Genomic DNA, 72,089 nt, shown 5'->3' with positions numbered 1-72,089 from the left:
AAAATTTATTGAAATGATTTATCTTTTACAATTTCATTTCCACAATTTATCTTTTAGAAATCATATTATTATTTATCAAAATGACGTTAAAAATATTTCACAATAATTTTTTAAAAAAATCAAAAAGTTTTACTATTTTGTTAGGATGTACATTTTATTAAAATTTATTAAATCATTTTATTTTTATTATTAAAGAAAGTTTAATAGATAAAAATTGTGAGGATCGAAACCCGAGTGGGTTCCTACATATGAATTTTTCAGCGGACGCATATAAATCTAAATTTTTTTTATTACCAAAGCACTAATTAGTTTTATTACAAATATATATCTTAACTATTAAAATGAAAATTTTCAAATTTCTAAAATATACAAACATATTCTAAATTATATTATACTAAATTTTTATTCTACTCTACTTTTTCTACTCCCGCTCATGCACTTGTTATGCCAGAAATCTGGAATACTATTCAAAATTATCTTAAATGTAAAATAACGATTAAAGTGAGACGATGCTCAATAAGTAAATAAAATTATTATTAGTGTGTGATCAAAATCAGCTTTCATAATATTATACTTTCGTAAAGTAATATTTAATACTATAACTTCAAAAATATTTTTAAAATAAATATGAATTTAAAATTTTCTACATAAATCTTTTACCATTAACTATAGCAGTAAAATTTTATAACCATATAATGTAATTGTTAAATTAAACTTTTAACTTTAAAATTGTAACTATAATATTTAATTATATACATATATACTTTTCCTTACACGTTTCCTTTAAATCATCATTTAGGCACAAAAATGGTCATGCTCACATAAACATATACTTTTCCTTCAAATTATCAATAGTTCTATACACGTAACTAAATATGTATATACATATATTGTAAAAAAAAAAAAAAAACACCCTTAGGTTTGTTAGTCGTAAGTCAAGTTTTTGTTAGTCTTAAGTCATGTTTCTGTTAACCGTAGGTCATGGATTGCGCAGTCCAATGACTGGACTTAACTGGCTGGTCGGTCAAACTAAATCAACGTACATAATCATTAAGTGAGATTTTTCCTATTAAATCCTGATTCAACTCAGGTGTGCACTTAGAAGAAATTCATTAACATATAAAATCACTCTATAAACAGTGTAAGTACACTTTAATCCGTTTAAACTTTAAACTGCGGTACCAAAAATTTGTAATTTTATGTATCGTCTGATTCATAAGGGGTTTTTAAAACATCTTATTATATAATTTATATAATTAAAAATAATATCATGAAGTTCTTATTTTTACTCATATTTTTATGAAATACGCAACATAAAAACAAACTCATGTCATCTTTACTAATATTTTCGTGAAATATGTAATGTAAAAATTAACTTATGACACACGATTTTCGTGTTAAAAATATTTTCTTAAATATAAATTAATGATGTAAATCACCCAAGGGGTTTAGAACATTTCTTAATTCAAAAATAAGTGCAAGTATATTAAAGATAAACGAGTATAATTAAATAAGCGTAAAAATAAATTTCAGAAAATTTTATGAAAAAAAATAATATAATTAAATTTACTTACAAATAAATTTGGGTATAAATTTTAAATAAAAATCTAATATAATCAAATTTACTTACCTCTTACTTAACTTTATGATATGATCACAACAAATATCTCTAAAAAATGAGATCGAAAAGAGTGGGTGAGTGAGAATTTTAAGTATAAAAAAATTTTTCCTCCACTACTAATTATTTCACTCACTAATCTTTCTTTTCATTTGAAAATTTTTTTGTGAAAAATAAAGGTCGAGAACTTTCTATTTATAGGAAAATTTTGGGAAATAAAGTGAAATTTGTAAAAGTGTGGAGGGATAGGTGAAATTATAATTTTTTTTTTTAAATAAAGGAATGGGCATAGGATAGGAGGTATGAGATGGGGATGGGGGTACATGTGAAAAAAATAGGAGTGCTTGCCGACACTCATTTAATTAATTTACTTAATTAATTAATTAATTAATTTTTTTGAAATCATTATTATTATCATTGTTATTATTTTTAAGTTATGTTTTAATATATATTTTTTTAAAAAAATTAAATTTGAATTTCAAAAACTCATGTTCACATGGCCTTGTGGGGCCCACACAACTTCGAGACTCAAGTGGATCTTATGTAACTCCAATACTTCTCACACGATTTTATGGGTCCTACACAATTTCGGAACTCATGTAGACCTCACACAACTTCGAAGCTCATGTGGCTCCCACACGATATTGTGGGTCCCGCATATGATACTTATAATATTATTTTATCATATATTTTTACAAATTATGTTAGTCAAAACATTATTTTATGTATAAGTAATTATTTATATGTACAAACAGTGTCTATCTGGTCTATCTTATAAAATTCCATTTTGACCAAACCCACCTCCAGTGAGCAATTGAGTTGCAATGATCTCTGAGCACTCGCTATAATAAGGTTTTTCTTAAACATCAAATATAAAATTAAGGATCTTATAGTAAAACACATCTATATTGATATTAACTTAATAATAATAATAATTATTATTATTATTATTATTATGTTTTAATCGTATATATATTTTTTGGATCATTACAATAATATATTTGATCGTACAATCGTTTTTCAAAAACTTGCTATTTTAAACATGCAAAGGTGTGCTCCCTTTGAATTGGAATCCGACACTTGATCAGGCACCTAGGGTTGTGCCTCTTATGTACCTCCATGTGATTTTTTTGGTCTTTTTCTTTATCGTGACACCTTCTTTATACATAAGATCTTAACATACTCCGTCTTTTTGTAAGTTAAGCGACCAATCACGATGCATCAGAGCAATGCGTCATTAAAGTTTTGTATCATTATGATGAGAAAATCTCATTAAAGTTCTTTCATCTGACAACATTCGAAATGTGATTTTTTCTTCCCTTAATGTTTGTTGATAGTGTAAGATATATATTAACAAGAAACTTAATAAATTTAGGAGATACCCGTTCATCATCTCAAATTTTCATTTGTCTTTTTTGTTATCAAATGAGAAATTTCTAATCTTTTAGTTAATAATAACAAATTTAAAGTTTAGTTTTAAAAAATTAGAAACAAAATTTTCAATAAATCATACATCGTACCATACAAATTAAGAAAGTAGTATTTATAATAATCTTCATGCCATTTTAATTATTTAATTTTATTTTAGATTGCTATACTAGGAATGTTATATTATTTATAATTGTATTCAAAATAAGATAAGGCATGTTACTTTAATTATACAAAAACATAGGAATTCTTTTTCATTACTTTGTATGCTTTATTATAATAATAATAATAATAAATGGTTGGCCCAGCATATACAAATATCTAGTGAGTGAAGATCCCTTTATAAAGTGGTAATATGTAAAGAAAAACTAAAACATGAAGAACGATTATATTTTTATTCAAATAACTGAATCATAAATACTACGTACTTTAGAAATAACACAAGTATGAGTATTTATAGGAGATAAATGATACAATTATGGCATTTTGAATTTCAAAAAAATTTCGACTTCTTGAGGCTCCTTAAAGATTGAAATCAGATTTTCAATAGGTGTGTAACAACGGTTTGAATGTTTGAATTCTTCTTAATTAATTGGTGAGATGTCTTCATGGATGAAATTGAAGTGTCTTAATGGGCGTAATTGATTTCTTCATGTGGGTGGAATTGAAGTGTCTTCATGAGTCAAATTGATTTCTTCATGATTTGCTAAAGTATCTTCACGGATGAAATTGATTTTTTCATAATTTGTTGAAAAACCTTCATGGGTGGAATTGATGTCTTCATGAACAGAATTGATTGAGGGGAGTGTGTTGCTGATAATATGGATCTAAATAATGTCTCGAGGAGGAATTGAAAAGTAGGCGGAACAGATTTAAGTTTTGTTTTGTTCAATCCAAATCCGTATTTTTTACATCTTAATAAAGTATAAAACAAATAATAACTTAACTCCTAAACGCAATTTTGATTTACATATAACATAAATGATTTCCACACAAATCATATTTAAAACTAACTATAAATAATAAATAATGAATCTTTCCATGTACTTTCATCGAAATTGAGGCAACGAAACAGTGAAAAATACCAAAAATAGCAAATTGTATAGACATGGATGAGCTTCATTAATTATTTAATAAAGGAGGACGAAATTTGACTTATATGATTAAGAAAAATATCCAAATTATGAATTTGCAGACATATGATTTCCACACAAATCATATAATAATATAATGTGAAACTAACTAGATATGTAACTGCAGTTTGAGGATTTCCCGCATCGAATCGATTCCATGTTGAATATTACAATACTTAACTTAAACCCGTTTCTAAAATAAGTAAACAAAGAAAAAAATATATGTAAGCATGTGTATACATGTAAATATAATATTTTCATTCTATTCTCAAAACTTCTAAACCTATTATTTTATTCAATCAATCATGAAATAAAAATACACATAACCACTGTATATATTGTATGGACTTTTAAATAAATAAATAAAAGAAGTATTCGGATAGATATTGATTATAATATGATGATATGAAACTAACTAACTAAATAAATAAATAAATAAAAACTTTACCATAATCCTCGGATGCAATGCAATAAAGATGGACAGCGGATAAGGCAAGTTGCAAAAGAGGACAAGAGAGGTTGACGTTGACGGGTGACGGAGGGCGGCGGAGGATGCGGCGCGACCTTCGCATGGCTGCCCGCCGCACGTGTATGTTGCAGCCTTCTAGCCGAAATTGCTAATATAGGAATACCTAGTGGATCCACTTGCCATAAACATCCGACCCGATTTAATTGCACAATATGGACCCTAGTGCTCTAGTCGTCTCGTGGAAGTAAAAATAATTAAATAATAAATAATAGTTTTCATCTCACGAGAAAGCTATTTCTGACTCTCTGGGTTGCTTCGCCCCTCCCATAATTCAATGCACATTCATTCACATATGCTTCCCTTTAAAAAAATAATTAAAAGGCAAACTAACATAATTGTATTCAATGGCATGGAACCAACCACTTATATCCAAATATTTTTCAGAAAAAAAAAATATTGAATTGGAAAAATGCTAAAAGTTATAAGTGTGTTTAGTTATATGAAAAATAAGTTGTATTTGAATACATACATGTTGTATGTGTATTTAAAAATATATTTAAAATTAAAAATATTAATATTTCTCATTAAAAATTTTCTTGATTAAAAATTTTATTGATAATTGTTTTCATTTTTAATTAGAATTTATTTTTTATTAAATCAAATAATATTATATTACTTTTAATTAGTAATAATCTATTAATGTATATTTGCAACATATTATTATCATATTAATTTATGATAACAACATTAATATTGTCGATTGAATTAAAAATTTTAATTTATTTAGTAATAATTAAAATTAATAGATGGTTCTTATTCATTACAAAATTGAATTATATTTCATTAACTAATATGTCATGTGTAACACACAGTATTATACTATATGATTGTTCTTAATATATTTTGTAGTGATTTAAAAAAAATTAATAAAAATTAAAATTTTTAAAAATAATTAAATAATAATTATTAATTAAAATAATATAATATAATCTTATAATATAATATAATATTATATATATAAAAGGAAACTTCAAAGTTAAGGAAAAATTTACTTCCTTCGGATTTGATTTCAATCAAGTTGAAATCACTGAAGAGAACCCCCCCAATCAGTCACATTCACTCTCTCTACGTCTCTCTCTCAGTTTTCTCTCTCCTTGATTTCCTCGACCAAATGTACATCGATCGAAAAATGGAAAATATCTCTGGGTTCCATTCTTGGTCACCAATATTTTAATCGGAGTGGATTCGTGATTAGGGTATCATAGGTACCAGTCATGGGATAAAGTAAACTCTCTCTCTCTCTCTCTCTCTCTCTCTCTCTCTCTCTCTCTCTCCTCAATTTCTCTCAAACCTTTAGTCAAATTGACGATTGAACACCACCACAGGATCCCGACTTCAATCCTTAGCAAGTTAATCGGAGTAGATTTTAGGTTTGAATTTCCTAAACACCACTCCAAGGCTAAGGTAATGTGACTAAATTATAAAAAAAAAAATTATATAATTTAATCGATTAAATTGTAATATGAGATTACAAAAATTATATACACAATTTTCTGAATATTCTGGTATATGGAAATTAGATTTTGGATTATTATTATTATTATTATTATTATTATTATTATTATTATGAATTAATTAAATTGGTATTTGTGAGCTTAGGGATTTTATAATAATTGTTATTTTAAAGTTGAACCGATTAAATTAAAGTATTTGATTTCTAGATTATTGTACTAGATTTTCTGAATGATTTGACCGGTTAAAATTATTGGTTTGATTTGTTATATATATTTTGTAAAAGAATTAAAGTGAGTAGAGCTGGTTATCTTCGTTTCTCATTTAAATACATATTTTGAGTTAAATAAATGGTGGAGATAATTAACCTGTATTTTTTATAAAACAATTATTGGGAATAAAATGACATGCGTCCCAGTAGTTTATATAATTATGAGAAACACTCAAATTTTGTGGCATGAGAAAGAATTTTATTGCTTAATTAAAGTTATGAGTTTATGGTTTGATAATATATTATTTTCTGGAATGGTTGATAAAAATGCATGTATAGTAAATAATTATGGTGGCTTATAGATTAATTTTTAAATTTGTTATTTGTGATTTATCTTAGAATTTCCAAGGATGCATTAAATTTGTTATTGGAGATATTCTTGTAATAAAAGGTTTTTAGTACTCTGGTACATGAATATTGAAGTCTTCCGCTGTGTAATTATTTTTGTATCAGAGATTTATTTTTTTTAAATAACACTTCGAACCCCAATTTCGGGTTCGGAGCATTATATATTTTAAAAAAAATATTAATATTTTATAACTAAAAGTTTATTTAATAATTATATAATTTTTAATTAAAATTTAGATATTTTATTTTAATTATAATAATAATTTTTTTTAATTAGCAATAATCTTGTTGTAAACATATATTTATAACAAAAAATTATTACATTAATTTATGTTAAAATATTATTAATAACTAAATTAAAAATTTTAATTTATTTAATGTTAATTTAAATATATAGAAAGTTTTTTGTTCATTTCAAAACATAATAAAATTATATATAATTATTTTAAATATATTTTAAATAAAAATATTAATATTCTATAATTACAAATTTAATTTATGTTAATTATTAGTTTTAATTAACATTTAAATATTTTTATCAAGTAAAAATAATGTAATATTATTTTTAATTAATAATAATTGTGTTCTTGATCTATATTTGTAACATATGATTATCATATTAGTTTATATTAAAATAATTTTATTGATTGAATTAGTTTTTATTTTTAAATATTAATTTAAATTAATAGATGATTCTTCCTAAAATAATTTAAGAGTTGAATTTAAATGCTTTGTAGTTAAATAATTTTTATGGTACTAGCTTTCAATGAAAAGCTTGACTTTAACCTCATTAATGGTATAGGAGTCGCAATAAATAATATTTTTGGTGGCAAATAAAATGTTAACTATTAACAAATTAATAAAATAAAAAAAACTCATTGACATTTCACCCCCAACAGAATTGAAACGTGTTTTATTATTCTATTTAAAAATTCTTTTGTGAGTTTATGTGGTTTCAGTGATTTTTTTATTATTTATGTAATTAATATGTGCATGTATATGTAAACAAGTGTATCGGTCCAGGTATGGCAATGAGTAATTAAGATTCTATTTTCATAATTTATTTGATTCCCACCAAGAGGTTGGAAAGAGAAGGTAGGTGTTGTGCTATAGATCGAATAATTAAGATGCACAGCGGAACAAGAAGTAAATAAAACACAACCAGAACAAGGATAACAATAAGATTTACGTGGTTCTGCAAAGTTTATATCTACGGAAACAATGACACACAAATTTTATTATGGAAATCACAAAGTATACAATACACTTTTCAAATGATCACACTTACTGTTAATACACGCCCAGAATGATATATATAACAGTCTCTCGGAGGTTTCCCTCTAGTTACCCAACCACTCTAACTTTCAAAATTCAAAATGCAAAAATCTGCTTGCGGCCCAAAACTTCTCGTCTACGAGACCAAGAAGAACACTCATCAACTAATCATTCCATTCGTCGACGATCCCATTTTTCTGCTCTCGGTATCTCAGAAACTCGGAACTTTCAGGCCTCTCAAGATCTTCTCATTGACGAGAAAATGACACTCGTCGACGAGCCCCTACTGTGATTTCCCTTCATGTTTTTCTTTCTTCTTTGTTTATGAAATCCAAAGTATAAGAGTCACACCATAAACAACAATCTCCACCTTGGCGATTATACGCCCCTTAGGAGAATCCCGAAAAACATGTCTAACTGCTTGAACTTTTCAGAAGTAACTGATTTCTTCAAAATATCCGCTGCATTTTCAGACGTGTGAGCTTTCTCCAACACAAGCTCACCCGAAGTAATCAATTCTCGAACCCTATGGAATCTCACATCAATGTGTTTGGTTCTAGCATGGTATATTTGATTTTTTGCCAAGTAAATGGCACTCTGACTATCACAATGTAGCATAACTCCATCTTACTATAACCCCAACTCTCTGACTAAACCAGTAAGTCATAAGGCTTCTTTTGCAGCTTCAGCAACTGCTATATATTCCGCCTTAGTTGTGAATAATGCTACCGGAGACTGTACCATGGATCTCCAACACACCGGTCCTCCTACAAGGGTAAACACATATCCTGTTGTAGACCTTCTATCATCCATATCTCTAGCATAATCAACATCAACAAACCCCATAACTGAAGGACAACCCTGTTGCTTGTTGAATATGATGTCATATCCCGAAGTACCCCGTAAGTATCTAATTATCCATTTGACGGCTTCCCAATGCTATCTTCCTTAATTAGAAAGAAACTTACTTATTACGCTCACTGCATGAGCCAAATCTGGTCTCGTACACACTATGACATACATCCAACTCCCCACAGCACTAGTGTAGGGGACCTTTGACATGTCCTGGATTTTCTCATCTGTACTTGGCCAATCTACAGTAAACAAATTAAAATGATGCACTAGAGGTGTACACACCGGTCTTGCATCAACCATGCTAAACCTCTCCAACATCTTCTATACATAACCGCCCTGAGATAATCATAATCTCCTTGTAGTCTGTCACGACAAATCTCCATTCCAAGTATTTTCTTAACTGAACCAAGATCCTTCATGTCAAATTCCTTATACGACAGGTCCTTTAACTGATTCACTTTAGTTAAATCTTTTGCAGCTATCAACATATTATCGATGTACAATAACAAGAAAATAAGAGAATCATCCTTAAGTTTGTTCACATATACGTAACAGTCATACTCACACCTCTTGTAGCCAATCTTGATCATGTAAGAATCAAACCATTTATACCATTGCCTTGGAGATTGTTTCAACCCATAAAGAGATTTATTCAATCTAAAATCAAAATTTTCTTTTCCCGACTCAATGAATCCTTCCGGTTGTACCATGTAGATTTGTTCCTCCAAGTCACCGCGAAGAAACGCCGTCTTCACATCCATTTGTTCCAAATGAAGATCATAATAAGCTACCAACCCCAACACAATTATGATAGAAGTATGTCAAACCACTGGAGAAAAGATCTCATCATAATCTATCCCCTTCTTATGTGAGTATCATTTTTGCCACCAATCGTGCCTTGAATTTCTCTCCTACCTTTTATGAAATTGCTTCATTCTTCCTATATATCCATTTGCAACCTATCAATCTCTTCCCATTTGGAAGATCCACCAAATCCCAAGTTTGGTTCTTATGTACTGATTTCATCTCCTCAATCATCACACCCATCCACCTATCTTTCTCCTGGCCATGCACTTCCTCTTGAAATGTAGTTGGATCGTTGCAACTAGTAAGGAAAACATAAGATACTAACTCTTCAAATCCATACCTTGGTGGAGGTCTGATAGTGCGTTTAGATCTCCGTATAGGAATATCGTCGACTTGTTGGTTTCCTAAGCTAGAGCTCCCTGTAACCATAGGACCATGATCATTTCCGTTGCCTTAAGCTTCCAACTCCACCTACACAATATGTTTATCACTGCCCCAACTTTCTGGCTCCTGTTTTTGTTCATCATACTTTTGAGTACGCTTCACCATAGTCTTCTCATCAAAAACTATATCTCTACTGATCACCACCTTGTTTGCCACAGGGTCCCATAGCTTGTACCCCTTTACACGCTTTGGATATCCCAAAAGGATGCAACAACAGGTCAAGCTTAGACCTCTCCTCACCAGATACGTGAACATAAGCTGGACACCCGAATACCTTCAATTTGGAATAGTCTATTGCATTTCCCGTCTAAACCTCTTCTACCACTCTACCCTCTAGTGACACCCTTGTTAATCGATTTATCAGAAAAAAAGCCGTACTCACTGCCTTAGCCCAGAAGTTCTTTGGTAGCCTTGCATTTAATCTAAGACATTGAGCCCTTTTAGAAAGAGTCTGGTTCATCCATTTTGCCACACCATTTTGCTGAGGTGTCCGGTGAATCGTAAAATGTCTCTTAATGCCCTACTCCGCACAAAACTCCATAAATCGAGAATCAATGTACTCGGTCTCATTATCCGATCTTAAGTATTTGATTCTCCTCCCTGTTAAGATTTCTACTTCAGCCTTCCAAATCTTAAACTTGGAAAACGTATCCGATTTGTGACGCATAAAGTAATCCCAAACCTTCCGTGAGTAATCATCAATGAAACTCACATGATACACATGTCCACCATTTGATGCAACTCTACCCAGGCCCCAAACATCTGAATGCACATAATTAAGAATACCCTTTGTCCTGTGTTTAGCTGATCTGAATTTTGCCCTATTTTGTTTTCCAAGAACACAAATCCTACAAAATTCCAGCTGACATGATTTCAAGCCCTTCAAAAGTTTCCTTTTATGTTGTTCCTTCATGTCATGTTCCCCTATATGCCTAAGGCGCATATGCTACAAGACAGTCTCATCTAATTCAACATTTATGACTGCAGTTCCACCTACAGTGGTAGTTCCTTGCAATGTGTAGATATTCTCATCCAGTTTCTGCCCTTTTATTACAGTTAGATTACCTTTCCATACCATCAGAACTCCACCTTTGAACTTGTAATTAAAGCCATTACAATCCAAAGTTTCAAATGATATCAAACTCTTCCTCAACTCTGGTATATGTCTTACATTACACAACGTTCTTACAATACCATCAAATATTTTTATCTTTACATTTCTTATGCCAATGATCTTGCAAGAAGCATCATTACCCATAAGAATCGATCCAGAATTCACTAACCCGTAAGTGCTAAACCACTCCTTGTTCGGAGTTATATGATAAGAACATGCCGAGTCAAGTATCCAAGAGTTTGTTAGATTATCCGACCCTGCTAAAACTGATAGAACATCACCATCACTACACGTTGAGCCTCCTTCTTAAACAATATTCATAGATTTTGAAGTGCTCTTATATATCTCAGAATTTCCCTTCTTCCAATATCGACACTCCAGTTTCACATGCCCTTTTTTACCACATTTATAACATCGGATTTCTTTCTTCTTCTTGGATTGATTTCAGGATTTCTGACTTGATCCATGTTTGGATTTTCTCTTGTCTCGCTCGTTATTACCCTTTACCACAAGTCCTTCTCCTTCATCACATATTTTCAATCTTTGATGAAAATTTAGTAAATCACTTGTTACCTCTTATAGATCAAGAGTTTCTTTTCCCCAATTAAGAGTGGTCATAAGATTTTCATAGGTATGAGTCGAGGGCAAATAGTTTAACTACATCAAAGCTTTGTCATCCTCATCAAACTTAACATCAACTCTCATCAAATCACTAATAATTTGATTAAAAGCATTAATGTGTTAATATAAGTTTGATCCTTTAACCATATTAAGTCAATACAAACGTTGCTTAGTAAAAAGTTTATTATTAAGAGATTTGTACATGTACCGGCTCTCTAACTTTCGTTATATAGCTGCTGGAGAATCCTCCTCCATCACCCGATAGAGTACTTCGTCGACCAAATATAAGCATATTGTAGAAGCTGCCTTTCCTTTCAAATCTACCCATGTTCCCTCATCCATTCCTTCTAGTTGAGTATCAAGCAGAGCCTTATCCATTCCTTGTTGCACAACAATGTCCTTCACTCTCCTCCGCCATAAACCAAAGTTCCCAGTTCCATCAAATTTGACGATGTCAAATCTTGTAGAAGACGATCCCAATGCCATAACAACAATCGCTCTGATACCAATTTGTTGTGTTATGGATCAAATAATTAAGATGCATAGTGGAATAAGTACAACAAGTAAATAAAACACAACCAAAACAAGAACAACAACAAGATTTACGTGGTTCAGCAAAACCTACATCCACGGAAGCATTGACACACAAATTTCACTATGGAAATCAAAAAGTACACAATACACTTCTCAAATTATCACACTCACTGTTAATACACGGTCAGAATGACATATATAATAGTCCCTCAGAGGTTTCCCTGCAGTTACCCAACCACCCCAACGTTCAAAATTCAAAATACAAAAAACTACTCGCAGCCCAGAACTTCTCGTTGATGAAAACAGAGGATTCGTCGACGAGACTAAGAAGAACACTCGTTAATGAATCATTCCACTCGTCGATGATCCCATTTTTCTACTCTTGGTATCTAAGGAACTCTGAAATTTTGGGCCTCTCGGGATCTTCTTGTCGATGAGAAAAGGACACTTCGACAAGGCCTTACTGTCTCCTCATCGATGATCACAAGGCACTCATCGACGAGCCCCTGCTATGTTGTCCCTTCATATTTTTCTTTCTTCTTTGTTTATGAAATCCAAAGTATAAGAGCCACACCACAAACAACAATAGGTTGGATTTATTTATCAATCTTATGAACCTAATTTTCTTCTTCTACGTCTATATGCTTAAGAAAAAAAAAATTCCATTTAAATCAAATCTTTTGACTCACTTATACTTTACATTATTGAAAGGCGCCCTATTGTGTGGTTGTTGCTGTCAAAATTTGTTCAGGAGAATTTGGATCAGTCATAACGTCGATCACCTACCAAGAATGATAGGAAAATGGTTTGGAGAATCCGAAGGTGTACTTCAAAAGATCCCTTTGATGTCTAAGTTAGGATATTTGGAAGAATTATATGATCACAACAGTAAAGTAGTGAGTAAGAATGAGATGAGATGTCTTAACTTTCTTAGGGGGTCCTTTTTATAGGCTGTTGGGATACCTTCTTATTAATTTCCTTACTAATGAATGTTAGCCTGAGAGGCTGCATGCGCTTAATTGTCTTGTTTTGATGATAACAACCCATTAGTTGTTCTAGGTGAATTTGTCTTTACATAATAAGCTATAGTAAGTCAAACTCAAGTGCAAAGGTTAAGTAAATTAGTAATAAGTTAGACATCATCAAAAAGGGGGAGAATGTTAGCCTTGGTGGCTACACCATCATTGTTTAAAGTGTTTTGATGATATTAACCTATATATTGTGCTTAGTATTTTCCTATCTTTGTAGATCATGTTTAGTACAAGTACTTGTACATGAAGTACTGGATAAAAGGCAAAGATCAGACCGAGTAGACATCAAGAAGGAAAGATCAAATGGACATGTACTCGGAAGGACCCAAGCATGACAAAAGGAAGCTTAATGTAGTCTTATATATATTTGGTGAGTGTTTGAGGTAGTCTATGTTGTAACTCTTGCGGGTATGTTTCTTGAATGATTTCTGAGCAAGAGTTGAGCCAGTGCATGCTTATTAGGACACTTGAATTTATAATATTGCACTAAAAGTCACAAACTCAATTCATAATTTTCAAAGTTAAAATTAAAGAGTTTGTCAAAACAATCCTAAACTCAAATGTGGTTTTCAAAGGGACAAGTTTTCATCATCTTGGTTTCACAATCTTTTAAATACTTGGTCCTGGTTTTGTCAAAGTATGGTTAATGTCCAAAGGTTCAAAGAAAGTCAAACATATTTTTGTAAAAGGATATTCTAAGTATATAAGATATCAAATGAGCTTTCAAACATGTTTTCATAAACAATATATCTTATATTAATGGGGAAACTCTTTTGGACAAGTATTAAACTTAATTAGACTTAATATATTTCATATAATTTTTTTAAGAATGTTTTAAGTCATTAAAAGGTTTTTTGACAAGGAAAAATAGAGTAATCGTCGACTGATGTAGTGCAACCTTGAGTACTGCACACCCTTTGGTATTTGGAGCATAACTTTTGCTAGAAAAACTCAAAAAGGACGATTTTGGTGTCTCTAGAAATCTAAGAAAAAATCCTACAACTTTCATGTTGATGAATTTTTTTGATTCAAGGCACTTGTCAACGAGAACAGGAGATTCGTCGACAAGTGACTAGTTGACACTAGTCGACGAGTGCAGGGGACTAGTTAACGAGTCCAACAGACAGAATGACGCTAACAGGAAAAAAATGCTAGTTTTGTTTGAGAATTGCTCCCAATGGTCCAATGATGGCTAGTTGGGTATTTTGACTATAAATACGAGCTATTAGGCTTGTTTAGACATGGTTTTGATCATTAGTACAAGTATTTTAGAGAAAAACATCTTTGGATCCAAAACCTAGTACTTTGCACTTGCATTTTAGTTCCTCATTCACAAAGTGCTCAATTTCTCTTGCTCATTCATCTTGTTTGAATCATTTCTTGAGAGAGTAGTGTGAGATTGTGTTGTAATTATTATCAGTTCATTGTGAGGGGCATTTCTTTGTAATCATCTAGTTGTTGTAAGGTTCTTTGTGAACCATTTGGTGAAGGTTCTTTGTGAACCAAACTAGCAAGGCATCTTGGTGATCCTTGTGGCTCTTGGTGAGCATGGTAGGAATTTGTTCCCAAGTTGTAAGGCTTCTCCGCCGGCAAAGGAGTTTTATAATGGATTGTGGAATCCTTGGCTTGGTGCTAAAGCGTGGACGTAGGCTTGGTGCCAAACCACGTCAAAACTCCGGTGTTAAACTTTCTCTTCCTATACTCTTTAATTTATGTCTTGTCTTGATTTATATTTTATATATTGTGATATAATTTCTTTCCATCTTGCCAAGACTTTTGTTTTGTAGAGATAAAATCTTGAATATGTGAAAAGAGCCATTCACCCCCCCCCCCTTTTGACTATATATTGTATATCCGCTACGGGGCACACGTATATACTCCCGAGCTACAACAATTAACAATGAATATTTATTTGAATCATAGAAGTTACATTTTGACTATAAATATGTTACTAGGGAGTCAAGATATTGACGTGTTAACTCCTTACTTTAATTAATGGTCGTTACCTACTTTCTATTGATCCCCTCATGTTTTTTCATTTTTTAGTCTTACATAAGTTAATGTCAAACTTAATATAGGGGTCTGTTTTAAGTTATATAAGTTTTTCCCCTACTTTGGAGTTTCAAGATTACCTTTTCGGTTCAACAATATATTCATTCATTATAAATCCTTTTAGTATCAAGTGACTCAAATTAAGCCATCATATGAACATTTTTTTGGTCTCATGAGCGGTGCTCATCAAATGGATAAATATTCTGCTGAGTAGTGCTCATTTCTTGTTGTCTTATGAGCGATGCTCATCATATGGGCATTTTTGGGCCTTATGAACAATGCTAATCAGATTGGCTAATTTTTTGTTAAATAGTGCTTGACTATGGTTGCCTCATGAGCGATGCCTTATTAGATGGGCTAATTTTTTATCTAGTAGTTTATATCTCTTGTTGCCTCATGAACGATACTCATCATATAGACATTTTTGGGCTTTATAAGTGATGTTCATTAGATGGGCTAATTTTTTCCAAGTAAATCTTGCTTCTTGATGCCTTATGAGTAGTACTCATTATATAGACTATTAGCTTTGGTGGCTACATAATCATGATTTATATGTTTTGATGATATTAACCTATATGTTGTTCCTGATGTTTTCCATCTTTACAAATCATGTTTAGTACAGGTTCCAGTGTCAAATACATGAAGTACTGAATCGAAAACAAAGATCAAACCGAGCAAACGTCAAGTAGGAAAAATCAAAAGGACACTCACTCGGAAGGACCCAAGCACAACCAAAGGATGCTTATTGTATAATTATATGTAATGGGGTGTGTTTAAGGTAGTATTCTTTGTAACTTTTGCGGTTTTGTTTCATGCACGATTTTTGAGCAAGAGTTGAGCAATTTGCATGTTCATATTAGGACACATGAGTATGTAGGATTTCATTGATTCATAAATTCAACACTCATGGTTTTCAAAGATAAAAACAAAGAGGTTGACAGAAGCATCCTATACTCAAATATGTCTTTTAAAGGGACAAGTTTTCAAACATCTTAGTATTATAAACGTTTACATACTTAGTTCCGATTTTGTCAAAGCAAGTTTATGACCTAAAAAGTCGATAAAAACAAGTATATATCTTTATAAAGGACATACTAGCTTATAAGATATCAAATAAGCTTTCAAATGTGTTTTCATAAACAAAGATATCTTATATTCAAAGGGAAACTCATTTGGACAAGTATAAAACATCATTAGACTTATTATCTTTAACATACTTTTGTCCAAGAATGAGTTAAATCATTAAAGGGCTTTTTAATATGAGAAACAAGTCAATTGTCGACGAATGGGTGTGAATTGTCGACGAATTGGCATGACTTGTTGACAAATGAGTTTGACTCATCGAAGAAATTTTCCAGTAGCCAAAACAAATTTTTAGCCCAAGTGACTCGTTGACCAAAAGGCATGACTCGTCAATGACTGAGGATGACTCATCGACGATTGGGGTAGACTCGTCGATGATTAACATCGTGAATTGAACACCAACGGCTAGTTTCTTTTAGGATTCACTCCCAACGGTCACACAACGGCTAGCACATATTTTTGGCTATAAACACAAGTCCATAGACTTGTTTAGAAAGGGTTTTGGTGATTTTACAAGTTCTTAGTGAAAAATATCTTTTTATACAAAACTTAAGTACCTTGCATCTTAGTTCTTCATTTCAAGTGCTCTTTCTCTCTTACTCTCTAATCTTGTTTGAATCATTCCTTGAGAGAATAGTGTGAGGTTTGTTTTGTGAATGATATCAGCTCATTTGAGAAGCATTTCTTTGTATATCCATCTTCTTGTAAAAGGTTCTTTGTGAACTAAATTGGTGAAGGTTCTTGGTGAACCAATTTGCAATGCTTCTTGGTGAACCTTGCGGCTCTTGGTGAGCGGTAGGAATTTGTTCCCGATTGTAGGGATTTTTTCCCAAGTAAAGGCTCTTAGTGAGTAGTACGGATTTGTTCCTCAGTTGTAAAGCTTCTCAGCCGATGAAGGAGTTCCTTAGTGAATTGTGGAATCCTTGAGTTTGTATCAAGGCATGGATGTAGGCTTGGTGCCGAACCACGTTAAAATTCCGGTGTTAAGCTTTTCTACCCTACTCTTTATTATATGTCTTGTGCACGAATTACATTTCATATATTGTGATATAATTACTTGAATCTTAGCAAGAATTTTATTTTTAAGAGAAAAGTGAATATATGCGAAAGAGTCCATTCACTCCCCCCCTCTGAATCTATATACTCGCAGGCCAACAAGTGGTATCGGAGGATACCGCACTTTCATAGACATTTTTGGATCTCATGAGTGCTACTCATGAAATGGATCATTTTTTTTTTTTTTCCGCGTAGTACACATCTCTTTTTGCCTCATGAGCGATGTTCATCATATGAACATTTTTGGGCCTCATAAGCGGTACTCATTAGATGGGCCAATTTTTTTTGCTAAATAGTGTCCATCTCTTGTTGCCTCTTGAGTGGTGCTCATCATATGAACATTTTTAGGTCTACTAAGTGGTGCTCATTAAATGGACTAATTTTTTTGTCGAGCAGTGTCCATCTCTTATTGACTCATGAGTTGTGTTCATCAAATGGATATTTTTTAGCCTAATGAGCAATGCTCATCATATGGGTCAATTTTTTTGTCGAGCAGTGCCCATCTCTTGTTGCCCTATAAGTCGTGCTCATTAGATGGGTATATTTGGAACTCATAAGTGGTACTAATCAAATGGGCCAATTTTTTGCTAAACAGTGCATGTCTCTGTATTGTTTTTGTGGCTCTTATACTTGGTGGAGTGCATAACCAAAGGAAGAAAACATAATTGAAGTCACTTGTGTAGAGCAGCAGTAGGAAATCGTCAATTCGCTTGGGGCTGCGAGGATGATTTCAAATTTTGAATATGAACGTTAATATAGTTGGATGTTTGGAGGGAAGCCTCCGTGCTGTTTATAAATATACCATTTTGGGTATATTTAGCAAGTGGAAGATCATTGAATTGTATTGTAGTGTAACTTGAGATTTTCATAGTGAAAACCTTTACTGATTGCTCCTGTGGATGTAGGTTTTGTCGAACCACGTAAATCTTTGTGTGAATTGTTATTGCTTTCAGATAAATTGCATGTGTGTGTTCTAATTTGGTTCTTCATTGTTTGCTGCATTTAAATTCTGCCGTGCAATTCTGAGCTTTTAATCTAAATTATCTTAACTGTTTGATACCTAATATTTGAACATGTGTTGTTTTTCAATATTAACCTTCTTAATCTTTAAGACCATAGATATTTGATAAAATTAATAAGCAACTGCATAAGCTAATTTTTTTAATTTTACATAAATAGTATTTTTCTTCCATATATTTAATTAATAATTATAAAAAAATAATATGAATTATTGTTGTACAAAAATAAAATTTATTATTTTAATTTTAATCACTTTTAAAAAAGATACTTCTAAATTCGAATTAGACATTTTTCCATGTCTGATTCTATCAGAAAAATTATTAAAAAAAAAAAAAAAAATCAAAAGGGTCACCAAATGCTTTAAATGTCTAACCGGTTCACTTATTCAATGAAAAATTTCTGAGATAGCTCCTAGTCGGAGACCGTCTCGATCAAACAAACGTCCTCTAAAAAAGAAAGTAAGAAAAAATTCTTAAAAAGTCAATCATATCATAATGAGGGTAAATAAATTAAAACAAATTTAGTGAAAATAACATATTAGGGTAGTTCAAGATCAGTAGACCTTAGATGAAAGAAGAAGGAAGGAGAGGACCCAGAGGAGAGTGGGTGGGGAAGTGCAGAAGTAATCAAGTGATGAATCAATTAACCACAATTTGCAAATGAAAATTCTTGATATCTATTATTGAGTTGTAGAAAGAAGTACAAAATTGCAATGGCTCTCAATATCAATTGAAGCAGCCATGGGGCAATTGGGTATGAGTTAATTGGCCATTGCTTTCAAGAACTTTCTCAGATAGTCGTCGATGGAGGAATCACACCCATGTTTTTCCTTGCTTCGATCAAACACCACTATCTCCTTCCACGTGGCAATTGATTATTGGCCAAGATGGTCTTCCATATATATATATATATATGGAAAATTTTTGCTTTCATTTCTATTATGAATTTTTTCAAACTTATGATCATAACTTTACAATATAATTCGACTTTATAACTTTATAATTGTTTTAAAAAATAAAAATAGATAAATATGATTTTCCAATAATGGAATGGAGACGGAATTGGATAAAAAATCTCTATTCGTGTGAATCGAAATGTGAATGAAAATTTTTAACATTTGTATACAAACATTAGTAGAGAAATGTGTAATGCATATATTAGCGGATAGGTATGATGCAATTACTATTATTAAAATGCTAAGATATATTATTTGTTTGTTTTTTTTTTTTTTATTACATGGGAACTCTAGCCACCAATGAGCCCTTTGAACCCCCTATACGGCACCAAACCTACGAATCAGCGTTCTTCGCCGCCAGGTCTTCCTGATCAGGGTAAAGTTCAGAATGTAGACACACCTTCTATGCATCAGTTGGACGTTCGGCCAATCCGACCCTCGGGATACATCTCCATTACCATCCACGGTCCTCGCTAGCTCACAGAGAACTCTCACCATCCACGGTTCCCGTTGGCTCACAGAGCGAACTCTCACCATCCACGGTTTCTGCTGGCTTACAGAGTACACTCTCATCATCCACAGGTACCGCTGGTTCCGTGAGTGTATCTACCTGGAATTGAACCTCCGATACTCCTTCTTACTTGCTGATGTCTTTCCACCACGCCATGCTGTGGGGGTTAAGATATATTATTTGTTATTCTAAAAAATATGAATTAAACTCGTTACTTTAATTAATAATATCATTAACACAAATTAATGACATTAGCAAATTGATACTTTTATGTTCACAAATTAATTTTTAATGTTCAAAATTATAATAATTAAAAATAATATTGCACATTTAAGCTCCAATAATCAAAAGAATTCACATTCTCTTGAATATTAACTAATCCTAAAAATTGAATAATTACATATTTTTATTTTATTAAAAATTAGATTGTTAAATTTTTTAAAGTACCAATAATTATGACTAATATAAATAATAATAATATTATTAGCATTAATAAGAATCATATACTATTTTATTATATATCATAATTTGTTGTCATTAATTAGAAGATAATAACAATGAATTATATAATTGTATAAATTTTTGTTTAAAAAATAAATATATTTCATTAATGATAGAACATGATAGATTTGGTTAAAAAAAACCTATTTATGCAAATTGGAGATATGAATATTGGATTTTTAATATCTGTGTAATAAAGAATTAAGTTAAATATATTTTGATTCATTGAACGAAATCAAACATTATATTAATTGAATGCATAAGGTACAATGACCAAAATCATGTAGTTCTTAGTAATTAATATCCATCTCTCCTGATATTGGAAGAAGGAACAAACAATGATTAGAATTATATATCTCATTAAATACTATGTCATTAAAGCTAATGTACTACATTAAATTAATTATGATGATTTGAACATAAAAGGTACATTCACCTAACTTGGAGGAATGGAAATGTCGTGTGCAAATTTTTGTCTCCACAGCAAGGGGTGAGCATAATTCGGGTTTAACCGAATTAACCAACCGAGTTTGGCTAGTTGGGGTTATGTTAATATAGATGTTTGGTTCAGTTCAGTTCGGTTACAGATTTAGATTATTTCAGGATATTCGATTTTCGGTTCGGGTATGGGGATTTTTAATTCAGTTAACTAAATTACCCAAATTACTAATTAATTAAAAATTAAATATAAAATAGTAATATTAAATATAACTGATCTATTATATATTATATAATTGTTTGATTTTCTTAATTTATTAATTAAATCAATGTCATTCTCCTAATTCAGCTCTTACAATTAAAAGAAAGGGTAAACATTAATTTTATATAATTAATGTTAAAATTTGTAATCATATTTTGTTTTTATAATTAATTTTAAATTATTTCAGTCAAATTTGGTTAACTGAACTACCCAAAAAGTTGGTTTGGTCGGGTACAATTTGGTTACAATACCTAATTCGGTCGATTTAGTTAGAGATTATTGTTAAGGAAAAATTTCGATTAATTAGGTTAATTAACTGAATTTGGCCAAATCGATTGTTTGCACACCCCTATTAACAGCATAGGGGCACTAGTGCTTAAAGTGATACAAATTTCTTTCTCCATAGTTTTTGCAATAGAAAATAATTTTTAAATGATGTCTATGCCTAAGACACTTTTTATTTTGGATTATAGATTTTAAAACTATGGATATGGAGAATTGTGATCATTTATTACGTTTAATAAATTTATATGCAAATGTTTATGTTTTTGAAGATAAAAGTATGAGACCCTTTAGATTTTTGTACTTAATGAAGGTATTGCTTGATCTAATTTCAATATTTGAAGAATTGTCATGTATTATTTAGACTTGATCAAAATTTTATAACGTATGCTTTTTGATAATTTCATTGTAACTTCACTTATTATAACTATTTTAATTAAAGCATACAATTAACAACAGGAAACAATACTCCCAGAACTCGAAAAATGAGCTCCCACTTTTTAAAAAACAAAAGAAAACAATAAGTAATGACCATCAATTAACCTACATTAGATCATATGCCATCCTAAAAAATGCGTGGAATGTTGTTAGTTAAAGATCAATAAAATGAAATGGGTTGATGATGGCATGGATCGTAGGGCTATGAGGTTTGTTTTCGTTGCTCAAGGGTAGTTGGAGTCATAGATTTTGCGAGGTGTAACGGCCCTAGACCCAACTCCGACAAGGTATTGTCCACTTTAACCCATTGGTCTTACGGATTTGTATTATAAAAGGCACTTACGTAATTGGAGTTTGAATCTTCCTTATAAGCCCAAGATCTCCGTAGTACACATTCGATGTGGAACCATAGCAGGCTCTCTCATCTGATCTCTAACGCCCTCGTCAGATTGGCTTACACCTTTGTATAGAATCCACCCACATGATAGTACCCTCAGGCCTCAAGATAGCTCTAATACCAAACGTAACGGTCTTGAACTCAATTCTGGTGAGGTATTGTTCGTTTTAGCTCACTGTCTTATGGATTTGTCCTATAAAAGGCGCCTCACATCTATGTCTGTGTGTGTAATTAAGAATCAAGTTGTGCCTTGATTCATGAAATTATAACAGGTAAATTAAACAAGTCAATACTATATTTATTGAATGTATAAGGTTTAATGACCTAAGTCATGTATTTTTTTTTTTTTTTTGTGATTATTGTGCGTCTCTCATGACACATTAGAAGAAGAAAGAAACATTAATGAGAGTCATATATCTGGTCAATTTATGTATAGATAAAATTACTGTACAATATAAAATGAATGATTTGTAAAAGGTGCATTACACCTACCTTCTAGGTATGGAAACGTCATCTCCAAATTTATCAGCCTAATAATCACTCTTGAATGAAGTTGACATAAAAAATGAATGAATGACAGATGAATTCCTTTTATGTAGCTCCATTCTCTTTTAATGGCTATGTGAGCATGGGATAAGATGAAAAATATTAGAGAATTCAATTCTATCCCTCCTCTCTCAAGGTCTAAGTGTGTATGGGACAAAAAGGAAATTGAAAATCTAAGATAGATTTTGTTAGATTATGTTTAGTTGTAGTGATGCAAGCACATTTAATTTGATAAGTCTAATAAATTAATAATATAATAATATCCATTTAACATAGGCACTTTTAAAGACAATTATATTCTAGCATCATATTAGTATTTTGTGTTGTGATACTCATAATTACTAATTTTATATTAATCAAGAAGGAAAATTTTGTATAACTTATAATGCTCGGACACGCAACAAGAAACGTTTATTATCTAAAATGTCAAACGATAGAGCATTAGAGTAGGTCTGAATACCATTTAGATGAGACTAAGCTCGTGATCATACGCACTTACAATATGCATATAATGATGACCAGGTTGTATAATTGATTGGGGAGACTCTGATCCCGATGCTACTAATTCCAAATTTTGTATGACTTATTCAAACAATCTTATTTCTAAGCAAAGTACTTAATCAAAGTATTTTCCTACTAATAGATTGTTCGTGTAACATAAACAACTTTACTCAAATATGTCAATGGTATTTTCAAAGAACATATGTGAAACTAATGTCCGATTTAAGATATAATTAATATTAGTATAATTAATAAATATCTATTTGTCAAATTCTTGCAATATCATGTCATACCTTTATTTACATCAATTAAACATGGCATAATTGCATTTTAGAAAATTAAGCAAACTTGTCAAATATTCTAAGGATCAAGATGGAATGATTATTAATTATTTTTATTTTCATAACAAAGTGCACAAACTGTAAATTAATCAATTATTTAAATCCAATAAACCCTTAAAATTGTGCAATGATAGTGATACAACTAATTTAACTTGTGGCCCATCCCAAATCCAAAATTAGATCTCCATTCCAAAATGCAGCAAACATAATTATGTGCTTCAAAAATTTCCTATTAAAGATTCTAATTTAAGTAAAAAAAAAATTTAGAATGTAGTGGGTCATATTACAACATAAGTTTAATAAATCTTTCGTTTAGTCGAAGCAAAGGATTGATACTTTCCCGATGCTCCCCCACTGGACTAGGTTTAAATGATAAGAAAAATTTTGCGCTCTTACTTATAATAGACTTAAAAGTGAATAACCCTTATGAATATATAAGCCAAAACCGAAGACACATAATTGAAGGAATTTGAAGTCTTGGTATTAATTTGTTGTAAAGAGGGAAATGAGGAGTGTATAAAGGAAATTGTATAGTTTTCCAACAAATCGTCGGTGGTTTTTATATACCCTTCGACGGTTGCTTAGACAGTTTCAGACAGAATGTTTTTCAGGAGAAAACCATCGATGGTTAGCCTGTTATTAAATTGCCGAGAATCCTAACAATTGAAGATTTGCTAATATTCTATAGTATGCAGCGATTTGAGATTTTTCAGTTATATTACTTGAATATTTGTTTGTATTTAATAGTGTAAGATCTTTTTGATTTATTATTTAAATATTTTTAAATTTTTAACAACTATACCTTATACAAGTTCAACATCAATAAAATTGTCTTACATTTTCCATAGAGTGAGCTAAGGCAGCCCATGCCTGCAGGGTCATATTATGTTCTTAGTATTAGTCGGTATGATTTGAGACAGGAAAAACTGAGCAGCTCAGAGATTGTGGGTGGTGGGTAAAAAGCAAGACGTTGACCTCTCTCAATTGTGCATTACTTTTTCATATTATTTGTTTTCTAAATAAACAATGAGGAATGGATGAATCCCCTTTTTATCTCCAAATGAACTGGTAGGCACCTCTCTCTCTCTCTCTCTCTCTCTCTCTCTCTCTCTCTCTCTCTCTCAAAATATAAATTCTCTCACACACAAACTTGCCATCATGCAAGGATAAATGCCTTCATGATTAACCAAATAAAAATGCTTGGAAAGTCAAATATAAAAATTTCAACACATTGGAACACCACCATACAAGCAGCGATCCCATTTTCAGCATGTGGGATGTGAGATAAACCCTCCCTAATTTTTCTCCAAATTTTTCTAATAGAAATTGATGTATATATGATAGGGAACAAACTTTCTCATTAACATAGAATTTTTTTTTTTTTTTTAATTTCTTCTTTTCATGCCCCTCATGCTGTTTATGCGTTGTCATTGTTGTTTTCCTTTTTTAGCCATATAGGAAATAACACATATTATTTCCTTTCTTAACAAGAGAGATTCGAGGCAAAACTGAGGGAAACAAAAAAACATTAAAACGTGACAAAGTATTTTAAAAAATACGAAGCAAATAGAGGTAAAAAAAATTACCCACAAATTGCATACCTTTTGTTCCCCTAGCTTCTTTTTTCCTAAAGGTTTAATGAGAAAAAGCACGACAAATGGACCAAAAAATATGGGGAAAATGCATACTTAAAACATAAACAAATAAAGTAAAACAACGGGCTCTAGTTTTTAAGCAACAAGTGCAAAATTTTCAAATTAGAATAGAAAATCTAAACCTAGAAGAGTATTTGGATCACTTTATATTTTAGGTAGCAATAGGGGAGAACATAAATACTTGCATTCGTTTCAAAGAAAAAATTAAGCCCTCCAAGAGGATCAACATGGTTCTTCCATTAGGCCTTCCGTCCAACGAAATTGCTTGAATTGGTAAGCTCAACGAAGATACATATAAATCCTACCATGTGAAATTCACATGACATTCACTATTTGAAATGATTTCATTAGATGGAGAGAATGACGAGAAAAGTAACGTTATCTTTCCAAAAGACTTCTTATATTTGTTATCAACTCAGTAGTCAAAGGAGGTATCCTTATCATTTTATTTGCTGCCAAGATTTGGTGCTTCTCCCTCTTTCTTCTATTTTGGGAGATATACTACAACTTTCTAGGCTTTCTAACCAAACTATCTTAGATAAGAACCTTACCCCTTTTAGCCTTTATTCAAACATAAATCTCCTCCCCAAATTTCTTGTGCTAATTGATATCATGAAGTATAAAAATATTAGTAATAAAATGTTGAAAGAGAATTTTGTTTGGTTAAGTTTGACAAAATTTTTTGGCATGACAATCAATGAGAATTAGCTATTGTATAGTGATGACTTGTAATTAAGGAATTGGGTTTTCATAAGAGCCTAATATAAGGGAATAATGAGCATTAGTAAAGCAAGTTTAAAGTCTGAATCATGTGAGACGATATGATCAAAGTGCTCATTTTATTTAAAAATATATTAAAATTTCAATTAGTGTTGCCTACTTTATCAATATAAGCCTCAGGTAGTTTTATTTTTTTTTTGGGTCAAATTTATGTAATTTTTTGTCAAATGTATTACGTTTTTCAATGTGAAAATGGAACTTAATGCTTTTCCTTTCAAACAAAATTAATTTATTTCAAGTAGATCTCATATGAAACATTAAAGAAAAGCATTAATTATATTCTTAAAATAAAATTATATGAAAATTGATTTTAAAAGGCTACTCCCTTAGGTTCTTCAATGCAAAAATGGCACTTAATGCTTTTTCTTTCAAACAAAATTAGTTTATTTTAAGTACACTCACATGGGAAAATTAAAGCATCAAGCATTAATTGTATTTTTCAAAATAAAATTAAATAAAAAATGATTTAGCGAAGCTAATCCCGTAGGTTACGATTAACTCATGTGCTATAGGTCAGTACTTATCATCGATGCTTTATTGAAAACTCATATTGGACCTAGAGTATACAATTTGAAGTATCCCACCCCCAACCCAAGCTCCCTTCCTACCTGTCTCAAAATTCAGACCCAAGAAGAATGTCTCGGCCCAAATTTTCAGGTCGTAAAATTTATGAGGTCTTTTTTGCCAATAAGGTGATAAAATTTTCACATACCAATAATACATGACAAAGGAGCCAAGGCAGTTTTAGTGAAAATATCTCTTTACTTAAAAATATAACAAGTCATCTTTTTTTTTTTTTTCCGGCAACTCATGCATTCAAGGGCATTATTTCTCCTCATCTAACTTCATAATTACGAGATCGTTTTTTCAATATCTCACTTTAAGTTATTTAAGGTCTACTTTTACTAGTTCGAACAAACAGTTTAAGTTGCCCTCTCTATCTTGCCTTCTATCGGTGTCATGCTTAACTTAAAATGAATATATTTGTTATTTAATTTATCTTTTAATATTATACAATTATTGGCAGCTTTATAAAAAATTTGTGTACTTAATTAATGAATACATTAATTGGTAGCCAGCAATACACAAGAAAGAAAAGAAGGCCACTTTGACGAAACGTATCTCTAACTGTTAACTAATAAATAATACATAATAAAAGAGCCGAGAAGGAGGGTGAAAATATCTCTCAACTTAATAACAAAAATATTAATTATCAATTGCACCGTTGTCAGCAGTGTCATTTCACTATTAAAAGGAAGAATCCAAAAGCAGAAGAAATTTTTTTAAAAAGAAGAAGAAGAAGAAGAAGAAGAAGAAAGAATGGAGAAGGTGGGAATCTCTTGCAGGGATGAATATTAAAGTAAAATTTCTAGGGGGGGGGGTGGGGGAAGGAGTGGGGGCCCGGCAATTCTCGTCAGCCCTCAACTTGCACCCCTACCTTTAATTCCCCCCAGCCCTTTAAATCTGCCCCCACCTCCTCTTTCCTCACACCACAAGGCTTATGCCCCTGCGCACCTTCGGCATCCCTACGCCGCCGCGCACTCCATTAACGCCACCCAATTAAGCTGCTCCGTTGCGCGCACAAACTTAATTAAGTTCAATGGTGGGTTCCTCCACCTTCGCTTGTGATTTCCTCTCTTAGTCTCATCTTCCCTGTTTCTTTTTTCTTTTTCTTTTTTTGGTGTTCACTGGGGGCATGAATTCAGCCATGATTAAGATCGGATATCTTCGATTTCCCTTTTGTTGTTGGGCGCAGGAAGAGCAAAATCCAGAGGAGAGTTGCAAGGAGTGGAAGGGGTATGTGGATTGGCGGAACCGACCTGGGCTTAAAGGCCGCCATGGTGGCATGCTCGCCGCCTCCTTCGTCTTGGGTCTCTCTCTCTCTCTCTCTCTGCTCTCTCCGCTTTAATTTGTTTTGTAATTAAATATGTATACATGGGTGGGTGTGGAGTGCAGTGGTGGAGGTGCTGGAGAACTTGGCGTTTCTGGCGAATGCGAGCAACCTGGTGCTGTACTTGACCCAGTACATGCACTTTTCTCCGACGAGATCGGCCAACAACGTCACTAATTTCATGGGGACTGCCTTCCTCCTCGCCCTCCTCGGCGGCTTCCTCTCCGACGCGTTCTTCTCCACTTATCGCATTTACCTTTTCAGCGCAGCTGTTGAATTCCTGGTACTCTCTCTCGCTCCCTCAATTTTTATTGACTTCATATCACGGGCGAATCATTTGCTTCCTCATTATGCATGACTTTTACCAGTAAGTTTTAGTTTTACACGCGCAGGCAGCAACACTCTAAGGGAGTGGAGCTTAGAGCATTTTTGCCCTTTCCCAATTTGAAGTAAATTCACATGATTTCTTATATGGAAAAACAGAATTAATTTTCCAAGTGGGTTTAATTAATTACTGTATTTATTATATAACCAGGGAGCAATTATTGCATCTCAGTTATTCCCACCATTTAGTTATTTTAATTCATTTGGTTTTCTCTCGCCGACAAATTAGATTAAATTTCATCTGAATTTATTTTTAACGACGACAACAATAAAAATAAAAATAAAAATAAAAATAATAAAGGCTTCCCGGTTAAAGTTGTGACGTTGGTCAGAGAGTAGCCCCATTTGCCCTCACCCTTTTTAACATGGGTCCATTAATTTTTTTTCATTGAATTACTTTACTAAACCTAAACCATTAGAGTTGTCTTCCAAGTAATTATTTCGAGTTTTTAATTTAAATTTACGTAAATATAGGCAAATTTTAATATAATTTATATTTAAATTTTATCCAAAATCGAAACAAACCTTTTACGTAAGGATGAATATACATAAAAATTTAATCATAAAACTTGATAGTATGAATTTTAAATCTTAAATTTGAGTAAATTTAAATAAATTTTAGGATAATTTTTTATTCAATCTTATATAAATTCAGCATAAATTTAAATTTAAGATATCTCCAAAGATAAAGTTACAAATTATTTATGATTACAGGTATCCCTAGCTCTCCAATCATATATGGACCTTCCATCAATCTGAAAAACATAAAATAAAATACTTACCCACCCTACCACACACGCATATATACCCACTCTCTTTCTTTCTTTTCTTAGTTTTTTTTTGGGTCTTGGGGATGGCGAATTTATTGCCTATCATGGTAGGTGTACTAATCAGGTTATGGTAGGAAATATGATTAGGTAGGCAGGTTGGACTTTAGAAAAAGCCTTCGCTATATGAACTTGTTAACTTATGCGATGCGTGGATCCGTCACCTTACTAGATGGGGCTTACATTGGGCCCAGACATATCCTATAACATAGTCAATTAAAGATTTTATTAGTAAATGCCTATAATTCTATTTGAGAGTGTTGAATTTGCATATTTTAATTTAAATATAATATAATATCATATCATATTAATTTTTTAAAATTTAAAATTACGCTATAAAATTTATACTCCCAAACGCAACATAAATGCAAAAAGCTAAAAAATATCTTGCATGTATGAAGTTAAATAATATGCTCAATACCTATTTATATAAAAGTCATGTCTTTGTCATGAAATAGGTTGGGCAAATTTTAACACACTACTGATTTACCATAAGCCATGATACCTGATAACTAAAAAGCATTTTACTAGTAAAATCTTAAGCTAACCATATAATACTTTTTCTTACACATGCAAATTTAGAAAACCATAGAGCTAAAATGTCTCTAGATCGTCGTCATCTTGACAGTGTGTGCCTAAGCCAAGAGCAATATACAGCAAAAAAATTTCTAAGAGGCTTGCAAAAGAATTATATATTATATAATATAATATCCTCGAAGAATTTTTAGAATAGGTAGAGCAATTAGCAAAATGCTATATATCATGCTTCGAATAAGATGTTTTGTTCATCAAACAGTTAGAGCAAACGTATATAAACAAACACATACAAATAAGATATCGTATAGGATAGTTAGCTGAAAATTTTGAATTGTGCATGAACTGCATAACATAACCATATCTAGTTGAGGATTTTCTAAATCATATGGAACTGCATAACATAATCACATCTAGTTGAAGATTTTCTAAAACCGTATGGATGAGCAAGTCTTTGTGAAAACCTTGTGAAAGAGAATTTACTTTGTTACATCTAGGCATCTAGTTGAAATTTTTCTTCATGTGTTGATTGATAAAAGTCTCAGCAAAAGACTCGAAAATCCTGAATTAGCGGTGCTGCGTAATATGTTTACTTTTAATTTGTAGAATGCCGTACTTAATTCATAAGCCACTAACCCTAAACACACCCGATGACATCATTACGGCTAAAGCGCAAAGAAGTCTTGTGATTTAGGGTTTTCTTGCTCAAAATTTATAGAGCAGATGAATTAATGGAAGTTTATGCCAAAGGGGCCTGAGTCTTGAATTTATTACGTTATTTTATAAAGCATAAAATATAATTCAAAAAATTACATTGAATACAATTCAAGCTTATACAAATCCAAATCAAAAATTAAAATCAAGACTATTTTAATTGTTTTTAAAAATATATTAGCTAAGAAATAAGAAAACTACTAAGCAGTATTTGATTGACAGTAAAGAATTAGAACACAGTGCTTTCAAGTCTCAAGGCTTGGAGCGGTAAAAAAGAACAATTTTTAAACAAAAAAAATTAATTATTTTTCTAATTACTATATGATTTAGGAGTTTTTATTTTTCTGGAAACCACATGCAAAATTTAGTCATGTAAAATATGGAATTCAAGATGATAAAGGGAGCCTAAAAAGAACATGGGCCACATCCCTTATATGGATCAAGTGTGACACAAACACCATAATAATAATAATAATAATAACAGACCCAGTGAAATTTTTTAGGACCTAAATCTGCCACTGACCACAAGTAAACAGATTTTTTTAAAACCATACACGTAAATTATATATGCGACAGGGGTTACTTAACTGAAGATTTTCAATGAGCATATCATATGCATTAGCAAAAGTCTATCTAATTGTGATATTTGACGTTAACTATTTTTCCTAATACTTAATTAGTGGACTCTCATTTCAGCAAATACTCCTTTCCTTGTCCTGCTGACTCTTATGCCACGTGTAACTTACCATTATTATTATTATGTGGGCTGGGCCACATGCAGTGTACCCATTAGGGCTTCTATTGCGTTGGGACCCAAAACTCAAGAGGCAGGCCTTGGGGCCTGTACCGAAAGCAATGTCAACTTCTGTCGTCTACTTTGACACAGTCCCATCAGTCGGGCCATACCAAATCCTAAATGTCACGTGTTTATTGGACCACGTGGCTCCACATCAGCACCCAACACATGCATAGCCTAGGTACGTGCGGAACAAGAACCCTGAGACATCTCCTTCAGCGAGGGGTGGGGTGGGGCAGGGTAGGGCACCGGGGTCTGGCACTGGGATAACCTTTGAATGACCTTCGAGAGCCGGAGATGGTAGGACCTCAGGACAGGGACTGTCCTGTCCCCTCCTCTATAGGACACTGCCCCTTTTTGGTTCTTCCTACGAGGGGCTGACTTCGAGCCATGAATGTGGAAAAGGTTTTCCTCGCAGCAGCTTGTAGGGAACACGTGTGTGGTTACCGCTTAGATGGTCTTGAACGCGTGCCTTGTAACGACCAAACACATATACTGACCACTCAGGGTGTACCTATCCCTAACCATCCCAAACAACCCGAAAGGTAAACGTGGACGTCTGACGTGGCCAATGGGTAATTCTGTGGGCCCAAAGATAAATTGACCTGGGTCGGACAAAACCAACCGCCTGATATTTTTTACTACACTACACAACAGCAAAGATCAAATGAAAGGGACCTTCCTAATGGGCTGGGCCGGGCTGAGCCCATTAGGGAAGTTTTATCACTCATCAGTAGTCAGTTCTCACACAGTAATACCACATCTGGGAAACATTAAACTGGATTTTCATGCATTGTTAGCTTATAACTCGATCATTATATGCATGGTTCAACAAATTGCTAAATTGATGTCGGGACAGGGATTGGTGATACTCACAGCGCAAGCACGATCGGCGTCTCTGAAGCCACCGGCTTGTGTCCCGGTCACCTCCAAGATTCCATGCCAGGAAGCTGATGGTGGAAAAGCTGCAATGCTGTTCATAGGCCTCTATCTGGCAGCACTGGGCATTGGGGGCATTAAGGGGTCACTGCCTGCACATGGGGCGGAGCAGCTGGACGATTCCACTCCTCAGGGAAGGAAGCAGAGGTCGACGTTCTTCAACTACTTCGTCTTCTGTCTCTCCTGCGGAGGCCTTATTGCAGTCACACTGGTGGTGTGGATTGAGGACAACGAGGGATGGCAATGGGGTTTTGGAATCTCCACCATTGCTATACTATTGTCTATACCCATTTTCCTCGCTGGCTCCCCAACTTACAGGAACAAGATACCTTCTGGAAGCCCATTTACGACCATCTTCAAGGTATATATACTCACACATATTGAATTGAAGTTATGATGTAGTTTGCATGGAACACCAGCACACACTTCCTCTCCAATGCAGTTTTCTCCAGTGGCAATGTAGGAAGCATGGTGATGGTGCCTGCACAAACCACTAAACTCTAAAACAGCCATCATAATATTTTTCAATAAACAATTCAAGTTGACTGATTGTAGTAGAGATCATAGGTATCATGAAGAATATTGCAGACAACTCAATCATTATTTAATAGTTTCCCCCAAAAAATTTCTGGACATCCAAATGAGTTCTAATACATAGTGAATACCTGAAATAAGCTTCTTTTGTCGATGCTAAAATCTTGAACATTTTTCAAAATACCACTCCCCCCCCGACCCTCTGGCACTCCAACCCAACCTTGCCAAGTCAACAAATTTAAGTGCCATAATTTTGCAATAATTTCCGAATCCTCAGATTGTTGTAATAATTAATATATATATATATATATATGCATATATAGAAAACCTAAAGAGAGCAAGTCTGGTACACCTTGTCACTAGTTTCCAGAATGATACAAACATTTTTCACCCGTTTAGAGTTGTTGATTTGTCCTTAATAACCCTGTTCCCCAATAATAAGTCCACCATTGTTAACACTTTTCCATCAAACAGGTTTTAATTGGTGCTATACTGAACAGTAGCACAAGCAGAAGTCCAAGCAATGCTGTTGTGAGCATGTCCACAAGCCCAATTTTCCCAGCCCAAATCAGGAAGGAAGAAGGAGAAAATTCCAAAGTGTTGCCCAATGAAACCCCAGTGTTGCCCTCTGAAACCCCAACAAACAGCCTCAAATTCCTTAACAGAGCAGTCACAAACAAGCCAGTGCACACAGCACTAGAATGCACAGTGCAGCAAGTAGAAGAAGTTAAGATCATCTTAAAAATTCTTCCTATATTTGCTTGCACCATCATGCTCAACTGCTGCCTAGCTCAGCTCAACACATTTTCTGTCCAACAAGCTGCTACTATGAACACCAAGCTTGGTTCCATGAAAGTCCCACCAGCTTCCCTTCCAGTTTTTCCTATTCTCTTTATCATGATCCTTGCACCAGTCTATGACCATTTGATCATCCCATTTGCTCGGAAAGTAACCAACACTGAAATGGGCGTTTCTCACCTGCAACGAATTGGAATTGGTTTAATGCTCTCCATTGTGGCCATGGCAACTGCAGCTCTTGTCGAGGTTAAGCGAAAGAGAGTGGCTTCCAACTCAGGGCCACTAGATTCAGCTAATCCACTGCCCATCACATTCTTTTGGATTGCATTCCAGTACTTGTTTCTTGGATCAGCAGATCTTTTCACTCTGGCCGGGTTGTTGGAATTCTTTTTCACAGAAGCTCCTAGCAGCATGAGATCTTTGGCTACAGCACTCTCCTGGGCGTCTTTGGCCATGGGGTACTACCTCAGCTCAGTGATTGTATCAATAGTAAACAGTGTAACAGATCACTCTGCACACGAACCATGGCTCTCTGGTAGCAACCTGAATCACTATCACCTGGAACGATTCTACTGGCTCATGTGCACGCTGAGTGGACTGAATTTCTTACACTACCTCTTCTGGGCCTACAGGTATAAGTACAGAGTGGCAAGAGTTGATGAATAAAAAGAGTTACGATGATAAATGCCTGTTCAAAACATATCACAATGCTATCCAAGCCTACAGGCAACCCTTAGGACTTGAGCTGTATGTATGTGCCAAAAAGCAGCACTAGCCAACAGTACGAGGGACATAGCAGAGACTGATTAAATGAATCAGATGCTAGTACACAATTTGGGCCTTTGGTCCTGATTTTGTAGTAATATCATGCAACGGTGTTAGATTCAAGTGTACTTGGAAGGCTAGTTGGCCATGCAACACCCTCAAGCCATTTTTGTTAAGAGCATGTTTCGTACTTGGCTTGCCACAGGAGATATTGTTCCTATATGAGAAAATGACAAATTATATAAAGAATAAAAATGAACAGGTGGTTTACTCGACAGGAAACTCATTAAATTAGCAGTTTGGCACAAGTTTTAAATAGTTGTTGCAGGTTGTGATGAGTGTTGATTGCAGGTGGGCAGTAACCAAGAGTGGTAGACGTTGCACAGTGGGAATTGGCTGCAGTCGCAGTAATTTTTTTTTTTTTTTTAGTGCATATGACCATGCCTAAATTGAAGGATAAGCATACATAATTATACAATATGATTTTTATTAGATGTTGGGTAATTTTTTCCCACTGACAAACACACTTTAATTTCAAACTTTCTTTGCATTTTACTTTACACCCCTTTAATAACTAAAAATTTTAGAAATACAACAAAAAATTGAAAATAAATTAACTAGAAACGTGAAATAAGTACATAAAAGGTTCAAGATTCATGGCATACATCATATATTCATATCTATAAGCTAAAGCAGCAGTATTCTCACTGTCAAAGTACTGTGTGAATGGCCGAATAATTTGGCCTTGAGTTTTGTATATTATATATAGACTTTACAAGAATGCTATACATGGAAAGTAAGTAAGGTCTAGCATGATTCTAGCCCTATACATGTAAACTATAATCTGTCAAGCCCTATACATGTAAACTAAATATATGCTAACTATACAAAATAATGAATTCAAAAATAAGGAAATAATTGTGGGCTGAAGTAAGGAAAGAAATCTTTTGCTTTGCTGTTTGGCTGTTTGCTGTTCCATTGACAGCCTCCCTCAAATTGATGCGGGTTTATCAACAAGCATCAATTTGCTACATAGGAAGCAATGTCGATGACGAGTGAGAGCCTTGGTGAAGATATCCGCAATTTGTAATTCAATGGAAATGTGTGGAAGAGTGATAACACAAGCTTCAAATGTTTCACGGATAGAGTGACAATCGACTTCAATATGCTTTGTGCGCTCATGATAGACAAGATTGGCTGTGATCTGGATAGCACTCGTATTATCGGCATGTAGAGGTGTAGGATCGGTCTCAGAAAAATCTAGCTCAGCAAACAAACCTCAAAGAATCATTTCAGAACAAGCAAAACACATCGCCCGGTATTCAGATTCCATCGATGACTTAGAAACTCTGTCTTGCTTCTTACTCTTCCAAGAGATCAATGCATCACCTATGACAACACACCAACCAGTGATGGAGCGATGTGTATCCGCACAACCAGCCCAATTAGCATCGCTATAAGCAGCAAGGCGAGTAGAATTGCCTGCAGGGAAGAATAAACCACAGGTAGAAGTGCCCTGAACATAGCTTATGATCCTACGGACAGCAGCCAAATGAAGATGACGAAGAGTCTTAAGAAACTGGCTAACTTGCAATACAGTAAAAGAAATGTCTGGTCTAGTAATGGTAAAATAGACAAGACTACCCACCAACTTCCAGTATAAACTAGGATCAGCAAGTAAGTCACCCTCCTCTTTACGAAGCTTGACATTTAATTCCATGGGAGTATCAACAAAAGTACCCTTCTGAAGGCAAGTTGTGGCCACCAAGTCACTAGCATACTTATGTTGATTGAGTGAAATACCTGAGGGACTACAATTCACCTCAAGACCAAGAAAATATGTGAGAGACCCAAGATCTTTCATATGAAAGGACTCTAAGAGATGAGTCTTGAGCTAAGCAAGTAAAGCAGAATCGGAACCAGTAATCACAACATTATCAGCATAAACTAAAAGAACAACAATACCCTTGTCTGATTTCCAAAGAAACAATTAAGTGTCATACTTGCTTTTCTTGAGTGAAAATTGTAATAAAGTGGTGCGGAATTTATCAAATTAGGCCCTCGAAACTTGTTTGAGACCATAAAGAGAGCGACGAAGCTTACACACATGTGAAGTCGGAGAGGGAAACAAGCCTGGGGGTGGCTTCATATAAATACACTCTTTAAGATCCCCGTGAAGAAAATCATTCTTGACATCCATTTGATGTAGTGGCCAATCACTGGAAGCAGCAATAGCCCAAATCGTATGAACAGAAGTCATCTTAGCCATAGGAGCAAAGGTCTCTTCACAATTGACGCCATATTCCTGATTATTTCCAAGTGCAACAAGGCGAGCTTTGTAACGATCCAAACTTCCATCAGATCGGACCTTGACTGAGTAAACCCATTTACAACCCAGAGGAACAATGGTGGGAGGACAAGGCTAAATGTCCCAGGTGTGATTGGCCTCTAGAGCGGCAATTTCTTCTTGCATAGCTTGTCGCCAACAATCATGCTTGGCAACGTGTGAGTAGGATGTGGGAATATCTAAATTGGACAATGCAGCAGTAAGAGTTGAAACAAAATTGCCAGAATTTAAAGAGGGAAACCACACCTATCCGGAGGTACAGACACACGAGAAGAGCGACGTACCAAAGGCTCTGGAGGTGCTGCAACTGACTAAATCTAGAGCGTGGTAGGATTAGATATCGGATGAGCTATCGAAAGAGATTGTGGGCAGGAGCATCGTGTATACACAATACCTAGTTTAAAACGAGAACTGACTTGATGAGGATTCGAGAACTACTCCTCAAAGGAGCAGAGAATCATAGTAGAAGAGGAGGATACAGAGGACACAAGAAAGAAATGTTGATTTTCAATGAAAATAACATTCCTAGAAATGCATGTACGATGTAATATAGGATCATAGCAAACAAATCCCTTTTGACACACATTATATCCCAAGAATGCAGATCGAACAGATTGAGCAGATAATTTATGTCACTCATAAGGAGGTAAATGAACAAAACATACACAACCAAAGGTACAGAGGTTATCATAACCAAGGTCTTAAATTTCGATTTCGACTCAAATTTCGAAGCTCCAAAAGTACGGAAATTTCGATGGAAATTTCGATTTCGATGTCGATTTCAATTTCGATTTGAAAAAATAACGGAAACTAGTAGTAAAGCATGGAATTCTTTGTGAAACTTTAGAAATGGTTAACAAACATAAAAATATAAGTTTTAAGACTAATATATTACAAATTCAATACATCTATGTTTTGCAGGAGGTGGAAAAGTTGTAAAATAGTATGTGTATCAAACATGTTTGTAAGATAATGTACATTAAACATATTCAGTTAATGCAAATGAAATTCATAAATCATTTAAATATTATTTATTATACAAATATTGATAATTTAGACATGAATGGTTAAATAAAATATTACTATAAGTTTATTTCTTCATATAATTTCAAAAGCACTTGTGATAACCTTTTGTTTCAATAAAATAAATTAAAAGAGAAATTTCACTTCACTCTTGAGGTTTCGATAAATTTCGACCAATTTCGCTAAAATTTCGAGGTTTCGATAAATTTTGGATGATTCGTTGAGATTTTGACGGAAATTATGCAAGACGGAAATTGACTGCCATTTCGATTTCGAAGGTGACGGAAATCGGAAATTTCGACAGAAATTTCGACAGTTTCGTGGAAATTTAAGACCATGATCATAACTAGGTTTCTTAGCAAATAAGCGGAAATAGGGAGACCCCATGAGTAGGACTTGAGAAGGTAAACGATTAATCAAGTAGCAGTTTTCAGAGCCTCAACCCAGAACAAGGATGGAACAGAGGATTCCAGCAAGAGAGTACGTGCCACATTTAGGAGATGACAATTTTTCCGTTCGGCTACTCCATTCTGTTGGGGACTAGCAGGACATGAACGTTGACGAATAATACCTTTAGAAGCCACAAATTCCTGAAACTCAGTAGACACATATTCACCACCAGAATATGTGCGTAATGTCTTAATAGAAGCAGAATATTGATTGCCAACATACACTAAAAACTCAATGAAAGTACGAAAAACCTCATATTTAGAGCGAAGAAAGTAGACCCAAGTAAATCTGCTATGATCATCAATGAAACTCACATAGTATTTAAATTTTTCATGTGAACTAACCGAGGAAGGTCCCCAAACATCACTATGGATAAGATCAAAGCACTGAGAAGCTCTACTAGCATGCAAAGGGAAGGGAAGAGTTTTGTTTTTAACCAAGTTTGCAAGAGGCACACTCAAGAGATAAAAAAAAAGCGTTCTTTATTACCAAGTAAACCAGAGTTCAATACATGAGATAAAATCTAAGTATTGGGATGGCCTAAACGACGATGACACACCATACTAAGGTCTGAAACATTATTACAAGCAAAATACTTAAGAGAAGTAACTGGAGAACGAGCTGGAATAGGCAAAAGTAGTGAACAAGCGCCCCACTTTAGTCCCTTCATGATCAGCTCCCTCGTTACCTGGTCCTGCACAACACAACCATTACCAGAAAAATTAACAGCACATTTGTTATCAACTAATTGACCAACAGAAATAAGATTTGTGGAAAGCTGAGGAGCAAGAAACACATCAGTGAACTTAGAAGAGGCATCTCCGACAACAGCTATTGGCAAAGAATTGCCATTGGCAGTCTGAATAGCAGATTGACCAGCGTAGGGCCGAACATGACACAGGGTAGTGGGATAATTCGTCATGTGATTAGAGGCACCCTAGTCCACATACCAGATTTTAGTAGAATTGTTAGTTGATAATGCCAAAATTAGCATCTGTTGCACCATTTCAGGTGTGCAGTAATTCACTGTAGGAGGTGCAGGAACATAGGAGTCACCTGAAGAAGAGCCAGGGGCCGAAAAAGTCATTGTGGGGGGTACACTAACAGAAGTCTGTAATGCCTGGGCCTGGTGATTCTATTAGCAGCAATATGCCCAAATTCTTTGCAGCAAAAACACTACAAGGTCCTAGAATGCGCAAGCGGTCCTTGTCGTTGAGCAGCATAAGCCACAGGGACAGACCCTGAACTACCATGAGATTGTGCCAAAGTAACTTGAGTACTAAGTCGTTGCTCTTCACGAAGTAACTCACCAAAACAAACATCAAGAGAAGGAACAGGAGAGCAAATCAGCAGAGACAAGCGAACAGTCTCATGAAGACGTTGAATAATGGAAAGAGGCAACAAGAACATCCGCAGTAACCAAATCAGAATATTCTTTTCAAAGAGTCAGAAACCCCGAATAATAGTCTTGGATGGAACGATTGTCATGTTGAAACATGGCAATCACATGCTCTAACTGGAAACGACGAGCACCGTTATCTTGATGATATACTGTTTTCAAATAAGTCAACATGGATTGAGCGGTGCGATAAGGTCGTAAGTTGGGGGCAATATGTGGCTCAACCGAGCCAAAAATCCAAGACATAATCTGAGCATCAAGCATAGCCTATGAAGGACACGCCGCTGAATCCTTGGCACCAAGCACAGCCCATGAAGGACAAGCCGCTGACTCCTTGGATTTATCAGGATTGGGTGCACACGTAGAATAATTATTGCCCATAAACTTGGCACACACAGGTGCGGAGTCCATGCTAAATAAAGGAGAAAATCGAGAAGCCCAAAAAAAAAAAAAACAGAATGTGTTGAAATAAAAAGACCACTAGAAAATCTAGAAGCCCAAAAAATAAACAACGCAGGTACAAAGAAAACCAAGAACAACCTGCCTGCACTAAAAAATAACTCTTGAACCGAAAAAAAAAAAAAAAACCTGCTGTGCTGAGAATCACAAGGACAGAGAAGCACCAAAAACAGCAACAGAGAGAACCAAGACAACCTTCCTGCACTTAAAAAAATAAATCTTGAACCAAGAAACCTGTTGTGCCAAGAATCACAAGGATGAAAACCTGCTGTGCCGAGACAGAGAAGTACCATAAATAGCAACAGAAAGTTGTTGCCTGCTTGCCGAGAATCATAAGCAGCAACAGAAAGCTGTTGCCTGCTTGCCAAGAATCACAAGGACAGAAACCTGCTGTGCCGAGACAGAGAAGCACCAGGAACAGCAACAGCAACAGAAAGCTATTGCCTGCACTAAAATAAATGGCAAACCAGAAAACCTGCCGTGCCGACAGCCACTCAGTCACACAAGTACCGAAAGAACAGAGAACAAAAAAAATTCCAGAAGAGAAAAAAAAACTACAACAGCCACGAAACCGAGAAGACAAAAAAAAAATTTGAAAGGGAAAAAAAACTTAGCAGTCGGCTGGCTCTGATACCATGTTTGGTATTGTATGAATGGCCGAATGATTTGGCCTTGAGTTTTGTATATTATATATAGACTTTACAAGAATGCTATACATGGAAAGTAAATAAGGTCTAGCATGATTCTAGCCCTATACATGTAAACTATAATCTGTCAAGCCCTATACATGTAAACTAAATATATGCTAACTGTACAAAATAATGAACTGAAAAATAAGGAAATAATTGTGGGCTGAAGTAAGGAAAGAAATCTTTTGCTTTGTTGTTTGGCTGTTCGCTGTTCCGTTGACACTCACCACCATACAGAATGACATGAGTGCTCGACTACAATCACTAATTCCATATGGAAATGCTACTAGCCTACTACGATGGTTACACCAAGCTTATGAATACAAAAGTATCAGGCACGTGGATATTGGACAGTAAATATCAGAGAGAGAGAGAGAGAGAGAGAGAGAGAGAGAGAGAGTTAAGGGAGAGAAACAGAGAAGGGAAAAAGAAGAGAGAAGAAGGGAGAAAAAGAGAAACTGCTGCTGGCAGAACAAGAAGCTAGAAACAGAGCAGAGAGAGAAAGGATGAGAAGATAGGTGGAGGAAGAAAAGAGAAGAGGGAGAGGGTGCACAAGGGAGAGAGGGAAACCAGTTTTAGAAATCTCAATTTGAATTGACAACTGTCTAATACAACACAAAGCACATACCTACACACCCAACATTACAACTAAAACAAACAATTACAAAATAATTCCAAAATACTTAGAATACAAAAAAAATAATCGTTAATTAGCCTTCTTCTAATGTAAGCATGTAAAGTTCTCCACTGATGGCCCTCCATCAAACTCCCATTATTAGAGAAAACTCGACCTAAGTTCTAAAATGGTGCAGTAGCATTAACTCCAAAAGCATGGACAAAGTTGAACATATAGGAAAATCAAGAAGTGGCATGAATCACATTGCATCATCAATCACCATGGAAGACTATCTATAAGATCCACCTAGTGCAAGTAGCATAGAAGGCTCCAATGTCCTTTGATAAAATAACAAGTATGCTTCAATGTCCTTTGATAAAATAACAAGTACAATCAATTTAACATTCAAATTTATTGGCAACTCATGAAAGTATGCACTTGGTCCATATTCTACAATAATGGACAATGTTTCACTAGATTTGGTTAAAGAAGATGGAAGGAGAAGAGGCAAGGGATGGAGGAGAAACCATCTTATGTAGGACGATTCTAAGTAGCCCGAGTCCTACGGTTGACCCTCTTTGTAGCACACACAAAATATCACAATCTATGGGAAGAATTGAATTAACCAAGCATGAACATAACAAACATATTCTAATGATCACAAGTTGTTACGATTTTGAAAACGTATATGATTTGGTTTAAAAGCCCTTAGTTGATAATTTCATTCAACTAATCAAGTTCATTTTAAAAGATGTTATATTAGAAGTCTTAGATCACAAGTCCTAGCGTACAAATCAAATATCCCTTTACACGGTACTAGCAAGCATGTTCATGTTGAAAATTTAGGAAGAGTCAAAAAGAATGAACAAGGTTTTTCAATCAAAGATTCAAATAGAGTTTCAAGGCTTACAAGGTACTTTTAGGGGCTGTTTTAGATGGTCACAAACAAGGAATTGAAACGAGCTTACCAAAACGTTCGGAATGTCAAACACCAAGACACATGAGTACTCGATCGCACCACGAACAAGCTTGTTGATCCTTAGGAATTTTGAGACAAGAATGAAGCTTGAGGAAGGTTGTGGCTGTGAGCTATGAAAGAGGAGTGGACGTGTAGTGTTGATGATGACGTTGATGTTGTCATGGTCTCTCACCACCCAATCTCCAAAAAGACGGAACATAACCTCACACTACTCACTCACAAGGAGAGGAACAACATTCACAAGTACAAGCAAAGGCTTCCTTTTTATAATTGATAATGCAATGATCCTTTTACAATACAAGTGATGGCATATTTATATCCTTATATGCAAATGACTTGCACATAGCTTCTTAAAAGATTAAAGAGAATACAAAAGTAAAATAAAACATTTAAAACATATGTAATGAGGTTCCTAGGAAATAGTTTGTCATAGGAAATAGGTGCCTAGGAACTAGAATAATTATGATAGTGGAGTCTGTATGGAACTTGCAACGCATCTATTTGTGTCAGGGGCCCTAGATATATAACTGCTCAAGATATCATTTCACCGCCTTCTATGGAAATCGTTGATAATACACAGTGCATAGCCAGTTTGACTAACCCAATTGATTTAATAAATGCTTCTTGAAAAAAAAAAAGATTCTTTAACTTGCAAGTTGTCATGCTTCTTCAAAAACCAAGACTCTTTGACTTGTAAGTTGTCATCCTCTTTCCAAGCTAGCTTCCAAGATAAGTTTCTATTGCTGCAAACAAAGTTCACATCTAATGGTGGACTTCGGGAGGTCGTCCACGTGTCACAATATCCGCAAAAGATACTCGAGGTGCATATTGATCCCCATCACCATCTTAAGGGGGATTTTCAACAATAGGTTCCATGATTCAAGAGTTAACTATGGAACATAAAATTGTTGCTCATTCTTTGGGTTTGAAATGGACAATTGAGGTTGAAGAGTAAGGTCATTGACAAACATATCTATCCTAGTGAACATATCTATCCTAGTGGTAGGCAACTTATTTTGAAGCTTATTGCAAGTTTCTAACAATAGGGTCTCTAAAGACATTCTAAGCCTATTTTAATAAGAAGATGAATGATTCATGTTCAATGAAGGCTCAAAAAATTGTGCTATAACAATATGCAAATCATTCATGTAGTTGTGACTTGTGAGACTCAGGTTATGCAACAATTTGCATGAGCATTTCTAATATTTGATTTTTTATCCTCAACAATTCATACATGTTATATATTAAACATTTGTATGCACATATCAGTAAATCCAACAAATCTCACGAAAAAAAAAATGGTAAATCTAAACAATGAAATAAAAATGAAAATTGAAGCTGGCAAATGGCATGAACATAAGATTTGTATCCTTATAAGACTATTGTTACTCCACAATAGAAGTGAAAAATAATTGTATAATGAAAATTGAAATGTGTAAAAGGCTGAACCTTAGCCTATCATGAACAATAAAAGGATTGAAATTTTCTATATATTTTAAAAGCAACTCATAGATGAAGCAACAAATCCTTAGACATTATAGGCAGATGACTAAACAATTTATTGACAAATAAATTTTTATGGAATAATAAAATTAAACTAACAAAAATATTATAATAAATGAGTTGTAAGTAATTCCAGAATTAGGATTATTAAGTTATTCGGCTGAGGGGAGAGATTCATTATAAGTAAAAGAACCAGTTCGGATTGAATGTCATAAAATTGAGTATCATTAGAGAGAGATTCTAGATGGCCAAAGTCCCTAAATCAGTTCAAAGTGCAACCAGTCATGAGAAAGATTCAAATTCTGTAAGATACAATTTCAAAACAAAAAAATTATGAAGATTATACTAATGTCATTAAGGATATGTATGATGGAGTAACAACTAGTGTTAGGACCATAAGTGGAGAGAGTAGATGGTACATCAAGAATCTACATTGAGCCCTTATCTTTTTGCTTTAGTGATGTATGAACTGGCTAAGAGTATCTAAAATGAGATTCCATTATGTATATTGTTTGCAGATAATATTGTATTGATTAATGAAACTAGGGGTAGAGTAGAATCTAAGTTAGAATTATGCAGAAAAACTTTACAATCTAGAGACTTTAAGATAAGTAGAAATAAGATAGAATATATGAAATGTAATTTCAGTAACAGTAGCAGGAATATTGGAGACAAAGTTAAACTTGTTGATTATGACATCAATAGCACTAGTAGATTTCGATACCTTGGATCTATTATGCAAGTCGAAGGAAAAATTGAAGATGTAATGAATAGAGTTAAAGCAGATTGAGTAAAATGGAGAAGTATTTCAAGTGTACTTTGTGATTGTAGAACACCCTTAAAATTAAAAGAGAAGCTTTATAGGACGGCTATAAGACCAACTATGATACATGGATCAAAATGTTGGGCAATTAAGAAACAGCATATCCAAAAAGTAAAAGTTATCGAGATGAGAAGCTTAGATGGATGAATGGAATAACATTAAAAGATAAATTAAGAAATGTAAATATTTGTGGTAAGTTAGGCGTACCTCTTGTAAAAGATAAGAGAATGACGATTCAGATGGTTTGGACACTTGCAACATAAGTCATATAATGCGCTAGTGAGAAATAGTGAAATAGTTACTGTATGGGGCAATAGAAGGGGGAGGGGTAGATATAAAATAACTTGGAATGAGATAATGAGTAAAGATTTAATAGCCTTAAATTTGTCAAAGGAAATTGTCTATGATCCCATAAATTGGTGGGAAAGGATTTATGTAGCTGACCCCACCTAAAGGGAATTGAGGCTTGGTTTGTTGTTTTTGTTGTTGTTTACATTTAAAATAGGAGGTTGTACCATAGGATTTCAGTAACAATGAAGCTAGGATAGGAATTATTTTTGCTAAATTTATTCTTTTGGGTTCTAGGAACTTGATGTCATTGCCTACTCCCTTTATTTCCAAGCTTTCATTTTTGAAAGAATAATATTGAAACTTTTTTTTTTAAATATATTTCATATAAGAGCATTTACAGAATCAAATTATTACAAAAGATTTGATTCATCAAATAATAGTTTAGGGGATAGACTTATAAAAATCAAGATGGTCTTAGGTCAAGTGATTTATAATGTCATTAGTGCTTATGCTCTGCAAGTAGGCTCAACAAAAAACCTTTAGAGATAATTTTGGGAAAATATGAATAGTATTATGTTAGCCTGGGTGGTTACATGATCCCAATTGTCATATTTTGATGATAACAACCCATTAGTGGTTCTAAGTTAAACTAATCTTTGTATAAGTGGCGAAATTACACAGATACGAGTTTTAGTGCAAAGATCAAGCGAACATTCTCATAGGCAAAGATCGAGTGGTCAATTCAAGAAGGAAAGATCGAAGTGGACAATCACTTGAAAAGACTCAAGCACAACCATCAAAGCAAATGTAAAGTCATATGTATAATGGGGAGTGTTTGAGGTAGTGTTTGGTTATATGATTCGAGCAAGTTTATTTAGCAAGAGTTGAGCAAATTGCATGTGCATACTAGTTCGTAAGAGTACATAGGATATCACCGAGTCATAAGTTCAGTACTAATGAGTTTTCAAAGTCAAAACAAGAGTTTTATAAAAATATCCTTTACTCAAATGTATTTTTATATTGAACAAATTTTAAATCATATTAGTATAATAATCTTTTAAAGACTTGGTTGGGTTTAAAACCTCATTTATGCACCTCTCAAATTTCCTAAACACCCTTCAGTATTTGGAGCATAACTTTTGCTAAAAAAAAACTCCAAAAAGGGCGATCTTGATATCTACAGAAAGCTAAGAAAAAATCTCACACTTTCGTGTTGAAGACTTTCATAGATGAGAAAGGGAAAACAATAGATGATTTGGCGTAAACAGTCGACGGTTTCAAGCAGAATGTGGCTTAGATGAAACAGTGGATTGATTGGGGTAAATAGTCAATTAATTAGCTTAAACAATCGATGGTTTGTGTCGGGATTCAAGCCCCAATGGCTATAAACGGCTGGTTTCAAAGTAAACAATTATAATAAATGCCCAACGGCCATAAAACGGCTAGTACTCCACTTTGCCTATAAATACAAGGCCAAAGACTTGTTTTAAACATTGATTCTTAGTGATTAACATTTAGTGATTATCATTCCCAAGCACACTACATTTTAGTTCATTATTTTTGTGCTCAATCTCTCTCTTGCTCTCTAATCTTGTGTTGATTCATTATTTGAGAGATTTGTATGAGGATTTTATTGTATTACATATCTGCTCATTCAAGGAGCTTTGTTTGTAATTCATCTTCTTGTTGCAAAGGGTTCTTGGTGAACCGAGTTGCGAAGGGCTCTTGTTGAACCATGATTGAAGGTTCTTGGTGAACCGAATTGCAAGGATTCTTGGTGAACCTTGCAGCTATTGGTGAGCGAAAGGGATTGGTTCCCGTGTGAAGGTTCTTGGTGAACCTTACGGCTCTTGGTAAGCGATAGGGATTTGTTCCTGTTTGTAAAGGCTTCTCTGCCGGTGAAGGAGGCTTATAGTAGATTGTGGAATCCTCGAGTGTGTCTCAAGGCATGGACGTAGGCAAGAGGCTGAACCACGTTAAAATTGTTTGTCGAGCTTTTCTTCCCTACTCTTTTATTTTAAGTCTTGTGCATGATTTACATTTTACATATTATGATATAATTGCTTGTATCTTGCCAAGATTTATATTTTGTAGAAAAAAACGAAAATACGCGCCTATTCACCCCCCCCCCCCCCCTCTAGACTCAACTGCCGGGTCAACAAGTGGCATCATAGCAAGGCGCTTGCATTATCGGAGTAATTTCCAGAGCGTAAAGATCAAATGGCGTATATAGTGGACACTTCTTCCCAAGGACAATCCGTGACCAAACCACCGATGTTCAACGGCTCCAACTACCTGGCATGGAAGAATCAAATGACGATCTTCATTCAGTCACATGATCTTGAGATGTGGTAGGTCGTTACAAAGGGAGACTACATCTTCAAAAATAAAGAAGGGGAACCGAAAGAAATAGAAGAGATGTCAAGCACGAAAAAAAGGTTAGTACTACTTAATTTTAAAACCAAGAATTTTCTTTACTGTGCTTTGAGTGACAATGAATACAATCGTATTTGCAGGTGTGAAACCGCAAAAGAAATATGAGATAAACTTGAAGTCACATATGAAGATACATCCCAAGTTAAGAAGTCCAAAATATACATGCTAGTTAATGAGTATGAAAGTTTTAAAATGGATGAGAGAGAATCAATCACATCCATGTTTACTCGGTTCACACACATCACAAATGGATTAAAAGCACTCGGTAAAACTTATTTTATGGAGGATAATAGACAAAAAGTCCTCTGATCTTTACCTGAGTGACCGAGTCATGGCATGCTAAATCAACCGCCATTGAGGAAACAAAGGATCTAACCAAAGTCACACTTGTTGAGTTAATTGGGTCACTTATGACCTATGAAATTAAGAAAAACACGACTTTGGATCCTGAGAAGCCTAGGAAGGATATAGGTATTGCATTAAAATCACCTAGTTCAAAATACAAAGAAATGCTAGAAGAAGATGAAGATAGTGAGGATGATATAGAATCTCTCACAAGAAAATTTAGGAAATTCCTAGTAAAAAGACGACAGTTTGGTAAGCAAACTGAAAGAGAGGAAACAAGCAAAAATGATAGTATTAGGTGCTACAAGTGCAAGAAGGTTGGGCATATAATAACGAATTGTCCCTTGATCAAACACAATGGGAAATTTTGATAAGAATATTATAATGCCATGAATGCTACTATTTGGGATGACATCGATGGACTTTTCACCGAAGATGAAGTAGAGGAAGAAGCACACTTGTGCTTCATGGCTAACAAACAAGAGGAGGTAAGTTCCTATGACGATGAACTTACCTATGATGAATTGGAGATCACATGCACTAAGTTGTACAAAAAATTAATTGTGATCAAAAGAAGGAACAAAAATTTGGAAGATAAATTGTCAAAATGCAAACAAAAGGAACCTTGCTTTGTTCCATCTTGAAAGAAGAAAATAGTCCCTTGAAAAGGCAAAATGAGGAGTGTATTGCATATACCGAAGATTTAAAAATTCAAATCGAAAATACCTTAAAAGAAAATATCCTCTTGAAAAAGAAAAATGAAGATTATGGGAATGATTTATGGAAAAGAAAACTTTAATAAGACCTTAGGAAACCAAAGAAAAAGATCTTACAAAAAAGAACTTAATTTATGGTTCCTCCTTTAAATCCCATAATAATGCCTCATCAAGTAAAAATAGGACTAATCAGACAAAACCTTCACATGCAAAAAAATTTTCTTGTATTGTGAAAGGAAAGGTCACGTTTGTTATTCTTACCCTTTTAGAGGTGCAAGAGACAAAGAAAGAAAGTTGGAATGGGTAGTTAAGAAGACCAACCCCTTGGGACCCAAAGAAGAATGGGTGCCAGAGCAAACCCCCTAAATTTTAGACTATAGCCTTTTTTAGAACCTAGGATTTGATAGGAATTACGTAGATTTAAACAAACCTAGGCAAAAAGGAATAAGTGTTGACTAAATGAGTTTATATAGTGCTAAATTAGAGACACTAAAATTTTTGTGGATAACACTCAAGGAATAAAATCCCAGTTTACGCATAATAACCGTTTGATTACTATGCTGGAGACTTTAGAGAATTAAGCCAATATTAATGAGTTCAAATGTTAAAACCAATATGATCTTTTAAATTGTATATATCTTGTTAATTGGTTTATTTCTTTTAAAAGTATTGGCTATAGTTTATGGGATAAAGTAGCATGCACACCTTCACAAGCTCTTTATTTAAGTTTATTCCTTATGAATAAATTTATGGGTGATAATTGAAAAACCTTGTATTTCTGAGATGAACAACCTAGGTCATCTATTTTTTATTAAAATCTCATAAGCATGCCCAAGAACCCAACTCTTAGACAAAAGATGATTTCCTTAGTCTTATGAACATATGATGGTAAATCTCTTGAATACTTATGAACATAATTTCCTTAGTCTTATGAACATATGATGGTAAATCTCTTGAATACTTCTGAACATAAGATGGTAAATCTCTTGAATATGCATAGTTAGCATATTTCTTGGATAAAATCGAATTCTAGGGAAATTAATCTTAACTTATGGTATCTTCCCATTAGTGATTAATCAAGAGAACATGTCTCCTATCTCCAAAAGTTTTTTTAAGCTAAAAGAATAGTTCCTCTCTTTTTGATGATGATCAAATGGGGGAGAAGTAGGTTGGTGTTATAGGTTGGGTACCATAGGTGGGTGTATTAAGTACAAATCTGTAGTGATGTTTAAAACCTTTTTAATTATTGAAAATCCAGATTTGTTACTTAATCTATTTTAATGAAAGTTCAGTTTATTTTTTGATATGTTTTAATATAAAATGAACTTTCTAGTTTGCATAATTGTATGCTATAGCTCCAATGGATATAAAGCATCTAGTTAAATGATTTATTTATGCCTTATATGCATATAGTAAGGGGGAGCAAAATTACATCTTATTCAAATCATATGCATAAATTAAGGGGGAGCTTTCAATTATATCCTATGAGAACACCAATGGTTTGCCATCATAAAAAAGGGGAAGATTATTAGCTCGGGTGGCTACATGATCCTAATTGTCGTATTTTGATGATAACAATCCATTAATGGTTTTAAGTCAAACTAATATTTGCATACTAAGTTGTGGCAGGTATAAGTGGCGAAATTACACAGATACGAGTTTTAGTGCAAAGATCAAGCAAACATTCTCATAGGCAAAGATCGAGTGGTCAATTCAAGAAGGAAAGATCAAAGTGGACAATCACTCGAAAGGACTCAAGCACAACCATCAAAGCAAATGTAAAGTCATATGTATAATGGGGAGTGTTTGAGGTAGTATTTATTGTAACTCTTGTAGTTATGATTTGAGCAAGTTTATTTAGCAAGTGTTGAGCAAATTGCATGTGCATACTAGTTCGTAAAAGTACATAGGATATCACCGAATCATAAGTTCAGTACTTATGAGTTTTCAAAGTCAAAACAAGAGTTTTATAAAAATATCCTTTACTCAAATGTATTTTTATATGGAACAAGTTTTAAATCATATTAGTGTTATAATCTTTTAAAGACTTTGTCCTGGTTGGATTTAAAACCTCATTTATGCACCCCTAAAATTTCCTGAATACTTTTCAGTATTTAGAGCATAACTTTTGCTAAAAAACTCCAAAAAGAACGATCTTGATATCTACAGAAAGCTAAGAAAAAATCTCACAACTTTCATGTTGAAGACTTTCACAAATGAGAAGGGGAAAATAGTCGATGGTTCCATGCAGAATATGGCCCAGATGAAACAGTCGACTGATTGTGGTAATCAGTCGACTAATTGGGGTAAACAGTTGACGGTTTGTGTTAGGATTCAAGCCCCAATGGCTATAAACATCTAGTTTTCAAAGTAAACAATTATATTAAATATCCAACGGCCATAAAACGGCTAGTACTCCACTTTGCCTATAAATACAAGGCCAAAGACTTGTTTTAAACATTGATTCTTAGTGATTAACATTTTGTGATTATCATTCCCAAGCACACTACATTTTAGATCATCATTTATGTGCTCAATCTCTCTCTTGCTCTCTAATCTTGTGTTGATTCATTACTTGAGAGATTTGTGTGAGGATTTTATTGTATTACATATCCGCTCATTCGAGGAGCTTTGTTTGTAATTCATCTTCTTGTTGCAATGGGTTCTTGGTGAACCGAGTTGCAAAAGGTTCTTGGTGAACCATGATTGAAGGTTCTTGGTGAACCGAATTGTAAGGATTCTTGGTGAACCTTGCGGCTCTTGATGAGTGAAAGGGACTGGTTCCCGTGTGAAGGTTCTTGGTGAACCTTGTGGATCTTGGTGAGTGATAGGGATTTGTTCCCATTTGTAAAGGCTTCTCCGCCGATGAAGGAGGCTTATAGTGGATTGTGGAATCCTTGAGTGTGTCTCAAGGCGTGGACATAGGCAAGAGGCTGAAGCACGTTAAAATTGTTTGTCGATTTTTTCTTCCCTACTCTTTTATTTTATGTCTTGTGCATGATTTACCTCTTACATATTGTGATATAATTGCTTGTATCTTGCCAAGATTTTTATTTTGTAGAGAAAAGCGAAAATACCCAAAAGAGCCCATTCACCCCCCTTCTAGACTCGACTCCCGGGTCAACATATTATATAAGGTATATTAGGGACTAAGAAAATATTCATAGAAGCATATCTGAATGGACAATTTGGAAGGGATAATAAAGGTTATGAGAGGATACATGAAAGATATGGATATGGAGACAAAAATGAGTCTGGCGAGATGATCTTAGTCTTTGCCATGTCATATGATTTTATTACAATGAATCCTTGCCTTAAGAAGAGAGAAAAACACTTAATAACCTTCAAAAAGTAGACAAAATAAAAATCAAATAGATCTTTTCTTAATAAAAGGGTAGATCGTTTATCGTGTAAGGATTGTGAAGTTATCTTAGGTGAAAGCTTAACCACACAACATAGAGTTTTAATGTTAGATATATGCATTAAAAAATGGACAAGAAAGGAAAAAATAAATTAGTGTAAGAGAACTAGGTGGTTTAGCCGAAAGGGAGAAAATATAATAAAATCTAAAGATAAAATAATCAAATATGGCGATTGGACTATAGAGGATGGCGTAGACACAAACAATCTTTGGAGCAAGATAGCTAGCTCTATTTAAAAGATAGCAAAAGAGATTTTAGGAGGATCAAGAGAAAGATTCTCAAATAGTAAAGAAATTTGGTGGTGGGGTCAAGATGTCCAAAAAGTTGTAAAGACAAAAAAAAAAAAATTTGATATAAAACATGGCAAAAATGTAGAAACATGGAAATCTTTGAAAAGTATAAAAAGATGGGGAAAAAAATGCAAAAAATACCATTAGTGAAGCTAAACATAGATCATTTAATAATTTGTATGCTAGATTATATACAAAAGAAGGGAAAAAGATATATTTAAACTTGCTAAAGCTAGAGAAAGAAAGAGTAAGGACTTAGGTAATATAAAATATATTAAAAAAAAAAGTGAAGATGATATTGTCTGGATTCAGGAATTAGATATAAAAGAAAGATCGTGAAGTTACTTTAGTAATCTATTTAACGAAAGCCAAGTAGAAGACTTAAACTTAGAATTGACAATTGAGAAAAAGACTTAAAGTATGTGATTTATTCGCAAGATTAGAGTTAAACGATGTTAAGTTTGCACTAAAAAAATGAAAAATGGAAAAACTATAGGCCCAAATAACATCCCAATTAAAGTTTGGAAATTCTTAGGTGATAATGGAATTATATGGTTAACTAATATATTTAACATAATTATAAAAACTAGGAAAATGTCAGGCAAATGGGGGATAAACACTTTAATACTTATATACAAAAATAAAAGAGATATTCAAAATTATAATAACTATTGTGGAATTAGGCTTATGAGTCATGTAATGAAACAATGGAAAGGGGTAATGGAACAAAGATTAAGAGTAGAAACAAAAGTCTGAAAAAATTAATTTGGTTTTATGCTTGAGAAATCTACTACAGAAGCTATATATTTTTTACGAAGATAAATGGAAAAGTTTACGAAAAAAAAAGAGGGACTTACATATGGCATTTATTGACTTAGAAAGTGTGTATAATAGGGTACCTAGGGAAGTTTTGTGGTGGGTTTTAGATCAAAAGGGCTTATGTAGTAGATATATTAATGTCATTAAAGGATATGTATGATGGAATAATGACTAGTGTTAGGACTATAGGTGGAGAGACTAGAGAATTTCCAAACACAATAGGTGTACATCAAGGATCTACATTGAGCCCTTGAATTTTTGCTTTAGTGACAGATGAACTAACTAGGAGTATCTAAAATGAGGTTCTGTGGTGTATATTGTTTGCAGATAATAATGTGTTGATTGATAAAACTAGGAATAGAGTATAATCTAAGTTAGAATTATGGAGAGAAGCTTTAGAACCTAGAGGCTTTACGATAAGTAGAAATAAGACAAAATATATGAAATGTAATTTCAATAATGATAGCAGGAATATTGGAGACAAAGTTAAACTTGATGATGATGAAATCAATAATAGTAGTAGATTTCGATACCTTGGATCTATTATGCAAGCTGAAGGAAAAATGGAAGAAGATGTAATGAATAGAGTTAAAAAGCAGGTTGAGTAAAATGGAGAAGTGCTTCGAGTGTGCTTTATGATCGTAGAACACCCTTAAAATTACAAGAGAAGCTTTGTAAGATGGATGTAAGACCAGGTATGATATATGGATCAAAATGTTGGGTGACTAAGAAATAGCACATCCAAAAAGTAAAAGTCGTCAAGATGAGAAAGCTTAGATGGATGAATGGTATAACATTAAAAGATAAATTAAGAAATGAAAATGTTCGTGGTAAGTTAGGCACACCTCTTGCAGAAGATAAGATAAGAGAATGACGACTCAGATGGTTTGAACACTTGCAACGTAGGCCACATAATGCACTAATGAGAAATAGTGAAGTAGTTACTGTAAGGGGCAATTGAAGGGGGAGGGGTAGATCTAAAATAAATTGGAATGAGATAATGAGTAAGGATTTAATAACTCTGAATTTGTCGAAGGAAATTGTCCATGATCACATAAATTGGCGGAAAAAAATTTATGTAGCCGACCCCACCTAATGAGACTTAAGGCTTGGTTTGTTATTTTTGTTGGAACTATTCTCCATTGGAGATGAATAAAGAGGGAAAAAAATGCAATAGAAAAGATGATATGTACAATGATATTGGCATAAATAGGGTAAAACTTGCAGAAGAAATGCAAATGTAAACAACAGCCATTAAAAGAACTAGATCATGCGCTAAGAACTTCAATAGAAATATTACATTCTCTTAAACATAAGAACTGTAATGTGGAACACAATTCAGAAAATAGCTAACTGATTTTCTACTGCTGGCCAGGGATGTTATTTTATATTTGTTTACTATATGTGTCTATGGTATCATTAACTTGAATCTAGGGAAATAGAGTTGCAAAATACCATCAACATTTCTTTAAAGGGAAAAAGTTGTGGCTTCATTGGAAATTGTTGATGTTTTGTATAAAACATTGAAGACGCTTAGTTCCTTTTCTTTTTTTTCATTTCTCCCATATTATGTTACATGATAACAAGATATCATCCAACCATATAGCACATCTCTAGTTTTTTTTTTATTTATATTATCATTTATTTCCTTCACAGGGCTTTATTAATTGTGACAGCGTCGAAATTGAATCAGTTCTTTGCTCCACAGTGCATCCCCCTTACTGCTTGTTTTCAGTTATGGAATTAACTAAGTGATATTTAATTTTAATATTTTTTGTCAAATGGAATAGAAATAACATAATTATAGAAAATTGTATATTAATGCCCTCAAATAGGATCTTATGTAAGTGCCAAGTTATGTTAGTTTATTATGCAACAGTGATTTCTATAGTTTAATAGCATGGGATGATGGTATTGAGAAGTCAATGGAAAGGTGTAGATTGAAGCTGCAATTGCAGTAGGATATGATACTTGCACGTCAACTTATGTGGGGTGACGCATATGATTTGAAGGCTTAGGCATATCCATGATTCCAAGAAATTAAGTAAAATTGAAACAATTAGTAAAATAAAAAAAAATGGAAAAGTAAATTTAGAAAGAAAAAACCAATATAATAATAATAATAAATATTGTACTAGAAAGGTGTAGGTAAAACAACAATTATTTCAAGCTTGTGCTAGTTGCACATTGAAGAATCTTATTTTTTTTAAAATAGTACATTGAAGAACGTGGACATACAAAATTAGTATGCAATGGAACTTTATCATTGTCGTCTCAATGTGAACATACAAAGTTAGTATCCAATGGACCTTTATTATCATTATCATCTCAATATGAACATACAAAATTAGTATCCAACGGACCTTTATTATCATTATTGTTTTTTTTTTATTGAGGAGCTCTAATAGAAGTATATTGGGCACCACTCACGTGCCATTGAACGCATTTCACATAATGAAACAGTGAAGCACATTAGCTAAATTAAAACATAAGTAATTTGATGATGATGAACACAAACATTAGACAGGAAGAAACAATTTATCTTCTAAAAAAATGCAAATTATAGCAATAGATGCCATATAAATTAGTACCTCCTTAGCTGCCCTTGACATCTGATTCTTTATATCCACCAGAGTGGCAGTGTTGACTGAAGATGGTCACACAATTGGAACCTTGGAGCTATTGGCCCTTTCAGCATCATGGATCAAACTGCATTTCTCTACTTCAGATGAGCAAATAGATACATATTCTCACTGTCAGAATCAGAAAACACTCACTTGGACCCCAAGAAGAAAAAAAATGACAATCAACAGGGTATACATCTGAGTATAATCCCAACTCACTGCTAACTGCTAAGACACATATTATCAAAGATTAGAACTGAAACATGAAACCAACTCTAGACATTCACTACCTAACCATCTATACATTTATAGCCCTCGCATGAACCAAAAGAAAAAGAAAACATGATTATAACCCTGAGCTCTAAGCACTCCTGCTGTCGTAACCCCCACAATATTACAGACCTCCATGTCTCCATGGAAAACCAATTGATGATCTAACTCGGGTAAAAAAAAACTCAACAAAATAACCATAAAACTAAAAGGCACATCTAACATATCCATTATCTGTGCACACATACATAGACCCAATAAACAAGAATGTAATTAATTATCTTCAAATTCCCAATAATTCAGGGCACAGTAGGTTTTATATTGATTCCATATTATAAATATTTCATAAATAAATACATAAAATAAAATAAATATATATCAATCACAATAAGAGAAAACACATAGCAGGCAGATTGGAGGAAAACCACAATCGACGAATAGAAAATCATGAACCCAAGATAGTAAGAGAAAGCATGCAAAACAAAAATATAAGCAAACAGGAACAAAGAAGCTAAGGAATAAAGAAATAGCGAGCATGGAGAATGAACCAAACAAATACAATTGCTGTAAAAAATACAGCTCTTCTTATATTCTTATTTTTCCAATATCTGTTCAAAACAGGGCCATCTTCTTCCTTGGAGGTATCGGATACCCTCGGCTCTTCTTTCTACATATCATTGGGATGTAGACTAGGAACTCTCCTCATCTCTTGCCCCATACTTAATCTTCTTCCAGTCCTTCAAAACAAAACCCAACACTTTCAAAAACAAAATTTTCCCTTCAATTCACAATAAGATCCCATTCACAACCCTTCTCCACTAAAACTCACCACCACAAGCCTAAGAACTTACTTGGCGAGAGGCTAGAAAGCATAATTAGTTCCTTTGAGAAGAAAACACAATTTCACTAGCACCCATAATCAAACCACCAACCAATAAAAAAGAGGAAATTCTTTGGCCTCAAACTCAAAAGCAAACAATCAAAGCACATGAAATTGTTAAAAAAAAAATTGTAAGTGTTATGAAAAATATAAATGGCTGTCACCCCTTCATCTTCCACCACCATAAATAATGTACTAACCTTATTGTCCTATAAAAGGACCCTCTCTCTCTCTCATTTTGACATACAAACATAAGGCTTGGAGTAGGCATACGAATAGAAAGGATGAGAGAAAAGGAGAGATAGAAAGAAAGAGAGATATTTTGTATAAAGCCTGTTCCAAATCATATTGTAAGTCCTCCCGAGATAGTGAAGTTTTTTATCCCATCCGTCCGTGGAGTAGGCATAGCCAAACTACTTAAAATTTCTATCTCGACTCTATTTATTTTTCTGCATCTTTTACAATAGTAAGAACCTAACAAGCAAGCCACATCAAAAAATCAATTTTTTTAGCCAAAGATCAGTAACAAATACGAAGAGCACAAAAAATCGTAGAGAAAACACAAACCACCAGACAAGAGGACATGAACTTGGTCAATGGTCAGCAAGGACCAAAATCTAGAAAATTTGCACTAATTCATAAAAAAAATTGCTTTATAAAAGATCTGAAAGAGAAAGAGAGACTATTTACCATGTTTTGTGCTTGTCTAGGAAACCTGACCCTTCAACTTCAAGCTGCAAGTGCTCCCTAGACAATCATACAGTCAAACATCAGTTCCAAGAACCATGTTTCTTCGTAAACAATTGAATAAGCAAAAGTAGGACCAGAGGATAGTTGCAAAATCTGAGGTTGAATATTGATCCTTTCATCCAAAAGCATTATCCAATCAAATGCAAAGTACAAGAATTTTATAATAGAGATTTTAATTTTCTTTCTGCTCCTTGACTGTATCTTCTTTAACCTGAAGGAAAATGCTACATTTTAATTAAATTCAAAATTAAAATTAACAAAAAAAATCCCACAATTCTGCCGTCAGTTGCAAAATCAAGCAGATTTTCTTTAAAATTAATCCAAGGAAACAGAACAGCTGAAACGGATTCAGCTCAGTACTTACCGCACACACTAATTGCAGAGACATGCCTACGTGATCCTGTAGCTACCTTGTGGCCACCACCCATGGAGGCCTTTAAAAAGAGACACAGGGCCCAATGCAGATAACCTTATCTGCCCATACTGTGTAGTTTATACAATAAAAATCTTATTTGCAAGAACTTTTCCAAGGAACAACCTCAGAAACATGGTCAGGCGAGAACAGAGCCATGTGCTAAGCCTCGAATAGAGTGGTGGGATGTCTTTGGTTTTGCGAAATAATATGCTTTCTAAGTTCATCTCTCAACATTTTTTTGAACGTAATCACCATTCTGGGTTCCTCACAGAGAATACAATGATACAAGAGATCTCCGATCACAACGTGTTTAGTCTAATTAGTACTTATGATGGTTCTTTAGTCTAACTTGTAGTAAGCTTATGCATATTTGGGAGTTGTTTGCAGTAGATGCATCTTTTTAGGGGTTCATTTGTAATTTCATCTATCTTTAGGGGTTTATATGTTATTTCTTGTTATTTAGGCCTTTTTATAAATATAGTGTGAAACCATGTAAGAGTAGTTTTTGTGAATTTGAATTTAGAAAGTAAACGTGTATATCCTCTCAGTTGTATCTTCTTCTTCCTCCTCTCTTCTTCTTCTTTCTTCTTTCTTCCTTCTTCCTTCTTCCTTCTTCTTCCCCACCCCACTCCTCTATTTCACTTCCTATTTTCCCCTGGCAGCATCCTAACCGCTGCTCTGTTCATCTCCCTTGCTGCTGCCACTGTATTGTTAGGTATCAAAATCACTTCGATTCAATTCCACAATCTTCCACTGCTAAATTTCACCAATATCGGTCTCCATAAACTACAAAATAATCCCAAAATACTTAAAATACACAAAATAACCTTTAATTAGCAAAACTTCTAAAATAACTTCTAAAATAACCAGAATTTTTCCAAACTAAAATAAAAGGTCTTAATTTCTAAAGCTATAGCTACAATTCAAGCATCCAAAGTTTTCCTATTGGTGGCCCTAAATCACTAAGTGTAGAGTGGAGCTCTCCTTGGAAGAGGAATGGTCATCTACAACACGATATGAAGAAAGTGCAGGGAACACGGCATCAACACAATGAGAAGCATCTCGGTAACAATTGGGGGTTCATCTTACAAAGATGTTGAATCACCACATTACCTAAAAACTTAAGCTCTCGTGGGGCAGACCAACAATATATACATGTGGCTATTCAACACTCCCTCAGACATGTGACCCCCCATCTCATAAGTGAAGAATAAAAAAGGTGAACTTAAACATGTGCCTCAAAAACAATAAAGTGCAGTATAACAGATATAAAGAGGAGAAATAAAGACAACAATAATTGAGCCGAAGATCTTTCAGAAACAAAGAGCTAATAGTGTTAGATTATATCTTGGCCTAAAAGCTTAAACTATTAGGTTGTGACCCAACTATGTATATTAAGCCTTAACACTTTCCAGCATGTACGAGGCCAATTGCGCAGGAGATTTAAACAAATTAAATAATGCCCATTTTGGGAATAAGACAATTTTAACCAATGTTTTAAAAGGCGAAGGCGTAAGGCGAGGTGTAAGCCTTAAGACGTTGGGGCGTAAGACTTTTAAGAATTTATTTTTAAGATAAAAGTATGTAAATAAATTTTACGTATTTTAAAATAAGGAAAAACTAATAAAATCACAAATATAATGTAAGAAAGAAAAATTATATATACTTTGCAAACTACTTGTTGGCCATTCAAAATTGCTAACTTGAATACATGACATAAATCATGATAAGAGGTAGCTATACTATTACAATGTTCAAATTCATGATCTTAGATACAATTCTCAGTTATTTTGGAAAGATTGAGGTCTAATAGTTCTAGAAATTAACTCATATTATGACATTCCTTTTATACGAACATGTAGTCAAAACTTTTTAACCAATTTTTACTTGAGAATCACACATCCAAAATGCGTAAGCCTCAACTATAAAGGCGCAAAAGATGTGCCTTCTGTAAAAGTGCATAAGCCTCAACATGTAATGTGTTAGCCTTTTTGGAAATTGGTAGTTTAGATTGAGTCTTAAAGCGTTTTAGGCATACCGTGCCTTGAGGCAAGCCTCGATTAAGCCTTTCAAAACACTGATTTTAACAAATTAATGGCAAATGCAAACGGCAAGAATAGAATCTAGGAACTCCTGCCAACCATGGATTTAATGCCATTTTACGATTTCCAGTAGAGACAAAAAGTTGCAGCATTTATGTCTCTACACTTCCTAGATGAATATCCCATTCAAACTACAGTTCAACAAAGCCTCAGATAAGCAGAGGAACTTGGGCAATTGCAACAACCAACAATCCTCTTATCAAGAGCACAAGAAGAACATGTCAGAGCTCCATGGAAAGGCTCCCTAATTGTCAAAAAATTTGGTGGATCAGTGGGCTTTTTTGATCATATGTCCAAACTCAGAAGCATGTGATCTTTACCAGGAGAAGTGGGTACTGTCAACCTTGGCCATGAACTTTTCCTTCTTTGCTTCAAGATCCTCAACAATTATTGCGTGGTCCTAAGTGGTTTCCCTTGGTTCATTAATGGCAGCTTCCTAACAATGCAACACGTGATCCTAGGTTCTGAGCCTCATTGGCAAAGCTAACCACTACAGCTATCTGGGCCAGGCTTCCAGAGCTTCAGGTATGTTCTTTGACCTGGATATCCTCAAATATGCTGGCACCAAGCTGGGTGCCTTCTTATGCCCACACAAGCGCACAGCCAATAGCACACAAGGAAGATGTTGCATAGACCTGGATGTGAATAAGTCTCCAGTTACCAAACTTGATATCAGTAAAGTTAGAGTGGTGGCAGCAGGTTATGGCGTATAGCCTATTATTATCTTATTGTTTCAAGGTTATTTTTTGCCATAGTCCATATATATAATAGTTGCACAATCTGTGAGAATCTTCTCATTCTTCCATATCAGTTTCTAACTCAACCCTGATTCTCATGATCAAGTTAGATATTTCAGTCAACATGGTATCAGAGCAAGCTTCTACCCACCATGCACTAGTCTCATTTGTTGTTGACTACTTCGTGTTCAATGCCACTGTTCACTGTAATACCAATGATACCGTTCACAGTCCCCTCCCTCTGTCTCTTTCCTTCTCTCAATGATCGACCCTTAAATTAGAAGTTCCCTGGTTTGGGGGTCATTCTGGACTTTTTTTATCCCTCTATTCAATCCTGTGCATACCATTATTGGTGCTGAGCTTGTAATTCGTATGCTATGTGAAAGCAATAGTGTTGTGACGTGTGCTTGAATCATAGTTGACGCAGATGATCTCATGAAAATTTAGTGTTCTTGTAACCTCTTTTTCTGCTTGCAGATTGCTGGGGATGTTTGATCGAGTGTGGCCTCGTGTTTCTGCGGGATGCATTCTGCAGTCTGCACACTGCAGTTGCAGCAATTTTGTGGATGTCGCTGAATTTTGAAGCCCTACAGTAATCTGTTTCAAGTCTACAATTTACCCCAGGAAGCTGGTGGGTGCAGCTGCCATTCCTTTCAAGCACTTATGTGCGCTGTTGTGCTGCTGCCGTTAGTCTATTTTCTCACTGGGTTGACTGCTTGGCGCCTCCTCTGCATTCTGGCAGCCTTCACTGCTATGTGATCCAGTGGACTTCTCTTCGAGTAGGCAACACATTCTTTGCATCCACCAATGTTTAGACGTCTTCTTTATGGCTGTAACAGATAAAGGTCACCTAGAGTGTTAATGTGCAACTTGCAATGAGAAAATTGTTCAGGGGATGTTGTGGAAGAGGTGGTTCGTGCTTATTAAAATATATATAGCCCAGGCTAGTTTTCCATGGAGAGTCCTTTCGCCAACAAATCTTTTCGCCAGTGCTGATATTAAAGCAGCCTCTTTTGGTACCCCTGGTCTTCCTACCGGGAGGATGAGCATATCATTGGCTATGCCATGAGAAGACTTCAATAATCAGGTCCATATGAACCAACATCTACAAGCAAAGTGTTCTCCTATGCCTAGTGGTACTGTAACACATTCAGGTGTAGCAATGCTTTTACCTCTTCGTCTTCTAATTCTTGGATTGTTGACACTGGTTCCTCATCTCATATAACTGGTAGATCCCATTTATCTCAACCACTTCGATAACCACCATTTCTGGATGAAGAGATGCACTCCCTTTTCCTTATGTTCCTATTTACTCTGTGTTATACATGCCTAAGTTGATTTTTCCTGATAAAAAAAATACTAAGATCAAAAAGAGAACTAAAACATGGATGACATGACATCCTCCAACAACTCAAAGAAACAATAAACCATAAAAGAAAAAAATATCCTCAATGCAACACTAACGAAGCAATGCATTCCAATCTCCCTGCATGTCAGTTAAAGAAACATAAAGAGACGCCTTTAAAAAAAAAAAAAAATTGCACAGCACCAAAGCGATGCCAGTAAAACCACTCTGCTCTAAACCAAAGCATGAGAAGTACCATTACTATTAAATATTTTAGCATCCCTCTCCCACCAAATTCACCAAATAATTCCAAAGCCATACATCTAGCTTTGCCTCCCCTGAAAAACCGTAAAAAGCACAATACAAAGGTAATCCAAAATGGAGGACGAACACAATTCTCACCTAAAATTCTGAGCAAATTATTCCACATACTCTGTGAAAAAGAACAATGTCCAAACAAATGTGGACAAGCACACACTCCTAAACCAAAGGAAACACATATCAAGTGATAATACTTTATTTGACCTACTCCTCTAAAGCAAGCCATTAGTACTGATTTTATTTAGGATTGCTGTCCAAGCAAAGGCCCTTATTTTTTAAGAAGACTTTAGGCTTTCCAAATAAAAGAAAGTAATAGGAAAGAATTAGCACTAGGAGCAGGAACCAACTAGGGAAAAAAGACTTTCAAGAAAAGTTTACCAGATGGATCCAGAACCTAATTTGTTATCCATGCATCACTTAACCAAGTCTCTCAATTCCTCAATCACATTCTATCTTTCCTACCTTGTTTTCTAGTATCTCCAGATGAACAAAATGATCGGCAAAGGGCTTGACAAGGGTGGACTATATTACTTTTTTATGGAGGTGGTGGTCATTCTAATTGTTTTCACGTGGTGCCTTCATTTTTTTTTTTTTTTTTGCATGGTGTTCCTTTTGATCGGTAGCATGCTCACCTAGGCCATCCATCTCAAATAAAAATAAAAGAAGTTCTGCCAATTTATAAATCTGCTCATCTTGAATGCCAAACCTGTCAGTTAGGAAGCATAGCATCCAAGCACATCTTCCTTTTCATCCTAGGGTTGAGCCTCGTAATAAATCCATTTTGCTTGTTCATTCATATACCAGGGGTCTAGGGTCAGTAACTCGTCCATTTCAATGCTTTACGTCTTTTGCAGATGATTTTTCTCATACTTGGTTATAGCCGTTAAAAAATATGTTTGAGTTCCTTAATGTTTTGTCCAAATTTATAACTAAATGAAGAAGAACCAATTTGGCATTTATATTATGATCTTTCCATTCTGGCAAGGCGCTTGGATTATTCAAAATCATATTCGATCTTTTTTTTCAAATAGTGGATTACTCATCAAATTGCTTGTACCTAAGCTCCTCAACAGAATGGAATTGCTGAAGGGAATAATAGACATTTCGTTGACACTTCATATGCATGTTATCTAAATTTTTTGGATTAATGTTTTCCTCATAGGACTCTTGAGGGCATCATATTAATTTTTTGGATTAATGTTCTTACTGCATATTTAAAATTAATATGATGCCCTCAAGAGTCCTATGAGGAAAATTCTGTCCTCCATTGTGTGCCTTGATGCTCCTGTCTTTCCTGTCATACCTCATGTTTGTTTTCTAACTATAAACTATTAAACATACTAAATTGATTGAAATTCACACCCCAAAACAATTCCTTGGAACTTCCTTCTTTCTATTTCTTCTCTTTTTATTTTTATTTTTAGAATAACTATTTTACTACAAGTAAAGCGTAGCTTTAATAAAAAATAATAATGGGACAACCAAGGCATACCCCACAATGCTCAACACAAATGTCCAAATCAAACCACAAGAAGATCACCAAGTTCCCCTTTGGATTCAACCTCATGCTAAGCCAACCAATTCTTGAGAATACTCTTTTTTTTTTCTCATTTACTGCAAGGCATGATAATTCCAATGACTCAAAGGCATTAATTTTTCCTATAGTTAGAGAGTTCCAAAGTACCATAAAAAAGATGGTGTTTGCCGAGGTCAAACTGGAAAATTCCGCAACAGAAACTGATTATGGAAATGAGAACCTCACATTGGCCCCCATACATGAATTAATAATTAAAATGGGGGAAATTTTTTTCATGGCTAAAGTAGAGAATAGTAGCAGCACCCTTCCCCCAAAAAAATAAGTTACAAATAAAAATGCTATTGACATTAAACTCTGTTGGGTGGATGACTCTAATCTGCAGAGAGTACAGATGGAATGTTATTTCCATTTTTTTTTTGTGCATGCCTACTTCTTGGCTAGCCAAACAAGCTATGTTCCTATCCTGAGAAAAAGAACTATAAAATAAAGAATAAAAATGGATAGTGATTTACTCCACAGAAACTCTTCATTGCTCTTTAAAGCTAACGTCAAGGAACTAGGAATCTTCAATGGGAAAATTTTGGGCAAAAATGTGAGGTGCCAGATTCACCCCTTGCTGTCCTTCTCCACCTTGGCAGCCACAGTTGACTATAGGGGAAAAAAATATACATGTGCATGTGTGCACAGGTGTGCATACGCGCTTGTGTTATACAACTAGGGACAAGAAGCTCTAAAGCACCAACACTTCAACACACGCTCCTACACGGCTCCGACACGCACCAAACACTTCTCGGATGTGTCGGAGTTATTTTTATTTCTAGAGATGTGTCAGACAAGGCAAATAGGAGTGTCCAACACTTACATGAGCCATGATGCATTAGATATTATTATAGAAAAAAGTTAGGTCCTCCGGGAGGACCAACGTTGTCCTCCCATCAAGCCTTACCATCCAATGATGACACCTAAACAGTGAATGTCACATGGTAGGCCCTACATATAATCTAATATGACCCACTATTTGGTGTGTTTTCATTGGATGGAAGGGCCTGATGGGTGGACCACGTTGGTCCTCCCGGAAAACTTAATTTTTTCTCTTTATTATAAGAAAATAATAGAAATCTTAGTATCATTGTTGTAATATTTCCAATATTTGAGAGATTTCTATATTTTTTTTTAAAAAAAATACATTGTCTAAATTAAGAAAACTTGTAACTTGAGTTTGAAAATCAAAAAGACCATATTTATCAACTTGTCCGATACTTATTGTGTCAACACCCATGTCTATGTCCATGCTTCACAGATAAGATGAGCAATCAATTGTAGAATGGGAAAATACATCATACATGTCAGCATGATGCCACTTGCAAGCTGTTGGCCCTTGATAATCTGGATAACAAAAGACATATGATGCATTTAGACTTGGAATTATGTGGAACTGGATCAACCAAAGTGAAATTTTTTAGTTTCATTTCCTATGGAATTTTTGCTCATTTCCACTGCAAATTTCCAATTCCATATTCCCAAACATAGCAGCATCACATTCTTAATTATTGTCCTAAATTGCATAACATTGTCAACTTCAATAAATACCATTTTTCATATCACCCGCACTCAAAAAGGAATTTACACAACTGACAAAGCCACCCAGGATCAAATATATAATAAAATGAACTTTTAAATGCTGCAAAATTATTCAAAAATTATTTGTTCGATGAATTCCATCCTTGTTCAAATGACATAATATTTATTATTTCCAAAGCATAACTCAAATAAAGTACATTTAATCAAAAATAGAAAGATCTATATTCAACGACTCGAACTTACGACTATAATATGCCAAAACACACTTTGGTTATCTTCCATGATACAATTTAAGTTACTGAGTCCGAATTTTTTGAACTTGGAACTGCGGCTTTCAGAATCATAGCTTCTACTAAAAAAAAAAAAAAATTTTAAAAAAAATCAAACAAACAAGGAAACACAAAATAATACACGAGTATTATGAACAGATGCAGATGAGAGGGTAAAGCAGGTGCCATTACAGGGAGAGTGGTGGCAGAAATCAGTTCATCAAATCAGAAGCAACACATTTCAATAGAAATTACAGAACGTTTTAAGCACTCACCGGATTCGAAAAATCAGTTCATACGCACGTTCCATTGAACACCTCCAACCCCAACAGATTATGAGGACTGGACGAAATGAACGCACTTCAGGCTGTCATGTGAACTATGATTCTTTAATATTAATATTTAAAGCCAATTCAAGGGGATGTAGCTCAGATGGTAGAGCGCTCGCTTAGCATGCGAGAGGTACGGGGATCGATACCCCGCTTCTCCAGTGATAACTATATTTATTTCCTTTTTATCTCGTTTTACTGGCACTTGATCCTGGGGCAACAGTCTTCAAAGCCCGTCAAACGACTCATCATTTAATTTAATTTTAAGAAAAAATAAATTAATTAAATTTCAATAAAATATACAAAAATAATAATAATGGAAAGTCATTATTATGTAGGAATAATATTCATTTTTAATAGTAATTTAGTTCATTCAAATATTCCAAACGTTTAGAAGAATTATAAAAGGGAAACATGATAAAATGGAGGACAAATTAAAAATCTAAACGAAAAAAAACACAATCTAAACTCTGTTGTAAAGGCAGAGATCATAAGAAACTATTAATAAAATTAATTAAAACAATTTGATCATAAAAAGTGAATAAGGTTTTAAAAGTTTCTTTTTAACTCCTTTTAAAGATTCTTAACTTATTGTAAATTTAGTACTAAAAAAAGGATAATTTGAATTATAATATCAGTTAGAAATCAATATTCACTTTTAAAACTTTAAGAATGAGTAAATCAATTTGATCTTAGAGTAATGTCAATTAACACCCAACCAATAAATTGATTCAATCAATACAAACCAATGATTCACAATGTAATGCTTTCAACTTTTGAATAATTCAATCCTTTCAACAAGATAATCAAAACAAGATTCACACCAAAGAATGAATTCAACAAAGCTTCCAAGAATCAGCGATTGATTAACTCAAAGTTGAGCTTGATAAAAGACCTATTTTAATGAAATACAATTGAAAATTCTAACACTCTTCCAAAACTTAGATTTTAAATAAACTTTCAATTAATGAGTTTTGAGTATTAATCAATCAACGTACACTCTTATACTTTCCGCAAAAAGTATTGATCAACCAACGTACTCCCATTTAGTTTTCGCAATCCCAAAGTCAAATTAATTTTTGGTTTATTTAATATTCAATCCACACAATTTATAAAATTGAAATAAACAACCACGCAGTTATATATGTGTAGAAAATTAAAGAGAGTTTAGGAAAAAAGAGTGAGACCGAGTTTTTTACGAGGTTCGGCTTATACCCAGCCTACGTCCTCGCCTTAAGTAAGACCACCTAAGGATTCCACTATAGCGTTCCTTTACGGGCGAAACAAACTGTTACTGTAAAAACCCCAAAAATAGAGATATAAAAAAATTAGTGAATTGATTTCCAAAAAAAAAAATATATATATATATATAAGATTAGTGGAATGAATTCCAAAAATAAAAATAAAAATAAAAATAAATAATTAAAATTAATTAATTAATTAATTAATCGAATTTAAAAGAAAAATAAAAAATAATAATAATTAAAATTTATTTCTATTTTTGTTAATAAAATATATTATTAATATTAATTAAATATTATTAAATTGAATTGATTAAATAAATAATATTAAAGATATATGTGTGTGTGTATATATATATATATATAAGGATTAAAGTAAAAAGGAAAAAAAAAATAATGTAATATAATATAATTATATAGGTAAAGATTTGAAGAGAAACCTTCAGGACGTTTCCTGAAGGTTGAGTTAATTATACAATGAATTCTTTTTATTTTATTTTATTTTATTTTACTTTCTTCTTCTTCTTCTTCTTCTTCTTTTCTTCTTCTTCTTTACTTTTCCTTTCTTTATTTTTATTCTTCTGCAACTCTCAGAACTCTCTCTCTCTCCTCACGTTCTCTTTCCCTCTTTCCTCGATTTCGTGACGGATTTCGTCCGATTGAAAATCCAAAAATACTACTGGACTCCATTCGCCGTTGCCGTCATTTCTACCGGAGCGGATCGGTGGTAGGAGCGGTGTAAGCATATTCCCTAGGGTAAGCCATTTTTCCCTTTGTCTTTAATTTCTTGCAAAATATAAGCCCAATTGACGAACGGACACCACCACGAGAATCTAGGGATGATTCTCTACAAGTCTAGTGGGACGGAATTCTCGTGAGGGTGTCGGGCCAAAACTCCAAATTTGGGGTGCGGCAAATTATTAAGGGGCTTAATTTTAATTCATTAGCATTAATTTAAAAATGCTAAAATATTAAACATCTAGGATTGAAGTAAGATTTCTGAAATCTAGGGTCCGGGTGAGCGCCGCGGGTGTAATTTTGGTACCCGCAGGCAAAATTTGGAAAATTAAGTGGGGATATTAAATAATAGTTTAAATATTAATTTGAGATATTTGGAGCCTAAGGAAGGCTAGATGAGTATTATGTTGGAGAAATAGATTAATTAATCTGGGGAAAAATGTAAATTGCAGGAATTAGATTTCGGGCGCCAAGGGCGTGAAATTTTGGGTCCTAAGGAATTTCTCAATAGTCAGGTAAGGGAATAAACTAAAGTAGTAATTTTTCATACAAATTATTATTGATTATGAGTAAATTTATTTTCAGAAAAGCATATGTTATATTGTGTATTACGCATGAAATGTACGATTGGGAAAAAATACTGCTATGATGATTAAAATGTATATATATGTATGAGATGTAAATAATTCACGTTTTTAGAATATGAAGTATGACTTTTAACAGCATATGTGTGGCATGAATATTATTTTATGTGAAATGTATTATGATGTGAAAGATTTTACGAACCAAGCATTTATGGAAATATGAGTTATGTTGTGATGAATGATGTATTTTCAGTATATATATATACCTGAAACAATTTTGGCGCGAGGCCATATATTTATGTTATCGGCACGAGGCCGTATCTATGTTTTTGGCGTGAGGTCATGTATTTATGTTATCGGCACGAGGCCGTATTTATGCTATCGGCACGAGGCCGTAATTATATTATTGGCGCGAGGCCATATTTACTATGATTTTGGCGCGAGGCCATATGTATGATTTCGGCGCGAGGCCGTATCTATGTTTTCGGCACGAGGCCGTAATGATGTTATGTATGATCATGTATTATATGTTTTCATAACCAGGATGTTAGTTTAGTTCAGACCAGGAGCTCGGTACCGTAGCTATGGGTTCATTTTGGCACGAGGCCTTATTAGTGCTACCATCCCACGAGGGGATGGGAGATGGATAGTCGATGTAGCTTTCAGTAGAGTGTGGACGTCCACCTGGCAGTCCGGACCAGGGTGTGGCGGGCTCATCGTACTTACAGACATATTTGATTCGGCAGTGGTCGGCCAGCCATTGTCGGGTCCCGCCTTCGGGCTGCACAACCCGTCATGGGGGGTAATACATGACACCAACTAGCTAGTCATCCTGGGTTTGTTTTCAGTACTACAGTTATAACAGATGACTTTATGTATGATATGATTTGTTAACAGATGTGAAAATATATGTTTACCCAGTACGATATGATTATGTTTATAGAATTATGAAATGTACTGTATACGTACAAATGCATTAAATATTCATGTTGCCACACAGCTGTATTTAGTTTATTTTCCCTTACTGAGAAGTGTCTCACCCCCAAACTTAATTAATTTTTCAGGAGCTCCTGAGAGACTGGCGGGTCAGGGCCGCCGTTAAGCTAGTGAGATTACCCTGTGAGAAGGGTAAGATTTTGTAATAGTGTCAAAGTTATTTTGTGTTTGACCCTAGAGATATTTGGATGTATGTGAGGATGTATAGAATGCTCTAGTATTATATTTTATGACTGGATGTTTGAGATTTTATGTGTACTGCTGCTAGGTTTTCTGTTGTATATGACAGGTGTCCCCGCTATCCACGGGTTCGGGTTGACCATTTTATTTAGTATGTGATATTTTATGTTAAGAAATTGAGGGACGTTACAGTTACAATCCCTCCTTTAGGGTAGAGCTCCCTCTCCAAACAATACCCCACGCTCGGTACAATGATTCAACTAACCTTGAACCTTCAAAAACTACAAGTGAAACAAAAAAACAATTTGGTGTGCAATGACACTCTCAAAAGAGTAGGTTAGCACAATTTTAAGCACAGAGTATACTTCAAAGTAAATATCAATATGCAATGAAATTGAAGCTCATAGTAAACTTATCACTGGTATGATCTTTCTATGATTGAAAGATTCAGAATTTATGCTTAATTTCGGTGTGAGAATTTCAACAAAAAACTCAATAGAGAATATCAGCAAGATGCGAGTAAGATAATTTTTGAGAATTGAGAGCACTTGAGAGTATTTAATTGCTGAATAATTTCTTGGTGTTTTAAAATCTTTGCCTTGGAGGCTATATATAGAGTTTAAAAAGTGTATTCCTTGTTCCCCAAGTTTACTTGGAGTGTTTCTCAAATTTGCACAAAATTTGGAGCCTAAGAAACCAAATTCAGAAACTTTCTTGTACTCAACTTTTAAAAGTTTTGAATGGTAGCCACTTGTCTTAAAAGGGCCAAGTGCCTATCGTGTTCAAATCTAATTTTGTTTAAAAAGTTAGTATACAGTTAGTCGCCTTAGTTGTCAAGGTCAGGCGCCTGCTAGGGTAAGTCGAGGCACTTGACACTCTTCTGTTTGCTAATCTTAAAAAACATAAAAAGGTCAATCGTCTGTCTGTTTTAGGTCAGGCACCTGAGCATTTAAAAAATTTAGTTTTTAAGACATTTATTTCAAAAACTCTTTTTGATCTTTGGGCCTTTTAATTTATAGCTTTGAAAAACATTTTTCAATGTCTTAAAAATAGGTCTCTAGGTCTTTATTATTCCTAAAGAGTTTCAATGCATTCATATTGAACTTTAAATTGAAGTACTTACATAAGACTTCCTTAAGACTCTAAAGTGTATTTTTCATCAATGTTTGAGATCTTATCTTGAAGCGAAGCAAATTTTTCCCTCATTTCAGAACTGAAATTGGTATAATTCTGATAAAATGGAACAAACCATGTAGGCATATCAGCTTCTTCTGGTCTTGGGATAGGTTTTTCTGGTGTTGGTCTTGTCGATCTATTTCCCCTAAACATCCATCCCTCAATATACTTTTTGTAACTTATTCTTTTGAGTGTAGTAGGGGAGAAGACATGGTAATGGGTTTGCTTCACTATTTTTGAAGATGGAGTGATGTAATGACCCGAATAATAAAATGGTATTTAAATAAAGATGAAGGGAAATGGAAATAGTAACAGAAGAAATAATCGAGGGAAATTATCAAGGCCTCATCGACGAACACAAGGGATTCGTCGATGAGGGTATAAGAGGACTTCGTCGACGAAGACAAGATTCGTCGACGAGGAAATACCGAGAGAGGTTTTGAGCAATCTAAATTTCGTCGACGAGGAGTGGGTTTCGTCGACGAAATTATTAAAAAACTCGTTGACAAGGTGACGTGTCTCGTCGACGAATCCAGTCCTATAAATATCAAAAACCTGGATTTAAACTTCAAAATTAAGAAACCTTTCGCTCTCTCTCTCTCTCTCTCTCTCTCTCTCTCTCTCTCTCTCTCCCTTCGGCTCCCTCTCCTTCTCCCATCAATTTCGGGCCGAATTTCCGCTGGTTTGAGGATCTGAAGCCACCACGACGCTCTTGGGAAAGTTCTCTCCAAATTTACCGGAGCGGATCGTCGGTGGAACTCCGTTGGAAATCATCCCTGGGTTTAGGTAAGGTTTTTTAAGCCAAATTTGGTCTTACGGTAGTTATAGAAAATGATATACACGTGAAAATACTGAAGTTTAGTACTAGGAGTTTTCATTTTCAAGGTATTGAGTAGGAAATCCTACGGGTGTTAAACCTGGATATTTTAGGGGCTTTCTCAGTAGCC

The 72,089-nt window shown here is 34.1% G+C and overlaps 1 protein-coding gene, 1 long non-coding RNA gene and 1 other non-coding gene across 6 annotated transcripts; 2 read left to right on the top strand and 1 right to left on the bottom strand.

The window, feature by feature from the left end:
• The first annotated feature begins 27,668 nt into the window (after positions 1-27,668).
• On the top strand, positions 27,669-34,737 carry LOC131144583 (protein NRT1/ PTR FAMILY 4.6). Its single transcript, XM_058093304.1, has 5 exons — positions 27,669-27,881; positions 28,035-28,149; positions 28,235-28,452; positions 32,284-32,724; positions 33,372-34,737. The coding sequence occupies exons 1-5, from the start codon at positions 27,879-27,881 to the stop codon at positions 34,359-34,361; spliced, it is 1,767 nt and encodes a 588-aa protein (XP_057949287.1). The 5' UTR covers positions 27,669-27,878; the 3' UTR covers positions 34,362-34,737.
• Positions 31,358-66,274, bottom strand: LOC131144584 (uncharacterized). Of its 4 annotated transcripts, none has more exons than XR_009133847.1 (5): positions 66,174-66,274; positions 62,018-62,189; positions 57,532-57,588; positions 55,659-55,789; positions 31,358-32,844 (listed from the first exon to the last, which is right to left on the bottom strand). It is a non-coding gene; the product is annotated as an uncharacterized LOC131144584 (long non-coding RNA). The 4 variants fall into 4 exon arrangements; XR_009133848.1 differs by lacking the exon at positions 31,358-32,844 and adding an exon at positions 33,176-34,677; XR_009133846.1 differs by lacking the exon at positions 31,358-32,844 and adding an exon at positions 38,749-38,974.
• A 41-nt stretch (positions 66,275-66,315) lies between these two features.
• Positions 66,316-66,388, top strand: TRNAA-AGC (transfer RNA alanine (anticodon AGC)). The gene has a single exon. It is a non-coding gene; the product is annotated as a tRNA-Ala (tRNA).
• The last annotated feature ends 5,701 nt before the right edge of the window (positions 66,389-72,089 follow it).

This window comes from Malania oleifera, chromosome 12 (assembly GCF_029873635.1).
Source record: "Malania oleifera isolate guangnan ecotype guangnan chromosome 12, ASM2987363v1, whole genome shotgun sequence".
In the NCBI taxonomy this organism is placed as follows: domain Eukaryota; kingdom Viridiplantae; phylum Streptophyta; class Magnoliopsida; order Santalales; family Ximeniaceae; genus Malania; species Malania oleifera.
This window is presented reverse-complemented; position numbering and strand designations above follow the sequence as displayed.

Coding starts and splice junctions, on each gene's coding strand:
- LOC131144583 (XM_058093304.1), top strand. Junction 28,150..28,234: donor CGCCGCCTCCTTCGTCTTGG/GTCTCTCTCTCT, acceptor TGTGGAGTGCAG/TGGTGGAGGTGCTGGAGAAC. Junction 28,453..32,283: donor GCGCAGCTGTTGAATTCCTG/GTACTCTCTCTC, acceptor ATGTCGGGACAG/GGATTGGTGATACTCACAGC.